At 34.4% G+C, this 57,405-nt stretch overlaps 1 protein-coding gene across 1 annotated transcript; it reads left to right on the plus strand.

The window, feature by feature from the left end:
- Nucleotides 1-4,341: 4,341 nt before the first annotated feature.
- LOC138697052 (trypsin-like) lies at nt 4,342-53,270 on the plus strand. The gene is made up of 6 exons (XM_069822647.1): nt 4,342-4,537; nt 38,102-38,205; nt 39,453-39,550; nt 43,582-43,753; nt 46,821-46,952; nt 52,878-53,270. The coding sequence occupies exons 1-6, from the start codon at nt 4,342-4,344 to the stop codon at nt 53,259-53,261; spliced, it is 1,086 nt and encodes a 361-aa protein (XP_069678748.1). The 3' UTR covers nt 53,262-53,270.
- The last annotated feature ends 4,135 nt before the right edge of the window (nt 53,271-57,405 follow it).

The raw sequence follows: 57,405 nt of genomic DNA on the forward strand, positions 1-57,405 counted from the left end.
TAAATAAATAAATAAATAAATAAATACCAAAAAAAAGTGAGAAAGAATATAAACACTGAAAGATAAGGGATGAAAGAAGAGAGAAGCTGAAGACAAAGACAAAATAGAGATGTAGGTGAAAATAGTAACTTTTTCGTGATGGTGATGATGCATAACGTAAGAAAATCGCGTCCAGGTGTGTTAGATATGGAATGCGGTTCTTTGTTAGTCCGTTGCCGTAAGACTGTGTACGTAATATCTATTTTTCTTTGTTTGCTATTCTCGCAGTTTGGTTATTTGAATATCGTGTGCGACAGACCCCGGACACAGTTTGGTGATGCTGGACAAGGTTAGGTTAGGTTAAGAGAGAGACAAAGAGAGAGAGCTTCGCTACCAATTATGTGACAAGACAACCAAGCACTCAGGTATTTCAGGTACAGCCCGGTGCACTCCACAATGCAGCTCAGAACGCATACAATAGGCTGCTATGCCTTCCGTATCGTTTTAAGACTGCAGAAACGCTCGAAATGGAAACCTAATCCTAGACATAGCTAAGAATGTTGCAAAAGCAAGATAATTTGGATATTACAAAGAAGAGTGCTAAAGTAAAAAAAAGAAGACTATTATATTTGTTCTTGAGTGTACTGTCGATTAGAGAAAACCATGGGATGTTGCCGTGGTAATAATTTTTATTTACTTTCTATCACTGAGACAGTTCATTCCAATATTGTTAACAGATTTTTAATGCTGTTCAGTTCCATTGTACATTCAAGCACATAGAATACTATATAGACATTATAATTCACGAAAATATTTATGAAACAGAAAATGAAATAAATTCACTACTGAAATTATATAACCAACCAACAACATGCATACACATACAAAGTCTACACAGTGATCTATTCAAGGGCAGATCTTTCACTGCAAACCCAGTAGGCCTATTCTCCAGTCTCTCCTATTTGCTGCCTTCCTTTTATCTCCGCATATGATCCATAAATCTTAATGTCGTCTATCATCTGATTTCTTCCGCCCCGAACTCTTTTCCAGTTCACCATTCCTTCCAGTGCATCCTTCAATAGGCAGTTTCTTCTGAGCGATAAATTTAAGATGGCGGATCTGTGAGTAGGTACGGTCCTGGAGCAGAGAATTGTGATCGGAAAATATACGTTTTGTGTGGTTAGCGAGTGAGGCTGTAGCAGTAGAGTGAGTAGTGGGTGTGGAAGTGTTGCTGGAAGTGTTAGTGGAGCTTATTCGACTCTAATAATTCGGAATTATCATAAATATAACTGCGACTTTGTCGAAACGCTGTCACTGCCTTCTCGATCGCCGCGGGTTTGTTCGGTAGGAAGACCGCTACAAGACCCAGTTGTATAACCGAAACACTCCTCCACCTATACAAAGCATTGGTTAGATCCCTATGCATACATCCCTCCATTTTCCTCGCACAAGCCCCTCCAACGACCCAATTGAAATTTGAAGCACGCGAAAGAAGAATTCTCCGCCAAATCTTCCACCTGCAGAGACGCAACAGAAATAACACAGTTTACACTACCACAAAAACAAATCCACTCTTCACACACCTAAACAACTTAAACAGGAAATACACACATTCGGCAGTAAATCGCGTATATACACAACACATCTTCGCAAATCCCCCGAACACAAACAACAGAACAACACTGAAGAAACACCTCTACAACTACCACCAGCCCCCACCACCAAACTAAAACACACAAACAAAACCGCAATCACTGTTGGAAATTTGAATACTGTCTGAGAGGACACACGACAGCAACAGAGAGGCAGATGAATAAAATAACACCACACCATGAAAGTCTCCATAACGATTCAGACGCTTCTGCCACCGGAAGGGGAAACTTAAAAAAAAAGAAATAAAATGTATGTATGTATGTATGTATGTATGTATGTATGCACAGTGTTCTGCCCAAGAGCAGGTCTTTAACTGCAAACCCAGCATTTCCCTTTCTTGCTTTCCTTTTAATCTCCCCATATAATACTTTAATGCTATCAACTGATATCTTTTACCCCGAACTCTTGTCCCGTTCACCATTCCTTAAGCATCCCAAATTAACAAATTAGGCCTACACCAAAATAATTAAAACAAAGAAAAAATAAAGTAAAAAATAAATTAAAATAAAATAAATAAAAAGCCAATCACCGCACTCACACACCTACTGGCACTTAAGCCAGAAATAGTGTATAAGTATGTAAATATATATTTATTGTTATTTATGTACAATGGCTGGAGAGGGCATCCTGCGCGTATAAGACCCTAAAACGGCCTCTGGCTCAAAGCCAGTAAAGTCAATAAACATCACATCTTCTGAGCTAGTGATCCAACCAATTCTTTTTTCTCTTCATCATTAGTTTCAGCATCATTCTTTCTTCAGCCACTTTTTCCAACACAGCTTCATTTCTTATTCTGTCTGTCTATTTCACACTCTTCATTCTTCGCCATATCCACATTTCAAATGCTTCTATTCGTTTCTATTCACTTCGACGTAATATCCAAGTTTCTGCCGCATATAAAAACACTCCACACAAAGCACTTTACTAGTCTCTTCCTTAGTTCTTTTCCCAGAGGTACACAGAAAATGTTTTTTTTTCTTTAAAAGCTTCCTTTATCATTACTATCCTTTGACTATCTGCCAGCAGCTCATGTTACTGCTTATAGTACACTCCAAATATTTGAAGCTGTCCACTTGCCCTACTGCTTCATATAGAATTCGCAAGTTTACCTTCTTTATTTTTCTTCCGACAACCATGGTCTTCATTCCATACTGCTCACAGTTGTCATTTAGCAAATCTTACGCACTTTATTCTTCTTCCTCCTACTATCACCCTTCCCATGTTCTGATATAGGTGATAAAGAGCATCCTTGTCGTACTTCTCTTCCTATTTCACTTCCTTCAGACATTTCTTCTCCTATCCTGACTTTGACTCATTGTTTCATATAAAGATTACTAAACAGCCTCCTCTCTTTCCAATCTACACCTATTTTCTTCAGGATACCTATCAGTTTCTTCCAATCCACTCTGCCAAACGCCTTTTCTAGTTTCAGAAATACTATAAAATACAATACTATAAATTATACACTTTTTTTATTTTTCTCGGGATATTGTGTATCCTAGTTGGCATAACTTGTAACAAGAGAACAGCAAATCATAACACACTACTGTCATCTCGAGGAATATTTGTAATACATTTCGAAGATAGTTTAGTATTTTAGTAAGTCAATAACTATTTTATTATATTATAGTACTTTATTTCTTCTAATCTTTATATACTTCCTCTAATTATGTAATAGCTAAAGATAGGAATTTACCCACAAGGACTAGGTTAGGTATTGCAAAGAGAGTTCGTTGTTGAAAGAGTGAGAGTAGCTAGCAATGCAGCTACATGTTAGGAAACTCCGCCGTTGTATAATCAGGGTGAGACTGTAGCTTTATGTGGTTAACCAATCAACGAATCGCAGTGGAACGTAAACAAACCAACTGCCGGAGCAAAACGCTGAACCCTACGCCCGGGAAATGCTTCCCCATTTAATTGCTGCGATACAAACCACATTTCAGTTGTAACCTGGCCATACCTCAGACTTCACGTCATTCATGACGTAACGATAGTCTAAGTACAACTAACCTAATATCTTCATGTTGTGGTATAAATTCCTACCTTCAGTAATAACCAATTAAATCACACTCGAATTTTGATTTTCTCTAGATAAACCAAAACCTCTAGTGAGATTACTGTAGATCAGTGGTCGTCAGCATGCCCTGAAATGGGTAAAGGGTAAGGAATGTCTCGGAATATGCACAGTCGTGCAGCAGGAAGAGGGAGAAAGCATCCGCCAGCAGCCACGGATGCACGTGGATAAGAGAGGGTGCACTGTGCTGATGACCGCTGCTGTAAATAATCACAGATTGCATTCACTACAACGTAAAACTTCGCACTTGCTATGGATATGGATGACTGACCGACTGTGAATTAGTTGCAAAAAATGAAGCGGTGTGTCCTTGATGCAACCAGGCTGGAGAATCACTAACCTCACACCATATTAATATTTTCCTCAGGAGACAATAACTAATTATTTTAAAGTTAGACACACATCAAATATTGTTGTGACAATTTAGATTAGATCAGTAAAGTTATCAGACAAATTATATTCGTCAACCTTTTATTTAATCAGTACTGTTAAGGCAAAACAAGCATAAAACTGACTTCGTACTGGATTCAGTATTGACGCATCCATGATTACACGATTTACTATTTCTTTTTGATACGCTGATCTAATGAGAAGAGTAAAGGTGCATTACATGTGAGCTCTTGAAGCTATTAGCAATGGAGCGAAGGAAGCAAGAATTTGCTCAGGTGGAATTTTTTCCATTGCGGAAAATGTTCGTTCTTACATCAAGTGTGTATCAGAGCAATATCTTTACGATGAGTGTACAGTTCAGCCTTGGTTTTTCTGAACCGACGAATGCGACGTGCGAGATGCGAGGCCCGCCTCGCACAAATCCGGACTACACGAGAGATAGTGAGTGGTTTCTATAACTGTGACGTAAGAGATCTGCGTATCTCGTAGTTACAGAAACCATTCACTATCTCTCATGTAGTCCGGATTGTGCGAGGCGGGCCTCGCAACTCGCATGCTTCGGTTCAGAAAAACCAAAGGTTTATCTTTCAGTAATGCGTAGAAGCAGGAGCAGAATATATCATATCTCTTTCCTTCATGTAAAATATTGGGCTTTTCGCTAATCTAGATCTAAAATATAATTTAGCCCAACTATTCAAAACTGTTCTCTGATCAATAATGCAAACTTGTACGAGTCCCCAAATGTTTACTTATCCTCTTCAGACCTGTTTATGCTATATATCATTTTCTCTTATTTTTTGCAGTAGTTCTTGGATACTTTTGCAATTTTTGAAAAATTCAATGTGATAGAAATGAAGAATATCGCTTTTACAACATTTCTATACCAGAATTATATATTAAAAATTTGGGCTCCCAAGAGTCAATTACATTTGTGTTCTGTGGTGAATTTTGAAGTGTAAAATTTTGCAATACCTCCTTTGATTAAATGTTTGACAAGAAATCTTGTGGCACAGTGTACAAACTTTGCAAAAACCAAGTTGGAGGCTCTGGGCCTACCACTCGTCGATTCCCTTACAATTATTGAAGACGTTCTAAAGTCTTTAGGATCTGCCTATGTGGATGTGGGTACATCAGCTAAAGATAAACTAGAGAAAGTCACTCATGGATAAAAATACTAATTTGTGGCGAAAATGTCTAAGGCACAGAATTTTTTCTCACTGTATCTCAAATTTCGTCACTTAAATTTACACCTGTCACTTATTGTAACGTAGGAAAGTAATCTTCTATGTACAACAAATAATTTTTACAGATAAATTTGACTACTGAAAATTTGGAAAGATTGTTAGCAGTACATTTTGCTATTTCGAAATAAAACTTTAGTTACAATTTATAGTGCATATTTTTAGTGTTTTTTCTTAATTTTGCATGTTTTAAAATATAATAGATGAAAATTCTGTCCCTAGTTTTAAGACATAAGTATGTCGGCAGGATTATTAACAGTTCACTGTCATTTCAATGGACATAAAAATTCCTAGGATCACGGAAGATTCTGTGTGTAGGACTATGTGTTGTGGCAAGAATGATGCAACTTCTTCATACATTCTCTTCCAATAATTAAAATGGGTGGAGCCAGGCGAAGGTATCTTGGAAACTTCTGAGGATTTGAAATGAATTAAACCAACCAAATTATGTAAATTCATACTTCATTGCTAGAGGCGTATATAATTCCTGCCAATGGAGCACAGAATACAGAATGTCCCAAATTGATGTATACACTCTTTGAAATACTATTTCACAGCAAATAAATGAGATAGAAATATAATTTTTGCGGTTTATGATTAAGAAGGCAGTGGAAAGCATGGAAACATGTTCATCTGTTTATAAACAAACATGGCGGTGCAATTATCGTTCGATGAACGTAAGTGGATACTGAAATGTTATTGGAAAGTGGAGAATGTTGATGTTCAATGACAATGGAGGATTGAATTTGGAACACAACCACCAACAAGGTTAACTATCACAAGGATCCAAGACAAGTTTGAAGTCGACGGAACGGAACGGTGCAAGATGTGTTGAATGGGCAGTGCGAAAGAAAGAGAAGTTCTACTGATAACGAGTGTGTTGATGCAGTCATGCAGGCTTTTGCAATGTTCTCGTGAGATTAGTATCAGGAAATCCAGTATTCATCGAATTTTGTGAGTTCAAAAATGGAAGCCTTACATTCCGAGACTTGTTCACGCACTAAATGGGGACGATCCAGAGATGGATAGGACGAAGAGGAAGTGCTGCGGAATTCCCGCCTCGATCTCCGGATTTAATCCCTCCAGATTTCTATCTATGGGGAAATCTAAAGGACACAGTGTACGCCACAAAACCACAAACACTGGAGGAACTGAGATTTCAGATTGAACATGCTTGTAAAGATATTCCATCAGCAACAATCCAGTTGATATGTCGCTCTGTTGTACGTCGTTGTTGGGAATGTACTGTGGCGGAAGGGAGTCATTTTCAACATGTACGGGCTTAAATAATACAAAACCACAAAAATCGTTTTTTTGTTTTATCTCGTTGCTAAGAAATAGTGTCTCGAAATGTGTATAGGTATATCAATTTGGGACACTTTGTATTAGTACGCAAAACAATTTTAAGAACATTCTAACGAATGGACAGAAAAATAAAAATTTAACCCACTAACACAGACTCTTGATGTATCCAAGCTCACTTGTCTTGAATTACAACTATGAATAAGTCATCGCATGACATTTCTCACTGCCAAAACTACTGTATGGCGCATTCAAATCATTCTGGTGCACGGACCTTATAAAAACAGGTAAATCTCTCCTCTATCTTGATATCGGCTGCTTAATCTCGGATCGAACCATCTCTTGTTCTCTCCAGATCGTGCAACAATCCATCATGGAGCTATCAAAATTTTAGAATGTGGTGTAAAGACATCCTGGCAGTAAGAATTCGGACGTCAGCCAACGCTGGGTCGCGTTCCTCATGCACAGATTCTTCCCAATTCATCAATTCACCTGTCGGATTCGACCCATTAAATCCTAAATCTGTCACGAACCGTGGGTTATTATTTACACAAAAAATTCACCACGCCCATCGCTAAGTATCACACGTGAAGCTCAAGTCGGAATTAAAAATCTTGGGACAGAACTGCACGTTTTGTGTTTCCTTTAGTTTGAATTGCAAATACAGCTATTAAATTAGATACCACAACTATATTTATTCTTTGATTCAAGTTTTTAAGCACCTTTCTATTTAAAAAACCGCCAGGATATGTGTGGTCTTTTACGGAAATGTTTTGGCCTATAATAATTAGCCTATCATTATAATTTCTACTATTATTTTGTTGTATTTATTTATTTGTTATGTGTATATTTATTTATTTATTTATTTATTTATTATTTTATTGTTTCTTTGTTTATTTATTTGTTAGTTAGTTTCTTTATTTATTATTTGTGTATTTTTCATTTATATACATATTTATTTTTTATTCATACCGAGATTTGAACATACGCAGGAATAACCTAATTACGATGTTCGCTTACACAACGATATTAATTATTCAATACAAAAATTTACAAATACATCATTACACATTTATATGTTATTAATGTTATTATATACTCATAAAATATAACAACAAATATTCAATTAATGTACATCGAATGAACAATAAGTGGAGAAAAAACTAATCTAGTGATAGAAATATAAAGTATAAAAATATAAAGAAACAGATGTTGAAACTTCAACTCCAAAATGTATTTGACATACATCTTAAAATCCAACGATTTAATCATCATCATCATCATCATCATCATCATCATCATCATCATCAACGATGTTAAATGAAAAGAAGTCCAAAGTATTGATATGTAAAAAGGGAAGTTTCTAGGCGTACCATGGAACGCGTCAAATTTGGCAGCGAGCTGGAGATTGGGATGGATAGTAGTCTAGGAATAATCCTAGAATTGAAAACAAAATATTTAGGTATCATTATACTAAGGGATAATACGTCGATCTTAAAAAGAATGTATTATATTTCTAGATAAAACTGATCTAAAATCGAACTGGTTAAAATAATTACAATCAGAAGTAAACAAATTAGGTTTAAATTGGTTATGGAAAGAAATAGGGACTCTAAATGTCAAGATTATTGGTAAAACTATAAAAGGTAGAGAATACGAAATCTGAAGACAGGAGGTTTTTTAGTAATATAACGAACTTGGATTCATTAAGGTATTATAGAGAAATGAAAACTTTCTGGGAACAGGAAGCGTACCTATGTAAGATTAAACACAAGAGAAGTGAGAGTAGGATTAGCCTGGTGGAGATTAGGCATTTGGAGACTCAAAAATAGAAGAGGTAATGTGGATAAGGATATTTGTCCTCTATGCGGGTGTTTGGAAGATGCAATATATAAACTATTAAAATGCACAGCGACCATTGACCTCAGAATTGGCGGAATAGATAATAAATTTTTTAAGATAAACGATAAAATAGCCTTCACAAAATTAAATGGGCCGTTAAACACTAACAAGCTTCATAACCAGACATCGGATTCTAGGGCAAATGCCTATTTTGTTTCTTTAGGAGAAAAGTAAAAATAATTATTAATATTTGTGTTTCATGGAAATTGAAAGGTATTCAAAGAGTTTTATAGTGCCCTAAAATGCCCTAAAACGGTTATTAGAGCCTAATTTGTTAATATTCGCCTAAAAATGCCTAACTCACTGTAAAGTTTCGCATTTTACTCTTACTTTTTATAATTTATACATGCATTCACTGCGAAATTTAAGGCATTTAAAAAGTGGAAAGTTTGCTTCACACCGGCCATGAAACCATTGATAAAGGAAACAAAATGTTTTGAATCTCACGACACTCGCAATAGATTTCACCGAATTTAACATGTTTGGAGGCATAAATGCCGACAAAGAACCAACCTTAGTTTTGAAGCAGGCAACAATCACAACATGTGCTGCTACCGATTCAGAGATATACTATACTATAAAAATGACTGTTTTCGGTCTGAAACCGATTAGCTGTACTGCCCTTCAGAGTGTCATAAAATCACAATTTTTGGAGAAAGAGTGTTTTTGAAATATTTATGAAAAGTCGTAAAACTTCGAATTAGTTGGGTAAACCGTTACAAAATATTTAAAAGAATGGCCCTCCTAGTGTTAACACTACCAGGAAATGCAACAATAAGTGGAACTTTGTATTTTTGTCCAATTGAATCTCAATAACAACGGTTCATTTGAATGCTCGTTAACAGTTGCTCTTTCCCTCACCTTATTTATGTTGAGAAGTTCTGAGCGGTAGGACGTTTTCCTGTGAAGTTTAACGCGATAATGCCGAAAAATATAAGTGCAAAATCTACATTGATCCGGCAATGGCTAACAGAATATTCAGAATTCACTTATGATGGAAAAATAATATTCTGCAAGATTTGTAGCAAACAGGTATGTAACAATAGTTGAAATATATAAATTCTATTAATTTTAATGAGTAGGCCTATAATATGTATACATTGACTGAGCTATCCTGAGGTATAATTCTTTTTAAGACCACTACACTTTAACCTTTTAAATTCCGATAGTTAAAGTATTTGCAGGTCATTAAAATTTTGATTGTTCGAACCCACTAACTTTGTGATAGAAATACGGCAATACAACAATTAGGATTTTATTTTAATTCAGTTTACTTTACATTTTAGATTTCGCAAGAAAAGAAGTGCCACCTAAAGCAGCATGTACATGCAGCGGCTCATAAGGCTAAAGCTCAGCAGAAAAATCAACTACAACAAACTTTACTAACACAGCCTACTTCATCCAATCTCAGCAGCAATTTCTATGCTGATTTAACCAGAGCGTTTGTTGCTGCTAACATTCCCTGGAATGCAATTGAAAATCCGGTTTTAAGACAGTTTTTACAAAAATACTGCAAACAAAATATCCCATCTGAGTCGACCCTAAGAAAAAATTACTTAGACAGAATATACAATGAAACTTTAGCTTCCATTCGGGAGGATATAGGTGATTCTTACATATGGGTCTCTGTGGATGAAACCTCAGATCCTATGAATAGGTATATAGCAAATCTAGTAGTAGGAAAACTTAGTCCTGATGGACCTTCGATTCCACACCTCGTATGTGTTAAGGAACTTTCGAAAGTGAATAGCCAAGCCATTGCTTATTTTGTAAATAAAGGCCTACAGTCTTTATACTCAGGTAATATAGACGATTCTAAAGTTCTGTTGTTTTGTACTGATGCTGTCTCATACATGGTTGCTGCAGCTCCACTTCTTAAAACATTTTATCCTAACCTCACGCATGTAATCTGTCTAGCACATGGCCTTCACAGGGTTTCTGAAACAATCCGGAATGAATTTCCTCTTGTCAATTCGTTTATTTCTAACACAAAAAAATGTTTTTGTAAAGCCCCATCCAGGATTTCAATATTCAGAGAGAACTTTATAGATATCCCACTCCCACCTCAGCCGGTTGTTACACGATGGGGAACCTGGATTCAGTCAGTGGTGTATTATTCTAAGTATTTTAAAGAAGTGGTCACAGTTATTGATAAATTACCTGAAACTGATAGTGCAGCGTGTGTGAAAGCAGTGAAAGATTGTCTGAATGACTCACGAGTGAAAAACGATATTGCCTACATAACATCAAACTTTTCTTTCATACCTGCAAGCATTGAACAATTAGAACGTGAAAAACAATCTCTTTGTAGCCAAATAGCAATAGCAAAGGAAGCTCAAGTGAACATACATTCTGCTTTGGACGAAACTGGGAAAAAAGTTAAAAATAAGTGGGACAACGTATTAAATAAGAATGTAGGATTTTCATTGTTGGAAAAAGTATCAAGAGTGATATCGGGGGAAAGTGTAAATGTTCCAGTAAGTATTGATGTTTCTATTGTACCTAATTTAAAATTTGCGCCTCTCACATCAGTTTCGGTTGAAAGAAGTTTTTCTGCTTTCAAGATGATTCTCAGTGACAAAAGGCAAAGGTTAACTGTGGAGAATTTAGAAAAAATTCTGGTGGTGTACTGTGCAGATAATTATAATGAAGTCTGAGCATGGAACTGAATTTCAATAACTTAAAATGAGTAATCTTGATATCAATAATCATTATTTCATTAGTTTCAATATATTAAATTTGTGCAGCTCTGTTTATAAATATAATATAGTATTCTTTTTTAATGTTTAAACATACTTTTTTGTGCGTATTTTAGTGTATAACTAAAAATTTCAGTGAAAGAAATAAGTATGATACCTTGATGTGCCTAAAATGCCTATTTTCATTAAAATAGAGCCTAATTTTACAAATTTTGAGCTTATTTTAGGCGCCTAAAACTGAAATTTTTAGTGCCTAAAAATCCGATGTCTATTCATAACTTAAGTAAATTTCGGTTCACAGTCAAAATTAAATAGGAAAAAAAGGTAAAAGAACTAGTCGAAGAGAGATTATGTGAGAGAATCCTTCACTCTACAAAAGCTATTAGTTAAGGAGTAATCAAATTAATTAATAACTTGTTAAACAGTTTAGTAAACAAGAGAAACGATGGAATTGAATAATAATAGTAAAACATTTAGGAATGGTAAATATGGCGAAGTGACTTATTATTATTATTATTATTATTATTATTATTATTATTATTATTACTTCATTCGTGTTGTGTTGTATAGTATAATATGGTAGATTTACTTACTTAGGGCTTTTAAAGAACTCAGAGGTTCATTGCCGCCTTTACATAAGCCCGCCAGTCCCTATCCTGTGCAAGATTAATCAAGTCTCTATCATCATATCCCACCTCCCTCAAATCCATTTTTATATTATCCTCTCATCTACGTCTCGGTCTCCCCAAAGGTCTTTTTCCCTCCGGCCTCCCAACTAACACTCTATATGCATTTCTGGATTCGCCTATACGTGCTACATGCCCTAAACGTCTGGATTTAATGTTCCTAATTATGTCAGGTGAAGAATACAATGCGTGCAGTTCTGCATTGTGTAACTTTCTCCATTCTCCTGTAATTTCATCTTTCTTAGCCCCAAATATTTTCCTAAGCACCTTATTCTCAAATACTCTTAATCTCTGTTCATCTCTCAAAATGAGAGTCCAAGTTTCACAACCATACAGAACAACCGGTAATATAACTGTTTTATAAATTCTAACTTTCAGATTTTTTGACAGCAGACTAGATGACGAAAGTTTCTCAACGGAATAATAACAGGCATTTCCCATACTATTTTATTCTGCGTTTAATTTTCTCCCGAGTGTCATTTATATTTGAAGAGTCCACTGTAAGAATGATGGATGTAATTTGGAATACATTTTGCAGGAGAAGTAATTGAAAGTTTGAAATGCCTAGCGCTCAAAGCTTAACTGTGATTTTCCGATCATTACTGGGCAATGACTATCAGTGTTAATGCCATATAACTTTGTATGTACATTCTAAATGTCTTAAGCTATACATTGACAGTCTTTGTTCATTTTCGACAAGAAAGTGACATCCATTATTCTTGCAGTGGACTCTTCATTTGTTACTGTTGCTCCAAGATATTTGAATTTTTCCAAGTCTTCGAAGGATAAATCTCAGTTTTTTTTTTTCCATTTCGTACAATATTCTGGTGACGAGGCATAGTATGGTAGATATGCAATATTAAATAGTACTATACTGTTATTAGCAGAGCTGGAAAATTAAGAAGTAGCCTAGTTCATGTGGAATATTTTCTATATTCCTTTAATACTGTTGATAATGTATTATATTTAATGATAATAACGCTCACCTCATTACAAACAAATCACATAACTGGTACAGTGGGGTCAGTATCGGTATTTGTTAACAAAAATACAGTTATAATTTAACGAAACGAAATAGGCATAACTACTACGCTGCTTTAGTAGAACCATTATAAAAACATATAATGAAAGGAGATGAACAATATTAGACTATATGAAAAATTATAATTTCCCTTACTTTAAACACTCAGTCTCTTTTGAGGAGCTTAAACGTAATCAGTCATTTTCACCGCAAATTCTGTACACTTTTTTTGAACATTGGAGATAAATTGGACTTTAGAATGGTAGCAAGAATATTTTTTCCTCTTTAATTTGGGGGGGGGGCACAACGCACATCATCATCTTCTTCTTCTTCTTCTTCTTCTTCTTCTTCTTCTTCTTCTTCTTCTTCTTCTCAAGAACTACTTCTTCAGCTGCATCCGTTGCCTCTCGTTCATCAGGAAGCCTGAAAATTGTCTTTATACAGGGATGCTACAAAAGAACTTTCCGGTTTCGAACACATGTAATTTACGTACTATGAATCTGAGGTGAATGAAAATAGTACTGGTGAAACTATATGTTATATTTACTTTGTATTTGATACGGGAATGACGGATTTGAATAGGAATGCATCAAATCCGCCATGTCCAGACAAGATTGATGGGAAATAAATAAATAAAGTCGAGAGACTTCATCATCGCCGTGCAAGTATTGGACCTTTCGGCCCGTTACGATCTCAAGCCATCTCCGTTTATGCCTTCCAGGAAATCGATGAAAATATTAATTTGGCAAGTCTAAAGCTGTTCATTCTCTTGTAGGCGTATGATATTTCCATCGAGTCCTGTAACTACGAATGTATTGAGAAATGCTTTCAACTTTCAACTCTTAGAGAATGTCTTCATTTATTCGATGGTCTAAAAGTCTATTTCCCGTTAGTCGTCCCATGAAACGCATTTCAGCAGATGTCAATCGTCCTTCATTTATTTTTCTAAGTGTCCATACTTCACTACCACAAACTAAGATTGAACAAGCTAAAAATTTGCAGATATTAAGCCTGATTTGTCGTTGAACTTATGATGGCTTGAATATTTGATTTATGACACCAGTCATCTTAATAAATTTTTAAATCTTTAGGTACATGTCTTTCTCGTCTAGATATGACACTGCAAACCACAATCTTTTCGAAGGCATGTAGCTTGTCTTTGTTTCGACAATGAAAATATATTTATTTTTATTTTGCCACTCAATATAAATAAATCACTGCTCAATCATATTGAGATTTTATAGCATTATATAAATTTTGTGGTAGTATGTTACAACTTTCTATTATTTCTATAACTTAGACCATTTATGCTGTAACAGACTATCATTTAATGTAAGAAAAGGAAGCATAAAAGTGAGTTATATTCTTGGTGGTTTTCTGTTTTTTTTTTAACAAAGATTATACAGTTTTGTAATATTAATACAGATGTAAAATCTCTGTTAAGATCATTTATTGCACGTTATTAATACAATTAAACCTATTAAACTTCAGTCAGATCTTTTCCACACGTGAGCTCAAACTCTGTAACTACAAGCGGTTGGTAGAATACACACAAATTCCACAATTTGGGACATCTGGCCGAAATCTACGGCTGACCACTAGGACCCAGAATACAAAACAGAGGTTAAATTAAAAATACAATATGATTGCGGAGAGAATACGAAACAATGATAAATTTAAAAATAAAGTACAATTTGATTTCGGAGAAACATGAGATGAAAATACATTGAAGAGTAATGAAATGAAGTAAAAAAATCGCCATAATGCTGAAAATCTATATTTCAAATTTATTTAATATACAGGGTTTACACTACATTAGTCATTGCAGCCCAAAAGAGCAGAAGCTCGTGCTCGGGCGCAGTTCAGTCTACTTATATAAAATTGAAGAGTGTTAATTCAGCACAATAATATTAATATATAGTAAAATACAGATCACGTAATAACATATACAAATATAGAGAATACAAAGTACACGAATATTAGATTAAAATTTTAAACTCATATAGCTTAAGGAAAGACAAAACAATTAAATAATTAATCTAATTTGTCTCTTAAATCTATGTGTGTTCAGTGTACTTAGTTCAGGGTAAGCTCTAACTAATGCATTATATATTCTGGGTCCAAAATGCCCGTTGTGTTTTAATCCAGCAGTTGTGTGGCATTTGGAGGTGTTTAGAAAGAAACTGTAGTTTTGCCTCGTATGGTATTCATGAGGATCAAATTTAAATTTATTGTGATTTTTATGGAAGTAAATCAGCAATGTTTGTTTATAAATTTATTCTAGATTTGATACACCAAATTCCTGAAAAATTAATTTTGTTGGGTAATCAAAAGGTTTATATAGATAAATTTTGATAATTCTTTTTTGGAGCAAATTTAAAGGATGGAGAGTAGATTTTGCCATTCCTCTCCAACCTAATATATCATACTGAATTATTGATTGAAACAGAGCTAAGTACACAGTACGCAGAACATAAATAGGTAAATAAGAACACAGAATGGAAGATTTGTGGATTGTTTTACGCAATCTGTTACATAGGAAGGAGATATGCTTGTCCCATTTTAAATGTTGGTCAATAATAATGCCTAAATATTTAACTTGTGAGGATATACTCAAAGTGTTACAAGTAGGTAGGTTACAATCATTTGTTGTTATATTTCTATTATTATTTATTTTTAGTTCTTCAAGAGTCAATTTTCTTACGATTTCTTAACATAGTTTTATTACATTATAGGCTAATGTATAATTTTATTATGCAATTGCCTAGGCACAAAATCGCTTTAGTATTAAAACTGACATAATGAAATCGCGTTTAAGTTAATTTCACGTGTGTTATTATTAAGGAGCGAATTTTTATGTACTAAAAAATTTAAATAGGCTATATTTATTTTTATGTGCTAAAAAGTACGAAAATATTTGCTAAAAATTAAAAAATATTTTGTTTTAAATATGACAAAAATACCTTACTTAGCTTGAAAAAAAAATGTTACTAGGTACTCACCAACCACACTTGAGTGCTAGTAATTGGCCGAGAATTGCAGTGAACAACAAAGGTCATCTCCAAATTCTCCATCACAAATGCATGCCGATTATCTCTGAACAACGACTTATACTGTGAAAACGATCTTTCCACATCACAGGACGTCAGATGTGCATATTTAAAGTGAGGAATGTCACAAACACAAACATCGTCAATTTCACCTACAGGCAAAATCTCCAATACTTGAGCAAATTTACACATTTTTTTATATCCACTGTTTTTCCCAAGCACATTCTGGAATTTGTCCCTTAGTACTTGTACTTCTGAACCTGGTAGCGAGTCTATAGTCGTGTCGCTGTTATTTCAGGTGTGACTCCACCCCTTTGCTTACGTCTTAGGAAGTGAAGGCTCTATAAAGTCTAGGTAGGTAGTATCGTTCGCCATTTTTGTTCTTTCATTGCCGAGCTACCAGATGAGGAATCTATTTGCTTCACCGTTAAATATTATCATGTCGTAGCTCCTATGGTAATAAATCAAACGCACTGTAATTGAGCAAATAATTGAGCGGCAAATAACGCCCTCGTGTGATTTCTGCGAACGCCAACGAAAGAACCAAAATGGCGGGAGATTATATATCGAGCCTTAGGAAATTCATTACATCGTCAATAGCGAATGACGAGACGCACACGTTTGAATGTAGCCGACCTGCAACGTGATTGGCTGCCGGAAATAAGAGCGACAGGACTATAGTTTAATTTCCACGGCACGCACCTCCCTGTTTCAGACAACAAGTTTTTGGATGTTTCTAGTTTTTTTATGGTGTCACACAAAACTTTAGATTTGCTAATAGGAAAGCCAAATCGTTTTTTAAACAACCATCTTTCAGTATATCTTGAAGGATATCGATTGACGAAGCCCGATAACAGGGAATCACAACAATATGTAGGCCTATTGCCTTACTTGATGGGCATGAGCGAGAGGAGAGAGATTTGTTTAAATTAAATAATGTTTATACCCGAGCTCTTATCTGTTGTGTTTCACAAACAAAGCGTGGAATGAAATCATCTTCAGTAACAATAAACATTCCTAATTATGTGTTGCAAGATCTCTACCAATAACACTGATATGCTGCCTAGCAGTTCTCAGAACTTGAGGCGATACTATTACGAAAATGGATACACCACACAGCGCTTAGAAACACGAAGCAACCAAGAATTCTTAAAAAAGATAACGTAGTTCGAGTGATATAATTGATTTAGTTTTAAAATATTTAAAAGTTCTTGTAAAAAATTATTTAAGTAAAAAATCTCCAAGATTTATGTATTTATAATACATTTCCTGAAAATATGTATTTACATAATTTTTTTGTGAAAATATGCGTTTTATGTGAAATAAAATTCGGGTTTTAAACTTGAAACTTCATGTTCGGAATGTTTAACTTTGTTAATTGTGTTTTACCACACGCAAAAAGAATATTTAATTACATAAGAATCCGCTCCTTAGTTATTATTACAAATGAATTATCAGACAGTCGTTTTATCTTACGTTAGCACTATCATTGTAGAATGCATGTTGCTGTTAACTTATGAAATCGCACTAACACTGAAGCTGACATAAGAAAATGGCTGTTACTTTATTTAAATGTGTATTACTAATTAGATGGATTAAACACAAAAGTTAACAGTGAAATGTTTAACATTTTTCTTGGTCATCACATTGCCAGCCCCAAAGCTGGGAGATGGTAACAACGTGTAAAAGTGGGTTTTTGTATATTTGTGGATAAGGTCTTTGATGAGGTAGTTGATATAAACCTCGAAAACGACTGACGATGAAACAAATCACGGGGGCAGGAGCGTTTGAACAGCACCTCAACATGGGGGACACCATGTCCTTTAATTAACTGTTACGCACGGGGTCTTATCTGGGACCCCAATCTCATTCCGAAGTTCCTCATGTTGAACAAGACAACTACAGTCACTAGTAAATAAAAAAAACAGGTTCTACCTACCCAAAACAGACTGTACTTTATCCATGTGACTCCCGAATGTTTTAAATCTCTTTCTTTCTTCTTTTTTGTGTACTTCTTTTGTTTTTTATTTTATGTCCATCCCGTACGCATCTGTGCCTTCAAATGTCACCACTGAGCCTCCAAACACAAGAAGAATGGATCGCGATGCTCACCCGGTCTCCCCTCCCCTCCTACTCTCTCTACCCCAGTCTCCCCCAATTTGCGATCCAGAGAAGTTGGGTTGACAGTTAACAGGGTGGGTTTGTTTTAACGTGTGGGCTCTGAACTCCGTCGATTGTATGCATTATCATGCAAAAGTGGTGTAAGTCCATTACTTCTTGAGTGGAGTAAAAGAGAAAAAAAAGTGTCTAATCAAGGTTAATTAAAATATTCCTCCATAAGGTTTGCACTGTGTATGTCTATGTATGATGATACAGTTTTACTTTTTAGTGGAAATACTGATGCTTATTATAATGCAATTATAGCTTAAAATTAATAAAAAAATGGTTCGATTTAAATTATCTTGTAATTAATGAAGATAAAACAATAGCTATCCCATTTTCTTTAAATAATAAAGTTAATAAACCGATTTCATCTATACTAATAATTAAAATGCATAATTTTGACTATTCTGATATAATTTGCAATCGTTCAGTTATTAATGAAGTTAATGAGGTTAAATATTTAGGTATAATAATTATTGATAATCATTTAAAATGGAAGAATCATATTCATTACATTTGTAATAAATTACGTAAAACATTATATTACTTTGTTGTTCTAAGAAATATTTGTCAATTAACTGTTTAGTACAATGTATTTAGCATTATTTCAACTTATATTTATGTATGGTTTATAAGTTGGGATGGAACTTATAAATCCAAACTTCATCCGTTAATTTTACTACAGAAAAAAGTATTAAAAATTTGTTTAAAGAAGCAGAAAGATTACTCAACTCAACTTTTCTTTAGACATTTCAAAGTTTTCAACATTAAGCAAATTTATTATTTTATTTTATTAAAATAGTTTCACAGAAATCTTAATAATTTGAAAGGTATATAGATAAATAAAAAACTAAAAATATGAATTCTCTGCGTTTATCTGAACCTAAATGAAAAACCAATGCAGCTTTTTATCATAGCATGAATCAAGGTCCTAGGACCTAGATTATTAAACAAATTTCATTCTAATATTATGTTAACCACTAATCCTCTCCAAATTAATAAAAAAAAATAAAAAATTATATTGGATTTATAGTTTGAGTTTAATGATATTTAACACTTTTAATCTGTAATTTATTCACTCTCAATTTTATTTTATTTTTTTTTTGTGTTGGAATCCCCTCCTGAGCACGAGTCTTACTCATTCAAGAGTGGGCTAGTTTATATTATATTATATTATATTATATTATATTATATTATATTATATTATATTATATTATATTATATTATATTATATTATATTATATTATATTATATTATATTATATTATATTAACTTGTATTCATTTGAAATTTACTAGCAATAAAATAAATTAATAAATAATTATAATTACACACGTAATAAAAGTATTACATTTATCTTTGCCAGTGAAATCATCATACTACTATTACTACTCATATTACAGTACTACAATACTACTACCGGCATTACTATTACTAATAATACTGTACAGTACAACAATATTACTGCTACTAGTTATAATGTGAATAATAACAATAATGATAATATGTATATCAATTAAAATTTGACATCGGCGAATTTAACATCGATTACATCAGGGGCCTGAAATATAATAAAATGTTAAGAAAACATATTAATATAATAATATATTATATAATATATATTATATAAACAATGGTTTTTACATTCATCTTGAATTTATTTTTATCTTTTTTTAATTTTATCTTATTCATATTTCTGTACAGAGTAAACACCTGGATGAGCAATGTACCGACTAGAGAACTGGCTGTTGAAATAAAAACAATCTACGTACAGGAATTAAATATGAAATTCTAATTGTGCTATAGACTGCAAGAATTATTTCGAAAATTTTCAAAGAACTCTGAAGAAGACAGGGCTTCTCTAAATAACTACACCCATGTACAAAAATATGAGTTAGGTATATCAACGTGTGTAATAGTATGTTGCATCCTGAGTGTAACTGAACAACAGAAAGGAAAAATAAAAATTAAAGTAGTATAGTCCATACTCCATCTAACGTAAAACCCGCTCTATGGATGAATATAATAGGACGCGAAAGATGACTTTTCCGTTTCAAATTCTAGAGGCGCTAATGTAGACATTTATTTTTCTGCTACCTGTTTTTGCCCGGGTAACTTGCCTAATTACCCCATGCATTTAGTGGAGGAAGGAGTAACTAATTACTTCACGCGGAAAGTACAGGGCCATCATTTTATTTTTACTTCAATTTTTATTGTACCTGAGTTTTTGAATGTATTTCACTTCCACCTCTTCTACTAATGAAGTTCAACCTCCACACAGAACCAAGACCGCATATACAGTCATAGTAGTCTTACGGTCACAGTAAACAGTACGTTCGAAAAATATGTTCGCGTTTTCCAGTGACGAAAGAGCTTTCAATATTGAATCATTTTCGCACAGGTACTGTCGTCCATTTGTCTACGTCGCATCCCGGTTTCCCCCACCCGCTTCTATTCACCTCTCTGTAAAGGCTAGTGGCTGGGCTGTCTTAACTCTTTTCTGAAAACATTAATTTCTGTTAGGAATTGGACGTCTACGTAATATTATACAACTGTTTAAAACAACTTAAATAAAAGGCCATCGTTAAGTAATTAACTGTCACGTGATTTCCCCCCTTTCTACGACCCTGCGACATAACCACTTGGACGGACAGTAGATAGCATGTCTGAGTAATTTTATCTTTTCGAATCGGGCAGAAGTGAAGATTGAATTTACAGTATGTAAGGTACTCTTTTATAGAGTAGGTACAGAATTATTTCAACATGAGTTACTGGTACGAAGGACGAAACTAGTAATTGGAATTAGGTACAATAGTGTATAGTGCGATAATATGCACAAAAGAACTGAAGTCTGTATCGAAATGAACGGCCACCATTTTCAAAAATGTGTTTAAATATCCATATTATGATTATTTTTCAATTTAACTTCATTCTCTATAGTGTACGCTAATGTGCAGTAGATAGTATAATAAACACTGTATAATGAATACGTCCGCATGGACAGCTCAGTTCATGAGTGAAAACACTCATTGTTAATACTGTACGGTATTTTGATTAAACAAAAACCTAATGAAAATTATAAAACTCAAAATCGCGATATTTCCTAGTTTACGTAAATGGATGAACTACTTTTCTTCCCTCCTATACCTAGTAAGGTGATTTGTTTGTATTTTACGCCAGTATCATCTAACTCCGGACGTGGAAGGGGGTAGCAAACGGTATTTCCGGTTCTCAACCGTTGATCCAAAGGTATAGCCAAGTTAATATTAGAAATGTTAGTAAAATAAAATGATGTACCTAATTCAAAATAAACGATTAAAATGTTTATTTCTGGCATCTTTCACAGAAAATTCATATTGAAGCCTATAGCAAATTAGACATTATTTTACACCATTAATTAATGGCATGCACACTATCATCATTTTATTTCACTAACCTGTAATAGAAACGTGTTGCTTGTGTGCTTCTTTTTAAATGCGTTGAAGTGTGTGTGCTGTGCATTAAATTAGTTGTTTAGATAACTGAAATGCCGGCTGAAAAGTTTACTCTACAGCAGCAAATATTTATCTACGAGACTTACGCCATAACAGATTCAAGCCGACAAGTGTGTAGGCAATTTGTAGAGAAATTTCCCGATATTATACCTCCAAATAGAGATACAATACGAAACTTGTCATTGATTAAGAGAAACGGGATCGATGAACTCAAAAATTCGTAGACGAAAACGAAGGGGTCTGTCTAGCAGAAGCAAAACTTGATATTTGTGCCTCACTTGAACATTCTCCTAATAAATGTTTACGTCTTGTTGCACAAGTAGTAGGCGTATCAAAAACTTCAGCCCATATGGCTACTAAACTTTTAAAACTGAAACCTTACAGAGTTATTATTAATAGGCCAAGAATTACGGCCGCATGGCAACGGAAGTCGACTGAATTTCTGTAATTAGGTTTTACAAAACATTGTTGATAGTATTGTTGATCCACACTTAATCATTTTCTCTGAAGAGACATGGTTTCATTTACATGGTTTATGTTCACAGAACAATAGACTCTGGTGCACAGAATATCCGCGATTAATTCGTGAAATTTCCCTGCATAATGAAAAGATTGGTGTGCCGTAACAGCAAATCCAGGAATAGGGCCGATATTTTTGAAGATACTGTAAATTCAGAGAGACATCATACGCAAATACTCGCAAAGTTTTTGTAACAATTATCTGATAATTAGACAACATGTATATTTTCAACAAGATTCAGTCATAGCCCATACTACAGGAGCTCCTTTGGAGCCTATAAGGGAAGTTTTTTGATGACAGAATTATTTTTACATGGTTATGATCCGCACGTTCCCCACATCTTACCGCGTGCGATTATTATTTGTGGGGGGCCCTAAAAAATAGAGAATATAGAAATAACCCACACATTATCAATGAACTGAAAGACAATATAAGAACAGAAATTATTTATTTATTTATTTATTTATTTATTTATTTATTTATTTATTTATTTATTTATTTATTTATTTAACCTGGTAGAGATAAGGCCATCAGGCTTTCTCTTCCCCTCTACCAGGGGATTACAACTACAATATTAAGAATAAAATTACAATTATAATTACAATTAATATTAAATTTACAAATACAATAAAAATCAAAGTACTAAAAGATTAACTGATTAATAAAAGCTAGACAGTTTATTGTGAAAGTTACGAAGCGAGAAACTTTTTTTTTGATTGTGTGAATGCCATTAATTAATGAAAGCTATATGAATGCAATACGCCGGAGATTACGGATCTAAAATGCCGCGTGTTACCTCGCACTCTACAGGCTTGCTTCCGCCCGCGTTCTTCGGATCAAGCGTAACGCGACCACACTGTATAAGTAAGTTTAAAACTTTACCATAAGTAACACTGAAAACTTTAACGTAAGTCTAAAAATGTTACCGTAAGTAAGATTAAAATCTTTGCGATAGATAAGACTAAAAACTTTACCGTAATAAAAAAAAAACAATAATAAAATTTCCCGTAAGTGAGATTAAAAATTTACTGTAAGTGAGTTAACATACTTTACTTTAAGTAAGATTGAAAAAGATTAAAAACTTTAACATAAATGAGATTAAAAACTTTACCGTATGTAAGCTTAAAAACTTCACTATAGTCAATAGGAAAAGTTAAAAACTTTACCATAAGTAAGATTAAAAACTTTACCATAAGTAAGATGAGAAATTTTGCCGCAAATCATAAGATTGTACCGTAAGTAATATTAAAAACTTTAACATAAGCAAGATTCAAATTTTTGCCTGCTGAGTGCCGTCCAATGAAGAGGGGTAGGGAGAGAGATTTAAATGATTTTTAGATAATTATGTAGAATTCTTATTGATTTTCTAATAATTAAAATTAGTAAATTACATGATGCTAAAGCTTGTACAATACAGTATTTAATTTAGCTTCTGTTACGTAGATATTTTTGTTAATTGATATTAAAGAAATAAATGATAAATTAATTTGTAGTGATGCTATATTCGTTTCTTTGAATTTCTATACAAATTTATGGATTCTGGTTTAATTTATTTCCGTATTTAAGCATTCCTCGGGTCAGGAAGCATTTACTGTTGAAATATCAACTTCACAAAACTTCTTTATTTAAAACGTAACTTGTAATACCATGAAACAACTAGTTTCGATCATGCATTATGTACACACTCCATTCAGTTCATTTCAACACTATTTCTTCATTTAATGTTGAAATACCAACTTCACAAAATTTCTATATTTAAAACGTAAGTTGTAATACTGTGAAACAGCTAGTTTCGATCATGTATTATGTATACACTTTTTCAGTTAATTTCAACAATGTAATTCTTCATTTACTGTTTAAATATCAACTTCACAAAATTTCTGTATTTAAAACGTAAGTTGTAATACTGTGAAACAGCTAGTTTCGATCATGTATTATGTATACACTTTTTCAGTTAATTTCAACAATGTAATTCTTCATTTACTGTTTAAATATCAACTTCACAAAATTTCTATATTTAAAACGTAAGTTGTAATGCTGTGAAACAGCTAGTTTCGATTATGTATTATGTAGACACATTTTCAGTTAATTTCAACAATGTAATTCTTCATTTACTGTTTAAATATCAACTTCACAAAATTTCTATATTTAAAACGTAAGTTGTAATGCTGTGAAACAGCTAGTTTCGATTATGTATTATGTAGACACATTTTCAGTTAATTTCAACAATGTAATTCTTCATTTACTGTTTAAATATCAACTTCACAAAATTTCTATATTTAAAACGTAAGTTGTAATGCTGTGAAACAGCTAGTTTCGATTATGTATTATGTAGACACATTTTCAATTAATTTCAACAATGTAATTCTTCATTTACTGTTTAAATATCAACTTCACAAAATTTCTATATTTAAAACGTAAGTTGTAATGCTGTGAAACAGCTAGTTTCGATTATGTATTATGTAGATACATTTTCAGTTAATTTCAACAATGTAATTCTTCATTTACTGTTTAAATATCAACTTCACAAAATTTCTATATTTAAAACGTAAGTTGTAATGCTGTGAAACAGCTAGTTTCGATTATGTATTATGTACACACATTTTCAGTTAATTTCAACAATGTAATTCTTCATTTACTGTTGAAATATCAACTTCACAAAATTTCTGTATTTAAAACGTAAGTTGTAATACTGTGAAACAGCTAGTTTCGATTATGTATTATGTATACACATTTTCAGTTAATTTCAACAATGTAATTCTTCATTTACTGTTTAAATATCAACTTCACAAAATTTCTATATTTAAAACGTAAGTTGTAATACTGTGAAACAGCTAGTTTCGATCATGTATTATGTATACACTTTATTCAGTTAATTTCAACAATATAATTCTTCATTTACTGTTTAAATATGAACTTCAAAAAGTTTCTATATATAAAACCTAAGTTGTAAAGCTGTGAAGCAACTAGTTTCCATCATGTATTATGTATACAATTTATTCAATTCCATTCAACAATGTATTCCTTTATTTACTATTGAAATATCACTTCAAAAAATGTCTACATTTAAAATGTAAGTTGTAATGCTGTGAAGTAACTAGTTTCGATAATGCATTATGCATACACATTATTCATTCATCAACAATGTATTTCTTCATTTACTATTGAAATATCACTTCACAAAATGTCTATATTTAAAACGTAAGTTGTATTGCTGAGGAACAACTAGTTTCGATCATGCATTATGTATACACTTTATTCAGTTCATTTCAACAATATATATCTTCATAAGTCTACTAGAACTTCAATCAAAATTCCAATTTACAGTGAGCTTGTTGAAATCTTATTTCGGAACTGTCAATTTTAGCTAGTATTTCAGATAAATCGGAACAGATGACACAGTTCGCAATAAACAATCGTTTTTCCTACGAAGAAGGATCAGAAGTACAAAATATGTTGAAGGAAAACATAAATAAAATACCTATTGTCCTCCACGAGGTACAAACCTCTGCATGCTCACTTGCATCGCGCTGCGAGTGTACCGACAGACAAAGCCTCGTTAGAGCTGCCACCCAAGGATACAGTCAGTCCCTCATCAATTATACTTCGTTTTTAAGTAATAGAAATTCATTAGCAGTTGAAGAGAGGAATCGATCAATCAATCGAGAGGAGGCCTGTCCATCAATTAGTGGTCTCCTAGATTACCACCTGTGATTTCCGACGGGAGTGGCCTTCATAATTGAGAACTGTACCTTCAGCAAATAGCCACCACATACCTGATGCCGGCGGCATTTTCACCACCGCAGACTTGTAAATGAAATCAAAAGCTTAAAATTATTTCATATTTAATTTATTTTATGCTCCTGTTAAATTTCCTAGTTTATGCACATTCCGCTGGATATCTAGTCGAGTTTAATTGAGGCGCTAAAAATAATAACGGCAGATCCCAACCGAAGTTCATTTGAGAAAAATGACATTTTATGTTTGTTTTTAAAGCTCTGCGAATTGTTAACATTATGACACTTTTTTTTTTAAGATTTGTTAAATATGGTGGTTAAAGTTTACCTGCAAATTCTTGAGCCTTTTGCCTTAGTAGTTTGTCTGCTTTTCTGCTGTTTAGTTAAACAGAGTATATGGACATTAAAGAAAAGGAATGAGTTTTCTTTATTTATATATCTGGTACGAATAATCTATATAAAAATATGGTTTATTTAACGACGCTCGCAACTGCAGAGGTTATATCAGCGTCGCCGGTGTCCCGGAATCTTTTGCCGTAGGAGTTCTTTTACATGCCAGTAAATCTACTGGCATGAGCCTGTCGCATTTAAACATACTTAAATGCCATCGACCAGGGACGGGATCGAGTTATCAATCTAGAATTCGATTAATTTCCCATTCTAGCCAAACATGATGGTGGACTCTCGTCCGATATCTTCGGAAATATAAAAAGAAAACATCTTCATATATTGACATTGAAATCAAGGGAACATTATTCTTTTAACAGGAGTGGAAAAGAAAACACTTGAATTAAAAATCTTTTCTTGGCTGCAAATAATAGTTTGCCCGTCAGAAAAGAGAGGAGCTGTTATATATAACATTATTAGAATTATATTCCCATACGAGCTTCAAAATCGTGTTTCCTACAACTTCTCTGTTGCAGTCTCGGTTGCATGCATCACCCACATATCACTATGTTTCCTGAATCCCAGTATAACTCTTAATGCCATTTTGCATGGATATACTTTTGTTAGAGTACATTTTCTGCTCTGGCCTTCTTGAAAAATAGATAGAGGTAAATCTAATTTTGAGATTGATTTTATTCACAAGCGTTCTGTGCATAAATCTTGGCCGAGTTTATGCTAGGTTTCCAACAAGGTAAGCAAAAACAGATATAGATTGGATCAGTTTTTTTACTTATGCACATTTTTACTGCGATGATGTAAGCAATAGGTCTTCACTTAGTCAATTAAGGCACTTTTGATAGTAAAAACTCATTTTGAGCTTTCTTGTGTGGACTTTTATACCTGGATCCAAAATCAGACCAAGCTGTTATCAGAAATGCATGCTTCTGACAAGTACAAAATGCAAAATGTACATTGAAGTAGTATTATGATATGATTAATTCAGTGGTCGTCAGCACTCGCTGAAATAGGTAGAGTGCATGGAGGGTAAGGAAATATGCCCCGTCGTGCACAAGGCTTAGAGAGACAGCATACCCGCCAGCAGTCACGAATGCACGCTAGGGCAGTGTCTTGTCCGCGGGTAAGGGACGCTAGCCCGAGAGTGCAGTGTTCTGATGACAGCTGATGTAAATAATAACAATAAAATATTCTCATAGTTTGTCATTTGGAGTTCTTATCTTAACAACTGCTAATATTTTACCCTTTTCCATTATCGTGAGCTCCGAATAAAATAAAATAAAAATAAGTAAAACAAAATAAAATAAAATAAGATAAAATAAAATAAGGTAACATAACATAAAATAAAGTAAAATGAAATGAAATAAAGTAAAATAATAAAATATCCTAATAATAAAATGAAATAAAGTAATAGAATAAAATAAAGTAAAATAATGAAATACAATAAAATACAATGAAATGAAATAAAATAAAAATATGTTTGTACGGCTAATCTCTTTGGAATTTAGTACCTATCTCATAGCGGCATCATAAAAGTTACCCGAGACGTAAAGCATCCCTTAAACACTTCAGTCCATACCTGTGGAATAACAGTTAGCGCGTCTGACCGCGAAACCAGGTGGCCCGGGTTCGATTTCAGGTCGGGGCAAGTTACCTGGTTAAGGCTTTTTCCGGGGATTTCCCTCAACCAAATATGAGCAAATGCTGGGTAACTTTCGGTGCTGTACCCCGGACTCATTTCACTGGTATTATCACCTTCATCTCATTCAGACGCTAAATAACTTAAGATGTTGATAAAGCGTCGTAAAATAACCTACTAAAAATAAACACTTCATCGAAATGAGTTGCGTAGGCCTACAGATTGCGCTTACTGACTAAGCCGGTCCCACTATCTGCCACACTACGCATTCCTCTCCAGCCATCAAATCCATATATCATACTTCTGATGGTGGTCTACCGTACCTCATAGGCTGAGTCATCATATTCCTGTCGAGAGGAGATCGGAACCTATCGAGTGTTCCGGTGCATCTTTTGTAGATCTATAAATCGCCTAGAATTCACCATACCCTCCATCGGGAGTACCTATTTCCGATATCGGAACGACAACTTTAAATACATACTTAGGTTACAAACCAATTGGGCCAAGATTTGAACTGCTTGTTTTAAATAATTATGTTCAAGCTTCTACGTTCATTACACACAATTCCCTACATTCCTTAATGTTTCCCTTGTTACAGGTGCGTGAGTATACTACTTTCTTGTATTTCATTACTACTTAGAATTAGTTTATTTCTAACCTGTGAAGCAGACCTCTGGAAGCTAATGCCGATTATTAAAACACGACGATACAATCATTACATACCTTTAAGTTCACTTCAAACTCATCAACTGTTGTTCGCATACCTAAATACAAGTACCCCCTGGTAAGAGAACACCCGGTGGGTAGCGGTGTTTGGCTGTGATGAGAAAATATCCTCAACCCTTTACCCTTTCCTCCCATCCCACATGGTAAATAATTCTGAGAACGAAATCATTCCTGCCACAGTATTAACATGTGCCCTTGCTGATGTCAATTTCATTCAAAGACTTTTCTCAACAACATTTCTTCCCAGATTATTTACTCTGTTACATGATCCTTATTCCTTTAAATATTTCGTTTAGTTTTAATTAAAATTTCAGAAATACTTATCTTCATCTTTCTCTGAGATATTTTTATATCGTCGCTCGGCCTCCGAAATCCGCTATGTGTTTTTAAAAAGACTTTGGAGGATAAAGAAAAAAGCATTGCCATTCTTAATTCACTTGACTTCCAAAGCTACTATCGGTATAATTTCAATCTTTACAAGAAAAATGATGAAATTATACCGAAAGTAGGGTAACAAAACGTCTTCTTTTGTCCGGACATGTTTTCCTCTTTAGGCCTTTGTCCGGGGTCCAGATAGATTAAAAAAAAATCAATAAATGGCCTCCTTTTCATAACTTGTATCCCTGATATTTTGAAACACGGTCGACTTGATGCTCGCTTCCCTTCTCCTTTACCAGAGTTGACAATTCATCTTGATCCCTGTGTTAAAGCTCTAATCGAGAATATATTGTTTATTGTTAATAAAATAACATTGACAGAAATACAATCTTAGTTCTTCCCTGAAGGAGTAAAAAACTCGTGCTCAGGGAGATATCTAAACACAAAGATAATTTTTTGACACAAACTGGGTCAAGAAAAAAAAATATAGGAATAAATTATATTTAAAAATACAATTTCAATTTTAACAATTTAAGTCATACAAATACACATACATATTAAATCAATATATATTCTTTAAAAATTAAATTCCTAACGCTATTTTTTAAATTCCTGATACTAAAATTTTCCAAATTTTGGTATTTATCAATTATTTTATTGTATAACCTTGGACCAAAGTAGGTACCATGACTCAGAGCTGTGCTTGTGAAACACTTTGGTTCCTCTAGTCGTATAAAATCGGATCTTTTAGTTCCATATTTATGATAATACAATTTGAATTTATTACGGCTTTTATGTATGAAGATTAATAAGGCAGTATAATAAATCTGTTTAATTTTCAAAACATTAAAATCAGTAAACAAAAGCTCAGATGAGTAATCAATTGGTTTATTAAGGCATATTTTAATGATTCTTTTCTGAATAAGTATTAGTGGAGTGAGATTAGAATTACAAGCATTTCCCCACCCTAAAATTCCATACTGGAGAATGGATTGAAATAAAGCTAAATAAATGAGACGTAAAATATTAATTGGTAAATATGACCGAAGTATAACAAAGATATAAATTGTTTTACGTAATCTAGAGCATAAATATGTAATATATTTGTTCCATCGTAAGTTTTGGTCGATCGTAATGCCTAAATACTTAACTTCTGAGGATTCGGTTAATATGGGACATTCACAATTTTGAGAAGAACAACCTGAATGATGAATTTTGAGCCTAAAGGAAGATTGAATCTGCAATATCAAGTGGAATGTACCAGTGCAATGGGTGAAATTATAAAACTTAGTACAAGTTATAGTAAATAATTACCCAAGTGATTACATTGAAACATCGCAGTTTAGCCTAGGGGTGCTACTCAGCGAATGAACTACAAAATTACGCCAATGTCATGATGTTACTTAAGCTGAACAGGTTACTATGTGTTATCTTCCCTGCTTTTAAACTCACGATTATACCATAACTAACAGAATTAAACATAATAAGACTTATTTTCTTATTTATTATTTATAAGTGTTATTATTATTCTTTAATCATTTATTTTAATTCATATTGAGTATTCCTTCTGTGGACACCAATCCTTGGCAGACAGTGCCTCGTGGTGTAATTGAATTTCAGAATAAGATTACTATTGTCAAGGCCGTATACAGACAAGCGAAGGGAGCATCAAGTCGGCCGTGTTTGAAATTATCTGCTTTGACGCCTTTTCAAGTAATTTGTCTGTAGGTGGCAGCAGCATCGACGGAATATACTCTTTGCCAACGATCATAACTCCCTTTGCTCCTCCTTTTTAGGCCCGTTACACACTTGAAGAGATTTCGCTAGCGAGAAATGTGTTGCGAGAAAATTCAAAGATTGATAACATGGATTCAAATGGATGTCCACACACTGGAAGAGATTTTCGTTCGAGGAGAAAACCTCGAGCTAGTTTCTCGCTGAAATCGGTAGCTCAGCGAATTTCCTTGACACATTTATCAATGATGTTTGACATTTTTATACTCTTTATGAGGATTGAATGTAAAAAAAAGATATCTCAGATGGCAATGAATTGTATTGTTTTTATTGAAAATGAGGAAAGATGGCTAATATTTGCAGCCATAATCTTATCGAACTTGTACGATGTCACCCGTAGGCCTATTTATATGATACACCGGAAGAAAACTATAAAAACACGAAACTTAAAGAAGAAATATGGAGGCAAATATCAGATGATCTGAAAATAAATAGGGCTATATTTTTTTGATGAGATTTAATAGTATTCATTTGAAATAATGTTATCTATATGTCTTAACGGTTTACATAATTTTAATCAGAACACAGCAAAGAATCCTCTATCATATCATGAATGACAAAAAATTGAGGTCTATTCAACCTGAAATAACGCCTAAACGTATCATCCAAATCGAAATTAGTGACGGAAACTCGCCGTGAGATACAATGTGATTTTCAGATATTTCTGGCTTTATTTTAGGCCTACTTTTTCTTTTCATTAACAAAATATGCTCTTATAACTCCATTTCCTCATCATCTAAAGATTCAGATTCAACATAGTAGCGTTCGTACATAATTTGTAAAGTACGACAATATACTTATAGGTTATACATTTAAGTACGACAATGTACGTAAATACATAACCTGTAATATTTCCCCCAATGAATGATTACTACAATCGGAAAAATTCTCTCTCCATGAAGATTAACATAGCGAGGTGTGATCTGTGATAGCGAGAACTCGCTAATTGTGTGGAGGAAGGCTCTTCGTCTCTTCCTCGCAACACATTTCTCTCTAGCGGGATCTCTTCAAGTGTGTAACGGGCCTTATGGCCGTTGCTCAGAGGGAGCTAGTAAATCGAGATGCGAATGTAAATCTGAATAAATATTTTCTGTTCTCATTTATGGTTTTATTATAGTTCCCATGACTTTCACATGTAGCTAACTATAGGCTAAGATCATTATTATTATTTTTTTCGATGCTGGGTAGCTTTCGGTGTTGGACCCCGGACTCATTTCACCGGCATTATCACCTTCATCTCATTCAGACGCTAAATAACCTAAGCTGTTAATAAAGCGTCGTAAAATAACCTACTAAAAAAGTTTTTTTCATAATTATTTTATAATAAAATAGATATTAACATACTTTTAATATGATATAAGCCTAAATCTGTACTGTAAATATTTTATAAGAAAATAGATACTGACGTAATTTATAGTATAATATAGGCCTAAACCTAAATCTAAGTACATATTTTCTGTCCTCTTTTTTTCGAAAAATGTCCTCGTTTTTAAGCTTTGTGTCCTATGAATCTGGTCACCATAACCGAAAGTAGTTTTAAAAAAAAGAGCATTAAGAGCAGCAATGCTTTCTTCTTGTCTTGCAAAATCTTTTTTAAAACACATAGCGGATTTTGGAGGCGCAGCGACGATACTATTTTCTGTGTGTACAGGATGAATTGTAAGTAGTGTCATTAATTTCAAAGGATTATTCTTTGAGATATTTCAAACAAAAAAGTTTAAAATGTATAATAAATTCACTGAACATAAAAAAGCGCAATCTGCAATCCTTGTACTTGTTATACTATTCTCAGAAACTGCTGAAAATTAAGCAGTCAAAATGGTCCCATAATTTATTCTGTATCACTTGTGTTATGCAGAAAAGAGAAAATGGATATATTAAATTAAAGAAATATGAATTAATTAGTTGCTATTTTGTTTTCACGAAGTGAGTACTCCAGAATTTAATCATGACTTTTAAATCCTCGGAATATTGTAACTCAACATCTTCCGTTACACCTTGTATCTTCCAATGATGTCTCCTTTAATAACTTATTTTGAAATATTACGTCTTGAAAGAGAGATTTTCAAGGAGGATTCTAAAGCCCTTACATATAAATGAAATTACTTTCCCACAATTTAAGTTTCCTCATGCCTTGTTTTCCGAATTAATTAAAATCTAAAGCAAGGTAGCATCATGGAAATCTCAAATAAATAATGCTAAAACAAGACATGATTTCACATTTCAAGTCCAGATCTTAAGAGTCGGTATTATTTGGTATGAATTACATAGAGCATCTTCTTTCTAAATGTAAAATATATCTAGGAGAATTGCTTATCTTAACAGTATAATCTGGATCAGCTTACTGTACTTAATACCGTAAGGGTGAAACCTAACCATTTTCCCCCATTACTACATAAGCTAGTGGATTATGGTGATTTTCTAGTTCGCAGGTTGAATTTTCTTTTGCCAATTTCGTTTAGAATTTCGGTTCTGAGAAATACTACAGCTGGTAGTTATTTTATAACTGTTATGTTGACAGCAGTGACACAAGCTGTCGGTAGTTTAAATTCTGAAAATTCAAATTGTTCTAAATTTCTCAGTCGATTACTGGAAGCTAATGAAATTTGAACATACTAATAATTAATTAATATCAGTATTAATATTAATACATAATAGTTATTGTATGTGTTGCTTTGTGTTGTGGTTACAATTTCAAGATTAAACTCAGGTAGGTTAGGTGTAAATAAATATAACATAGTTCGTGTTATACATACCCTTGGGTAATCGATAGAAATACCATTTCACATTTTAATTGATTTATTACAATAATGGAATAAATATTCTTAAGCATACATTCGTATTAATCATTTCACGTGATCAAACAAAATGCATTTTTAGGTTAGGGCTCGTGAATAGTAAACTGTTTAATCAAAGCAATGAATTTCATGTTGTCAGACAAAATACATTTCAATATTAGATCATACACTAATCTACTAACTAGTAACATAATGTGCGAGAGGTCCAGAAGAAAAATATATTGTTTCACAAATTACTTAACATTTTAGAAAACACTTCCCCAACATAAAGATGAGATGTGGTAAATAAGCCAGACATCGCTATTGTTAATATTATTATTATTATTATTATTATTATTATTATTATTATTATTATTATTATTATTATTATTATTATAGTACATGACATTGAGATTTTACGCTCTTTTAGTGATATCTACTATTAGTTGGTAACACTGAAGAGACGGTCAAATTAGCCTTTTAGGAACAAATCTTACGTGATCCTCACTATAGATGTTGAAAATTACTTCCCTCTTCCTCTACAGACATCCACACACGTCGCTCCATGTTTCTCGGAGTTCGCAGCAATATTTCCTCGTTAATTCCGTTGAATTCTGTGATTATATTGCTCTTCAAATCGTCAATTACTTGTGGTTAATTCTCATAATCTCTGTTTCTAATATAACCCCACAATAAATAATCCGATGAAGTCAAGTTAGATGATCAGAGTGGCCACACATTTTTAGAAATTTCTCTATCTCAGAGTAACTTGCTACCAGGTTGAGAGCAAACATCTGACGTGTCTCATGTCGCTACCGTCTTTTGCTTCACTTATTGTTGTCCATTTTTTGTTTGCCTCAACGTATGTTTCTAATATCTTCCACCAAGTTTTCCAGACGAGATGTGCGATGCATGGCAGTCTCGTTCTTGTAGTTTCCAATTTTCTGATTATGGTCAGTATTGTGTTTCCCTTCCAAGGAATGCCCCTTTCGTATTCTCTCTGAAATGCCCTTTGTGTGGCAACGATGAAGTTTGATCGTCAGTATTTTTTCACTAGAAGCACACGCTGAGGCAATTGATCATAAACAACAAATGAACAACAACATTAAGTTAAACAAGATTGTAGCGATGTCACACAAAAAATACGCGGGAGGTTACGAATCGCTAATGATGCAGTCTACGCCGACCATACAAGCATGTCCGATTCACGCGTTCTCAGCTGCGAGTCAAGCCGAACGCTTCGTACACACAGAGACTCTATTCTGTGTCGTCGATGCAAGTTCTAGCGGTTCAATGTGCATATCGTTCGAATTTCCACTCTTGTAAGATTACGTACGCAGCGGTAAAAAAAGTTCGGAATGAGGCCTAATGCACTTTTGCACTGACGATGGATTTGAAGAATTAATTTCACTTTGAAATATTCAATCACTGCTGACCTCTTGCGTCAACTCTAATAAATACCTGTATACACAAAAGAGAATCGGTCTCATCAATTGGAAACTGTTTAGTTGGGATGCAGCATTCTTTCATGACAGACGGGGGGAGGGGGGGTTGGGTGTGATGTGAGACTATAAATGCTAGTTAGTATGTACTATTCACGATGCATATTGAAAGACGAAAGAAGAAACAGAATTTGTATTAAAAGTTTTAATCGATATGAGATGTGTATTTACAAACTTCATAATTAAAATTGTGTATCAAAACCTGGAAGTGTACTCGGATGGAACTTGAAATTTAGAAACTTTACTAAACGTATTTTATAGGATAAAAGCTTGATGAAATTAATTTGAAACTAGCACTTTAATGTGCAAACTATGTAAAAGTTATTTGAAAATAGTACTTTAGATAACAAAATTATGTACAAATTATTTTAAAACAGCAATTTGATATCAAAATTCTGTACAAATCATTTCATGGATAGCACTTTGATATCAATATTTTGTACAAATTATTTGAGCATAATACTTTAATGTCAGTATTCTGTACAAATTATTTGAACACAGTACATTGGTGTAATAATAATGTACAAATTACTTTAAAACTGTATAACGATGTTTTAGATAAAGACCTCATTGAAATTTACTTGGAAACGATTTTAAATCTCAAAATATCACTAAAATATATTATAAGGCACCGTTTTAGAAGTCAGATTCTTGCTAAATTTATCGCCTTAAAATATAAAAGTAGTTTAAATTAAGTCAGATGATGATAAGGTGAAAATAAAAATCACTGAATTACTTAATAGCATCGCCTGCTTGAACGCATATGATGGCTGCTTACACTACCTTCACATAAGACCATTTTAACAATGCTTTCGCTGAAATGATAGGTGGCAGCACCAAATATACTATGTTCATCCGTATGTCTTCTCCAAACTATGGGGGAAAAACCCGCTGTTTCATCTATTTTGTGCCAGTGTAACATATTGAATTGTATTAAGAATAATAGGGTCTAACCATCAAAAACTTGTGTCAGAAAATCTTGTGGATAAATTCGTGAAACCTCTACTTAGTAATGTAAGGAAGTTTCATACAGAAAAAGTTTTCCGGTTTTCTTGTTCTTTCAAAAGTAAATAATGTAATGTAATGAAGAGGAACAAGAAGAAGAAGAAGACAGAGTCGAGAAACAAAATAATATTTTAATCAATACTACAAAAATAAAGCATAGGACCTACATCCACAAGCAACTTCACTGCCCGGTAGGAGTTGACATCTAGCGACAATTTTTTCCTATTCATGTTAAATGTTTGACCATTGACTTAGCAGGCAGTATAAGAACCATCAGCTGCATGGATGCGTTCGAGCAGGCTGTGCTTCATAGATACAAGTTTTAGTACGTTTGAAGTATTCCAACACAAGTTAATAAAATTAATCTTTCACAATGAAAAATTACCACATATCTGAAGAATTCAGAAGGCCGTGAAAGCTAATTGTTGCAATTAATATTACTCCATGTCTGTATTATATAGTTATGGGATTTACACTCTTATGTGGATTAAATGTTAATATGTTTTAATTAAATTTTGCAAAACATGTTTAATATTTTCGTCATCTGTGCTTTCATTTTGACCTGTAAGTGCTTTGGAGATGTGTCAATAAAATGTGTTTCTTAAGCTATACGTATTATTAATATGGTAGGTTATAAACCAGTTTCTTATTTCTTATAATTAAACTATTGGTTAAATTTTATCAATGTCTTAAAGTATATAAGTTATAAGTCCTTATTATATTAATAGTTCAGAAATTGTTGGCATTTCGAAACCCATCTAAATACTGGATATTTATCTAATGTCACAGGTAATAATATTAAATTTTTTTCGATAAATAGGATAGAAGCGCGAAGTGAAAACGTCGCTTCACGTTAAATTTAGTAAGATTATTTTGAGAGTAGTTGTTGTTTGGTCAACTGTCCGAAGACAGGTCTGAACCTCACAAGTGATACCAAGAAAGCAACACTTATGAGGCAACTAGGCCAGGAGATAATGGGATAGGGTGACTAGGTTTGCATGTAAAGATTACTGTTCTCAGTGCAACTGCACATTGCACTGCAGCATATGTTCAAGTGTGTTCCATTTCTTGAAGACAGCACCTCACGCGATTCTGACAATCCCGTCACTCTTGCTTGTAAAATGTGGATAACATTGAATAATTTCAAGGGAAAAATTGTTCAACCAGAAGTCCCGGGATCGATACCCGGCCCCGGAACAATTTTTCCCTTGAAATTATTCAAATCTGCTTTACAGGAAGCTTTACCTGAAATACTAGATTTGAATAACATTGTTTCATCTAAAGATGCAGGCTTTTCCTGGAAAACACACTGTTTCACATATCGACAGAAAAATCTAAATGTGTGAGTTCTGGTGACCGTGGAGGCCATGACTGATATCGACCTTGTTCAATCCATTGCAAACTGAACATGTAATTTAATTTCTCACGAAATGTCATAGCATAACTTGTTGTGGTCTTATCTAGCCGAAAGCACATTCTCAACCGTTTATTCAAGTGGAAAATTATGTAAGAAGTCAATTATAATGCTGTCCAACCATTCGCCAAACGTGTAGGGCCTAATGGTTAATATTTCCATAACAAAAATATATGGTCCCCCAATCACATCGAATCTATAGATAAATTGAAACAAAGGATCAGTCATGTTATCCAACATATTCCACAAGCAATACTTGACAGAGGAATGTCGGGATTGAGTGAAGCATTGTCTTCAAATAAAACGAGCAAACTTTGGATATTTGCGGTATTGCACTGTGCAGTTGCAATGAGAACAGTAATATTTACTTTCAAATTTAGTCGTATTTACCTAAGGATAATGCAATGTAATAAGATATTTATTGCAAAGAAAGTAGCTAATGTGTTATGCCAGCATTTGCCAATTTAATTTTTTTCCTGACTTGACAAGTGACCTTTGTATCCCACGGTATTACTAAAATACATGAATTAATTTTAATTACTCACTTATTTTAGGTTGTGATGCTTATGCAGACGAAAACAAAAGTACAACCGAAGCTGATACAGATCAAAAGATCGTGGGTGGGACCCCCATCGAGATAACCAAGTTCCCGTACATGGTATGTGACAGCCATAATACAAAACTTGTCTCCTATGGCAGTGACAGGTCTATGCTTGCGTCGTTTCTTGGACTAGAAAGTCCATGCTCTTGCATAAATATTATTACATTATTATTATTATTATTATTATTATTATTATTATTATTATTATTATTATTATTATCATTGATACACTGAATGCCGCAACTTATTTTCTTGCACTGGGTATGATGTTAATTAAACATTCAAGTTCTTTGTTTTATGATGGTGTAAAGATGGTTCTCATCAAGCTGTGACCTACGATTATTTAGAATAATATAACCACAAACCATTTAACCAAACGTTTCACGCGGTTATAGAGATTCTGATTCTACGAATCGTTTGCCATTCTTTTTTAGTTTCAATTTTTAAGAAGCCAATCTTAAAATGATATATATTAGAATATTATATTTATCAAAATATGGTGAAGTAACTTAAAAGTACAAATATATGCAGAGTACAATTCATTATAAGAGAATAGAAAATATATATTATTTTAATGTACCGAAGTACATGTGATATTTCCATGCAGATATTCTGCGTCATCATACGATGAAAGAGTAATGGAACGGAGAAAAATCCTCTCCGGCGCTGGGATTTGAACCCGGGTTTTCAGCTCTACGTGCTGATGCTTTATCCACTAAGCCACACCGGATACCCACCCCGGCGTCGGACAGAATCGTCTCAGTTTAAGTTCCAACTCTTGGGTTCCCTCTAGTGGCCGCCCTCTGCACTACGTCATAGATGTCTATGAACGTAGGACTGAAGTCCACACATGAAAGGAGTTGGACCGGCACCGTGGATCGTGTCCCGGCATAGCTCAATTGGAAAGAGCCCTCAGCGCGCAGAGCTGAAAGGTCCCGGGTTCGATTCTCGGTGCCGGAACGAATTTTTCTCGATTTAATGGTGATAAATAAATAAATAAATAAATAAATAAATAAATAAATAAATAAATAAGTAAATAAATAAATATTTCCGAGGTTTTCCCCAACCGTAAGGTGAATGCTAGGTAATCTATGGCGAATCCTCGGCCTCAACTCGCCAAATACCATGTCGCTATCACCAATCTCATCGACGCTAAATAACTTAGTAGTTGATATAGCGTCGTTAAATAACCATATAAAATAAATGAATAAATAAATAAATTATTAACGCCATTTTAGTTGTATTTTAATACAGTGCATGATAAAGTGTAATATAAAGTTATCTTATACCGTATTTTCTTCTAGGTTGCATTGCAAACTCGAAAGAGACAATTGAGGTGTGGTGGAACGCTAATACGTCCTGCCTGGATCCTCACTGCGGCACACTGTCTAGTAAATGTCAGGTGTGTATGCTCTACAGGATAAAATTTCCATATTCAAAACGTGAGATAATCACAAAATTATACTAAAATTTTAATGAAAAAAATAATAATGTCAAGTGCAAAAATAGATCATAAGATTAGTCCAGTTCTGGGCGTAAGAGAGGAAGTGAAAAGGGCGGAGAAACCTCCGTCCATGTCCTTTTCGCTTACACCACCTTATGAACGAACACACAATAAGGCTCTGTGCATTAGTGGTGGATTTAGACAACCAGCGAGAGTTGAAAGTTCGTAAAAGCAATTATGCCCGCTTGACACAATCCATCGCTGTCGGCTCGTACCGCACCAACATTAGACTACTGTCTCAGCCGGGGAAGATGGAATGTGGAGTTAAGGAGTAATTTGAACTGACTCAATCGAGTTATCAGCTCCCAGGCCTGGATTAGATATTAATCCAAATTTTTGTGCGTCCATATGTCTCCTACTGTCTGTGTTTGTCTCCATGTCTCTGCTTCTGTCTCTGTTTTATTATCTGTCTGTAGTTTTCTCTGTGTGATTCTCTCTTAACTGTGTCATCTCTGCGTCTGTCGCTTACTCTCTCTACTTGCTTGTGTATCTTTTGAGTGAAAATCTTACGATTATAAAAATTTATCTATTAAGTAAATGAATATAAGTATAACATAACAAAATTGGGATGGAGCAAGAGATAAAACTTTGGAAATTTTATTGAATAACTGCGAGATACTTCCCCAAGAGTTACGTAGGCCTAGCTTTGCTATTGTGATGTTCAGGTTGATTATTCTTTGGCAAGCCATCTAAACAGGATAGGAAATTTCCTTTAAATCCGCCTGTGTATTGTGTGATTGAAACGAAGAGATGAACATGGAACAAATCAAGTTGCGCAGCATTGCTACAATAAGATGACATCGTACAAAAGTACTGAATGCAAGACGGCGATTGACTTCACTTCACTATCAAGTGCCTAGGCATTGGATCAACAAGAACAACGTAACACATAATAAACATAGGTTTACTTTAGGAACTAGTATAAAAAAGTTCTGGCCTTTAAAATTAAATAAATAAGCATAAGAATTGGATGAAATATAAGTGTCCCAGCTACCGAAAGGAAAGAAATGGAAAAACATTCATGAATTTTTGGAAGCTAAAGAGACATTATTATGACTTGATGCGAGAAAACGGCGGGCTACTGGCATGGCGGCCCGCTCCTTGCGCGGTCTGCGATGCGCGGGCTGTTACAGGTGCGGCGAAGTAGATCGTCAGTCGCCATATGGCATTCCCTGTAGTCACAAGTCGTGTTGCAGAAGTCTTGATTCAACAAGTGTACAAAGTTAGTGTAGTATAAAGTTTAATGATTATTGTGTATTTAGGCAGGGTTTAAGCTAGAAAATAAATGTTGTTGTTGTTTTCTAATGCCAGGCGTTTGACAATAAAGTCATTTGACCTCTTGCACTCCAATATTTTTCAAAGATATTATCAGCTAGAAAATAAACAATTTTTGCAAAAATGCACAAGTGAAAAATTACATTTGTGAAAATTGCGAAATGCTTTTGCAGAAAGATAAAATTAATAAAGTATCCAGACACAAAAAGTTATGTAATTTGTTTCTTGGAGTTTTATTACTTTCAATCCATGTTATCACATTCTACATATACTTATGTAAGTAAATCATTACAGTAGACGTAGGTATGTTTAGAATCAATTACTGCTGAATTTACATCACATTAAGATACGTTATTTTATGGACACTCTAAACATTGAAATTCTTTACTATTAGGCCCATCACAAATTTATTGTTAGCAGATTGCTAACTCTTTTTACAAAAAGGCGGTTTCTAATTCCAGTTTTTGCAAGATTCATGCAACTAAATCCTCGCTCACAATTTACAGTATGCGATGGAATTATATAAATCAATTAGGAGAAATTGTTCACTTAACTTACATGAATTGCACCAGCTCTTTGAAATCAATTTCTGAACATCTATTGGTCAATACCTTTTTGAACGTGCCCATGCCATTAGTATTTCATTTAAATTCAGATTAGTTCAAACACATCTGTAATTTCATTTTCTCCATTACCACCTTCGTTTCTGAAGTCCAATGTGGTTGACACATTTTGCACATTTACATCCAAAGTTTGTTGCATGCTTAGAAGTCGAGTAAAAAATGCGACAAATGCTAATGTGGCTTAAACCCTGGTAGTGGCACGAACGTTTTGAGCGAAAACAACACATACCGGCTTGTTAACATTTATACTTCTCTGTTTGCTGACCAAAATCATCTTTCGTTTTTGTTCCATGTGATTACTTTTGATGAAAAAGGGTGCCTTTATATCAACACTAAGGGCAGAAAGGAATGACTGGGCTCTAACAAAAAAGCAACTTCTCGGAAAAACCTGGTGCTCAACCACGTAAGCAAATGCTGTGCATCTGCTGGAACAAAAGAAGATCATCTGCTATCAATTGCTTCTGAGGAATTAATCATTACTGCTGAGATCTATTGTCAACCTCTCAGACGTCTTGAGGCCGCAATTCAATATAAATAACCGGGAAGTCTGCATCAAGTGATTTTGCAGCATGATAATGTAAACTGCATACTGTACTGCAAATTTTATAAAAGTGATTATCCAAAAGCTCGGTTGAGAAGTTATTCTACATCCACCCTATTGTTCTGATTTTGCTCCATCAGATTTTCATCTTTTCTGTCCTCTGTCCAATGATCTCAGAGGAATCTTCTCTAATAACGAAGCTTCTTCGCAAAACCGGCTTGACAATCAACTTCACCTAATTTCTTCAGGAGTGGACTAGAGAAACAGTAAAAAATTTGGAAGTCAGTCATAAATAACGGAGGAAAATACAGAGTATCCCATTTATCTTGTGCACCTATTAAAACTTTTTCGTTTGGACAGGTATTGGAATTTTTGTTTTTGAGAGTTATGTTAAAACGAGGGGCTAACATGAGTGTAGAGATTTGGTGCATTTAACTACATTATGGTACAAGATACACGTGACGTCATCAATTTCTCAAATAGCATTACATGTTACATTGATTACACACATTAAGAAGAGTTCAAAAATGTATCACAATGTCAGCTTCCCAATCAATAACAACAACAAAATACAAAATGAATGCCATCAGAATGTGCCGTTTGTTGTATGCCCCATTGATCTTGTGCATTAACTTACACAAAACTAAAAACGACTGACGTCGTGTGTTGTGTGTCTGCTGTCTTAACATGTAAAGAAACCACAACTGTCGACGCCACAATCCACGTACAGTGGCCTGCACGTTCTCCGGACCTGTCGCTACTTGACTTCTTCCTGTGGAGAACTATAAAGAACAATGTGTACCAGAACATTCTAACAACACCAGACGACATGCAGCAACGCATTCGACAGGCTTGTGTGTCCATTCAGCCAGCAACATGCCGAACAGTCTTACGGTCTTTCGGGGAACGCCTTCGAATGTGTGTTAATGTGAATGGTCACCATTTGGAACATCTTCTGTGACTTTCAAAGCATAACATTATCACATTGGAAGTACGTTTTTGTTTCGTTTTGTTGTTATTGATTAGGAAGGTGACATTGTGATACATTTTTGAACTTGTCTTAATTTGTGTAATCAATGTAACATGATTTAAGTATATAGTGCTATTTGAAAAATTGATGACGTCACGAGTATCTTGTACCATAATGTAGTTACATGCACCAAATCCCCACACTCATGTTAGCCTCTTGTTCTAACATACCTCTCAAAAACAAAAATTCCAACACCTATCCAAACAAGAAAGTTATAATAGGTGCACAAGATGAATGGGACAGCCTGTATATTATTCGTTAGTTTTTGTGTTTTGTTTAAGTGTAATAATATTTTTATTTCATAACGGACCCTAAGAATTGAAGTGTCAATCTAATGACGAAAGTAGTTCTAGGGTTCGATATAAAGAAGTGATAGCTGTGTGCTACTGAATTTGCATTGTATCTTAAATAATGAAGAATTGAATTTCATATTTACTAACGAATATTCTTATCCACACAGGAACTTAGCGTTGCCAGTATTGCCCGTCAAGAATTTCATAGTGTTGATGGGGTCGCAAAGTGTTCTGCCGGGGGAAGAAGATAAAGGCGTGCAGTTCCGAAAACCAGTCTTATTTCTCGCCCATGAACAGTTCAATCACATCTACATGATATACGACGTGGGATTGATTAAGGTAAATGAGAAACAGCTCTGTAAGAGTGCTTTTATATTACCGACATAGTCAGAGCAAGTGATATATTGAAATATCAATACCAGAATAATATAAAAATGACAAAAAAACCGTTATCGTAGAATAGAAATTATCTCTGGGGCGCTTTTTAAGTAATTTCACAGATTACACTAGAGTCGCAATATAAAGTTTTATGTTTTTTAGATTTATATGTGAATAATTTTCTTTTACTTTTCCTTTGGCAATAATTTGATTTACTTCTTGTTTAGCGGAGACTAATCGTACTCCTTTTAAATTTGCTGACGATCAATCTGAGTTGGCTTCGGGATTTAAAGTTGAACATAAAAGATGTGGTTTTGCTCAGGTTATTGAGGAATCTCAATATATAGAGAAACTGTAAAAGTACAGCGTGCAATTAAACATAATATTCAGTACATACCAGAAAATTCCGCATGTGAACAAAATCACATGTCTGAAGCTCTTACTATTGGCTGCAGGACAAAGAACACTTTTATAACGCGACAGTAAATATTAATTCCCTGTCTAGAAGCACATCTGTTATATAATTTCAACATTTTAACGGTAAACATGCTGTTTTTCTATACACGAGTAGGAAATAGGAGATTTGAAGCAGTTGGAAAATTAATTAAGGCTGTCACGAAAGCATGTGACTTGTAGGCGTGGTCGATAGTGGACCGTTGTAATGAGACGTGATAACGTAACAAGGAGACTGCGTATTGGTGCGTCACCACTCAACACACTAACCCAAACAAAGAGATGGGAACGGTGGTCGGTCAATCAGTTCCTGTTAGAGTTTGCTACTTATGATGTATTACAATACTGTGTCGGTGATGTCATGGATGAATATAATAGGAGGCGAAACTGCAGTCAACACCATCTATCTTCGCCCGGCCGATGTAATAAGGCCAGCGTCCGGGGTCGTAGGTGGTGAACTTTTAGAACTACGTGATGAGTAGATCCTCCAGAGTTCTCCACTTATACGTTAGTTCTAAACAGTTAGACGAGAAGACAAGATGGAAGGCAGAAACTTGCAAACAAATTGAAGAAAATGTTCTGCACCTGGATTTAGCCTAAGTGGTATGTGTGTATAGGCCTATGCAGTGTATGTTAAACAGGGACGTTTATGGACCTTGTTTAAATGGTGTTGTTGAATATATTGTAAAGTAGTACATAGTAATGTAATGATTTAAATTACTGTCTAACTAGTTTTTGCAGATTTTTCCAATGCACTGTACACTAAATACGCATCGAATACAACATGGATTGAATACAATTTCAATTATCTAACCTTTTGTTTTTTCTGTCCCTTTTCGGTTGTATTTTAATAAGTTGTATTAGAAGGTGGTGTAAAATAGTGTGTCTCATCTTGCTGTTGGCTTCAATATGAACAATATGAATTTACAGTGGAATATTAGACAAATAAAAATTTTAATCGCTTATTTTAAATTTGGTTGTTTCAGAAGGGGGAGACGCTTCGTAATGTGTAGCGCATAATGGGCAAAGCATGCCCGGGTCCAGTACTCACAAAGCCATCCATCGAAGGCCAATCAGACAACTGCTGGCCTTACGTCCACATGCCCCATCAGAGGTGAACAGAACGGGAATAACGTGTGCTCAGCGTTATAGCTTATATTTGAAACCGGATTTCCTTGTCTATCATAGCTCCCAAAATTCATCACGATGTTGGATGGACTCATACACTGGCCGAAATTTCATGAGAACATTCCTTCCCCTATCTATGAGGAATCGAACCAGCACTCATTCCGTAACGGGAGTCCAAGCATGATGTCTTAGGACAGGACACTATGGCTCTGGACTCTGTTATGTTTATACCAAAACTTAAAAACTGTCGTTGTTTTGTATGTAATATAAAAGTAACACGTCAAAACAAAGTACAATGCTCCGTCGATATAGGAAAAAATCAATGTTCACCTACTTAAATATAACACGAGGAGCAAATCCCATGCAATAGCATCATGTTTAGGTACAGTCAAGAACAGACTATACATAGATATATAAAATACAATAAATAAATAATGAATGAATAAATGAATGAATGAATGAATGAATGAATGAATGAATGAATGAATGAATGAATGAATGAATAAGTAAATAAGTCAAACAAGCTAAACAAATAAATAAATAAGTCAATACATACCTAAACAAGTAAGTACATAAATAAATAAATTAATTAATTAATATTACTTTACTGATTCTTGCAATAAACTTAATATTTGCACCGTTTTCAAGGCGTTTAACAATATTTACCTTGTCAAAAATACTGAGACGTGAACGTTTTCTGACATGATGCCTTACCGGTATGAGAGAGCTTGAATTCTCGTCACACAAACAGACTACGTTGTACTTTTTTTTGCTTTCTTCAGGCTCAAACGCATTCTACTAAATCTGCGGAGCAGTGTAGCAGATAACTCGGGACTCACTTGAGAGAGACGAGTGGGTCTTGGACTGACAGCATCAGCATAAACATCAATGTCAACAGAAAACAAACATAACTCCATTCTCCCGTTTCCCCATATTTGGCATCCACATCATTCCGTCATCATTCCGTAGCATTCCCTGAAAGCCGGCTGAAAGCACGGAGGGGGCTGGCCTAGGGACGAGTGGGTTTGCCTCCTAGAAACACAGCATACCTTAGTATAGTCAGCAGGTGTGGGTTTGGGAATGTGCCTAGCTTGAGAGTTAGCGCAATAAATGTTGAAAGGTCGCTGTACTAGTACCCCCATCCCGAAATTTCATTTCAACCCAACATTTCTTACAAGTTCTTTAGGGGTCAGATCTCCCTCGCGGAAATCGAGCCCGGCAACGTTGTAGGCCGACCTTGCTGTGTGATTCGTTACAGCTAATGCCGCAAGCCCATTAATCTTTATTAACCATTTCGCGCCTTGTAGGAATAGTAGGACAGTAGTAAAAACATTATTGAAGATGAATGCCAAATTTTGTTTCAGGTCCACAGGTCAATTCCGCGTCGTGTAGTAATAATAAGAATAGTAAAAACATTATTGAAGATGAATGCCAAATTTTGTTTCAGGTTCACAAAAACTTTAACTTGCAAGAATCTGTCGCCATTGCAACTCTGCCACAGAAAGTTGAAAATCTGATGCACTCTACAATGTGCTCCACAGCAGGATGGGGATATCTCAAAGATCCGGGAATATTATTGGTAAGTATGGAAAACTGTCGATCGAGCTAGCTGAGTGGTCACACTTTCAGTTTGTCACACAAGCGGTCCTGGTTCGAGTCCCGGTCAGGACTGGGATTTTTGATTATAAAATCTATAGTCACACATGAGGCTAACAAGGTCGCATTTGGGATTTTTCTCGGGGTTCTCCCGTTTCCCCATATTAGACATCTACATCATTCCGTTCAACATTTCTCCATTTCGTCGTCATTCCACAGCATTCATCGAACGCCGGCTGGCGAAGCACGGAGGGGATGGCCTAGAGACGAGTGGGGTTGTCTGCTGGGAACTTGGGTACGCAGTTAATTTTGGTGTTGGTTGGAAATGCGCGTAGCTTCAGAGCTATTGCAGTAGACTTTGAAAAGTTGCAGTGCTGGGTCACATTGCCCCCCCTCTCGAAAATTCTATTCCATTCCATGAACCATAATAATGATTATTGATGTCGAGGGTCATGATTGGTTTATGTCCAACACTCTGTTGCATGTGATTCGTATGTATCAAATAGCTAACTTTTAATTGGAATAGTCAATGTGACATTATAGTATATGATAATTATGAGATATGATATATGATAATTATAAGATATGATATATGGTAATTTATGAGATATGATATATGATAATTTATGAGATATGATAGGCTATATGAGATATGATAGGCTATATGAGATATGATATATCATGATATATGAAATAACGTATATAAGGAATAACGCATTGCTTATTGTTTTCCATTTTCTTTAATATCTTTTTGAAGCTTTTAAGCCATCAACATCAGTTTCTTCACCTATATTTGTTGAATGTCAATTACGTGGAAAAACTTTTACTACTAGAGGCATTAATATTCACTTGGCCCGCAGTCACGATTCTATGCAAGAATCGCTAAATAATATTAATGAAGACATATTATACGATCTGGATCAGAAGAGCGAAGACCCAGCGACTTCACAGATTAATTATAGCTCCAATATAGAAAAAATTAATCACCTTATTGGCGATACTGATAATAATGAATCCTCAACACCCAATATAATTCAATACCATATGGAGATGAATGATATTTACTCTTCCTCTACCACTTCAACTCCTTGCCTGCTTTCAACAGCTCTGTGTAAGGCATGTGGCAAATCTTTTTCTCAACGGAGTATCAATCTTCACATTACCCGATGTCATGAATCTTTGAAACATAATCCAACAGTATCGTCTGACATTTCTGTCAATAATTCTCATGTTTTGATCGATTCAAGTCTTTCTCCCAATAATACTTCGGAAGGATTCTTTTCATGCCCTACTTGTCCTTCTACAGATTCCAAGATTTTCAAATCTGCTAGAGGATTGAAGATTCATTGTTCTCGAGTTCATTCTCAATCTTTTATTCCAGATTCTTCTACATATAATTCTATAGATGATTTTTACTCTAAACTAAGTACCCACAAGAAAAATGTTAATGTATTACGCCGAAAACCTAAAGGCGCTAGATCTTCAGCTGCCAGTCGCTTAAGTCAACAAATTCATTTTTGTTTATCGCACAGTACTAGGCTACTAACTCCTGGCATTATTTATTTCTATTCGCATATTTAGCTGTTCGAGTTCCTGATCGTTCTGGTAATAAATCTCTAATATCTAAAAATTAAAGACAATGTGACTAACTTCCCATCCAATCTTCATGTCAGAAATCGTTCATATAAAGGTGATTCTCCTTCTAATCAAATCCGCCTGATATATGATATGTGAGATATGATATATGATACGATATGTGATATATGATACAATATGTGATATATGTATTTGTCTTTAAGCAATATAACTTTCATTGAGGCGGAACTTCACATTATTAGCATACAGTGCCGACTCACCGTTTTACACGTCTCTCGTATAAGTCGTTTAGGACATTACTTATTTTTAATTCATTATTGCAATTCTTAGACTAGTCCTTTCATGTCTGTCATCAATTCTGCAGTGCTCGGGAAAAGTGACACAAGTCAGTTTCCACAAACCTTTTTTGATAATTTATTGACAACTTACGGAACATCTGCTCGCTTGGAAAAAAAAATACAGGAGTATTTCTCCCATTAAAATAATTCATACAGAAAAAAATCAAATCGACATAAACCAGTGTAACTTGTCAATAAATTATCAAAAAAGGTTTGTGGAAACTGACTTATGTCACTTTTCCCAAGCACTGCAGAATTCTCCCACAAGTTTACTCCTAACCCATTATTATACCAAAAATACTATAACCCCCCTTCTGTATGACACATTTCCCTCACTCTACATCTATAATTATTTGCACTTTGCACTGCTCACTTTTCCACATTGCTACTTTTCAGGTCTTAGTTTCCTTTTCTCACGATTTATGTCCCCTCCACACCATTTCCTTAAGTCATACTGTTTTTTTTTCCTTGTTTTCCCCCCTTCCTTAGTCACTGCTCCCTGAACTATCTCCTACTTACGTTACTGTACTTCTCGTCAGCCTCGATGTAGATCTTAGTTCCTTCACCACTTCGGAATTGCTCCCATCTGATGTCCACTATTTCCATTAGCTTGCATCGAGGCCTTCTTCTGCTGAGCTTGCTGAATACTAGTTCGCGTCACTCCTGTTTCTTCTTCAGTTGACGTCACTGCCTGCTTTCCAGAAATTTTCGCTGACTTTGACACGTTTGCATTTGTCTCGCGTACACCCACCTTTATATACGATATTCTTGATGTTTTCTTTCACAATTTTTCTGTTCCTTTCCTTTTCTTCTGAGCCTACAATCGGTTCCTTCAATGTCACTAAGTACTCCTCTACACTAAAAACCAAATTGTTTATCTTAATTTTGTTCTTGATAAGTTTCGCGAATTGTCCATTTCTTCGTGCTGCTTTAAGAAAAGGGATTAAAACTCTTCTTCTACTTCTCACTTCGTAGCTCCAGTCGTTATCTATTCTGATCGTTGTGTTCCCTAGCATTCTTATATTCTTCATAATACTCTCCTTCGTAACCAAACTCTTAAATTTTACTAATATTGGCCTAACTTGTTCTGAATTTTGTATTTGCTTCCTTCCTACTCTAAATGCTTCCTGTACTTGTCCATCGCTCACGTCCATACCAAAACATTCCCAACACACTCCTAATATCTTCTCATATGTATCGATACTCTGTTCTCTATATTTTTCTTTTATCCCGAAAAATAACAAGTTTTTCTCCTCTTTTCCTCCTCAAATTGATCCCATTTGCTTTTCAGAATTTCGTTTTCCAGGTGAATTGCTTCCATCTTCTTTCTTAGCTCTGCCATGCTCTCCTTTATTTCCATTAGGTCTTGTTTCACTGTACTGTTCTCCATTTCACTATTACGCACATTTATTCACCGGTTTAACACAGGTCAACGCCTCTACTACACGTTACTATCCCCTGACTTGCACAAAGCGAACCGACTTCCTCTGCAACTTGCTTAAGACTGAATATGTGATATAATATGATACGATATGTGATATATGAACGATACGATGCGATGCGACACGATACGATACGACACGACACAACACGACACGACACGATACGATACGATAGAGCCTGCCCATTCTTGTTCTCCCTACTGTGTGATGTCGGACAGTAAAATCTTATAATTAACTCGCAAAGAAAAATGGAAAGAGCTTTGTATAGGTCTATAACATTTCAATATGTTACTTGCTATGCCTCAGAAATAGAAGATAATATGGAGAGAGATGAGCACTGGAGTAAAGAGAAAGCCTTTACATGAAAATCTAATACACCCTCAGGGAACAGTAATGTGTACCCATTACGTCAAGTCTACTGCAGTATATTTCATATACAATTATTTTATGTTGTTGTTGTTGTTTTCTAATGTCAGGCGTTTGACAATAAAGTCATTTGACCTCTTGCACTCCAATATTTTTCAAAGATATTATCATGGTCAGCCACTGAAGCACAGATTTCGAGGTGTTCCGAATCCATTTCTAGTTGATTCTGTACCATTAAAGTAGTCCGCGCCTGGAGATCCGATTGGAGAACTATTTTACCTCCGGATAATTTTACCTTAATGGTACTCATTTCATATTGGAGTAAAAATGGCAAGTTGTAGCCGATTTAAGTGAACACCATATTTTAACGTTTTTGTGGCTACTTCACACACAACCCCCTGAATGTCTGGAGGACCACACCTGCTATTGGTCGGCGGGTCCATTTGACCTAGCTGGGAGATCACAATTCTTTTATTAACAATTCTTTTATCAATAATACTCAATAAAAGAATTGTATTCCAATGGATACCATCCCATTGTGGAATACTGGGAACAGAATGCGGATGCTTTAGCAAAGAAGGGCAGCACTGCTGTTATTAAATCTACATATACTCTGTGAAAAGATTTATTAAATCTACGTACTTAGACTTCAACAAACAAAATTTGATAACACAATCTCTAGGGAAAAAATGGAACTCTCTGCATTATACTCCACAGTTGATTCCCGATTTACCATGAAAATCGTCTGTAGCTGCATTTAGATTGGCAACAGACAATGACTGTTTGGCCAAGCACCTACATAGAATTGGAATATATCAATCCCCTAACTGCCCATTGTGCAACTCAAATCAAGAAATTGATTCGGAACACCTCAAAATCTGTGCTTCAGTGGCTGACCATGGCAATATGTTTGAAAAATACTGGAGTGTAAGAAGAGGTCAAATGACTTTATTGTCAAACGCCTGGCATTAGAAAACAACAACATATTTCATTTATAATAAAATCGTATGTAACAAAAATTCGTTTGCGCCTATTTTAAGTAAATCGCCATTTTCCTGTTTTCGAATGGAAATCTATTAATTATTATTTTAGTAACAAATTATATTTTATCATTTCGAGATCAATTAGTTACCATGTAAGCCTAATGAATATAAGCAAAATCTATTCATCGTTTAGAAGAAGTCGGAAGAAAATATGACGGATGGTATGCTGAGAACTATTTCTTGAATAAGTGATATTGGAAACGTGTATTCTGTGAACATCCCTAAACCATTGGTTTTTATAGTATATTTTCTACTAAAATCCTTTCATTTTATACAGAGCTTTTTTCAATAGGATATCCCACTTCTAAATAGGTGTAAATCTGCATCCATACTAGACTTTTAAATTGTAAGTATACTGAAATGATGCACGAAATCAGAAGTTTCAGTGGATACTGTCAGATGGCAGATTGCCTTCAATACATTGTTATAATGCTCATTGTTGTCACATAACCATTCATCTCTCAATTCTCAAAATGCAAGGATATGTGCGTCAGAAAATCCTCATGTGTACCATGAGACAGCACTTCATCCAGAAAGAAAATGAGTGTGGTGTGCAATATCCGCTCACAGGATCATTCGACCAATTTTCTTTGAAGAAACTGTAAATACTGATGTGTATAAGAACATTTTTTCTGGCTTCGAGGAGCAACTAGACAACATCGAATTCACGCCGAGATATTTTCAACAGGATGACGCGCCATGCCACACTTCTAATGAATCCATGCCACACATCAGTAGCTTCTTCGAGGATCGTGTTACATCAAAAGGTTTGTCGCCTACGAGATCGCCAAACTTGATGTGAGCGGATTATTTTCTGCGGGGTTAACTCAAGGAAGGATACTACAACATGGTGAAACGGGTAAGAATGTCTCCAGGAGGAAAGGGGACACTTCCAGCACTTCTTGTAGCTGTAAATTATTTTCCCAGAGATAACCTCTCATTTACACTTGGTTACGTTAATGTTTTGTTATTTTGTCACACAGTAAGCATATTTATGAAGCAGGATATCCAACTGAAACTCTTTGTACTCTGTATAATTCCAAAACAAAAACTACAGATAGACAGGCAGGTATGTGGACACATCAGTCACTTATGTAGATCTATTTGTTCTTTGACTCTTCAGCTTCCTTCTAAAATTTCTGACACCCTGATGATGGTACACGTGCCCATCATCGACATCGCCACATGCCAGTTCTACTATTCATCGGATGCTGTACATGAGACAATGAATCTGTGTGCCGGGTACAAAGAGGGAAGAAAAGACGCCTGCAATGGTGATTCCGGAGGCCCACTGGTCTGCAACGGAACTCAGGTCGGCATCGTCTCATGGGGCTACGGCTGCGCGCTGGCCGAGAGGCCTGGAGTTTACACCCGAGTGGATTATTATCTGGACTGGATAAACACTTCTCTCATGAAATATAAATATGGTACAGGCAGTGCAAGAAAGAAGTTATCATGGCCAATTTTCCATGTTCTGTTTGTGGTCATTGTAAATTTCAACGTGTAATTTGACTGATTTAACAAAGAGATATGTTTAAAATATATTTTACAATTTTATAAGCTTTTTATCATATTAATTAAAGTATTTCGCCTTGCTTAATGAGATACAGAAGTTACGTTGTGACAATGAAGCTAGCTAGTGAGTACAAATTACATTTATAAAGCAAAAAATGTTTCTAGCCACTACCGTAAGAGCCAGGCTCGTGTACGGTCTGATCTTAGTCAATAATATAACATAAAATTTACAAAGACAGTTTACTAAATACAGTAAGTAACTTAATTCAAGCCAATAAATACAACACAAGAGCAAGAATAAGGAAGAAAGAGAAAAAGAGAGAAAAATACACATTTAATATAAATTGACAATCCGACAGAAGCTATGATACTTAATAAAAACATGAATATAGTCTACAGAAATAAAAGGTAAAAAATGCATATGTTAATATTATATATCACGGATAATTTTACAAATTTCTTTTTTAAAACCTTCAATTTCAAAATATTTCAAATTTGGAAAATGGTTTGTAATTTTATTATAAAGTCTTGGGCCGAAACTAGCACCATGTTTAAGAGCTGCACCTGTATGACATTTAGGCTCAATTAATGGGAAAGCAGACTTTTGTCTTCGAGTACGATATTCATGTCGATTAGATTTATGTTTTATTTGATTTCTGTGGTAGTAAGTTAGTAAACTATATTTATAAATTTCTTCAATAGACAATACATTAAAATCTGTATAAATTAAATTTGTTGGGTAATCCATATTTTTGGTCAGACAAATTTTTATTAATCTTCGGTGTATTAAAATTAATGTATTAAGTACAGATGATGCAACTCCACCCCAATTTATTATATCATATTGTATTAATGATTGTACTAAAGCTAAAGATATTATTCTCATTGCCTCCTTATTGATAAAATTTCGAAGTATTATGAATTTGGAAATTGTCTTTCTTATACTTGTACACATGAAATCAATTTTTTTATAAAAGCAAATAACTATAAACATGGAAATAGGTCTATACTAAAATTATTACGCCTATCGCTTTACGAATACTTATCTTTTTATTGAATTGTATCGTTTCACACGAGAACTATAACACTGCAGACGGTCGGAACTAGGAACTAGCTCCTGATTGGCCCGCATCGGGAGACCCTACTGACCGCTTATATATCGGTTAGACGTGGTCCAACGGCACTTCAATCTCTGAAGAAAATGGCAGAGTTAGTCATCGAAAGCTTGGGAGCAACAAGAAACAGGACATCAACAAAATAATAAGTAAACCAATAATTTGTGTAATATGAAAATGAATACCGATTGGTCATTGCTGACCATGTTGTCACTCATTTTAGTATACTAATCAACTTACAATTTAGCGTGATGTACTTTTAATTACGATGTCCCGAAGTATATATATTATTTTCATGCATTCATATGATAACGCAGAATTTCTGCATGAAATATTATATGTACTTCGGTACATTGTAATAATATGATATACGAAAATAATCACTTAGTGATTTAAGACGGCGCTCATTTCGTCGGATCCCAGCCACTTAGTCACTCGTAATGAGTGCACCTCTGCACATTAATGTGTTGGACATTGTGCCACGGTCACATATCTGCGATGCAGTGCATGAGGGTTGGCCACTAGAGGGAACCTAAAGAGGTGGAACTTAAACTGAGAGGATTCAATCCGGCATCGGAATGGGAACCCGGTGTGGCTTAGTGGATAGAGCGTCAGTACGTAGAGCTGAAAACCCGGGTTCAAATCCCGATGCCGGAGAGAATTTTTCTCCGTTCCACCCATCCTTCATCATGTGATTTACTTTTGCTTTGAATGCATCTTCAAATTATTAAATTCAGTTGTTTGAAGTAGCCAGAGATAACAAGTCCAACAGAGCAGGCGACTCCTTTGGTCGCGATTTTGAATTGTCTAATAAGGAAAAGAGCTATGGCATTTACACCGACAACATGGAGACTTCAACACCGCAGACAAACAACTACAGAGAATAAGGTTCCCTGATTCGACGTAAAGTCCATGACTTTGATTCAGTATTACAATATTTGAAAGTAACATAGCAAAATATAAAATATATCGCTCAGCTCTCCATTTTTATCCAGTGAGAGTCGGTTTTCTAGGTATGTATTGTTTTTTTTTATTAGTGGCGGGTACTTGACTTTTCTTCATTCACCCGTATGAAGCCAGTTGTGTAGAACAATTTACCGACAGAGTCGTTGTCCAGGTTACGCCATAAGAGGCTGAGGTATGTATTTATATTTGACATTATTATGTTTTGCGTACTTTATATTTAGTTTGATATAGACATTTCAGTTAAGATTTTCAAAGATACAATTATCACAACCCTGATCTCCGTTACCACATCTTATTCGTCTCCTCCAGAGGAAAAACCAAATGATTTAACTTACATACTTAAAGCCAAAACTGAACCCAGGAAAAAGTGGCAAAATACTCCAGATCCATAAGCAAAAAGGGTTTACTACCGTTATCAAAGAGTCATATGACGGAAACACAAACTAAAAAAAAAAAAAAAAAAAAAAAAAACACTTTTTCAGATAAAGTTGAAGCACTTCAACCAAGTGAAAAAGAATTCTGGAAAATCACAAATCATTTACTAGGCAAATCCACACAAGTTAAAAATTTATTTTGGCCTCATCATTGTTGTGAATATTTATAAATTAGTCCAAATACTTAAAATCGATTAAATTACTAGTCTAAATTGGAATAATGTCAGTGATTAAAACTTTTCAACTTCTTTACTGTGTTAATTTTTTTAGGAAATCACCTGGCTGACTAGTTTCGAAGTGTTGTTCTTCATTGTCTAAAGCCTAGTGAAGATCCCGCGCTATCTTCTGGTTTCCTGTTATGGTATGGTGTGTTCATGATTGTCTCGAATAAGGTCTGAATTTTGAAACTGAGTTGAGTATTCAGGGCTCTGTTTCATTAAACTGACAAGTCCTACAATCATGACAATTCTACAAATATGTAAGAATATTGTAGCACTTGTTTTCTAGCAAAGCTTACCTGCTTTGGCAAATACAATTTGTGAATTATCAACAGCGTTTCATAAACATGACAATGACAGATAAAGTATGTGTAAACATGTAAGATCGATAGCAAATCATTTTTTCTTATTCATTTCATATTTTTATAAAAGTATGAGACAAGATTATTGGATGATCTATAATTCACGCTACTATTGAATTTGTAAAAATTAGTAACCTTCGAAAATAAATTATGAACAGTGAGAAAATTGCAATAATTGTAAATTTGACTAAGAAAGCAACGACATTTCTATCAGCAAATGTAGGCTCATTTTCAAAAGAAACATCCCAATGATGATTCCATCACGTCTTCGCAAATTGGCTGCTCTCATGAAGAACTGTGGAATGATTTCAATAAGCAATATTCATTCATTCATTCATTCATTCATTTATTCACTTATTCACTTATTTATTTACTTACTTATTTGTTTACTTATTTACTTATTTACTTACTTATTTACTTATTTATTTACTTATTTACTTACTTATTTACTTATTAACTTATTTACTTAGTTATTTATTTACTTATTTACTTACTTATTTACTTACTTACTTATTTACTTATTTACTTACTTACTCACTTATTTACTTGCTTACTTAGTTACTTACTTACTTATTTACTTAGTTATTTACTGACTTAGTTACTTACTTATTTACTTACTTACTTAGTTACTTACTTACTGACTTACTTATTTACTTACTTATTTACTTACTTATTTACTTACTTATTTACTCACTCACTCATTTATTTATTTATTTATTTATTTATTTATTTATTTATTTATTTATTTATTTATTTATTTATTTATTCATGTGCAGCAATTCTCCTACTTTGCTCATTATATTTTCAGCTGACGTTTTGCTAATACGAAATTTATCCATGAATACAAATTCACTGAACATTTAAAATTTAGATTTATCCTTTCTTTAAAAGGCTTTGTCCTGCGTGGTTCTTCCTATAATCATTATGTACTTTCTCTACTGCTGCTAGTATTGAACATGACTTACTTAAAATAAAGTATTTTCCCTAAAATTCACACCAACATTCAACAGCCTCAATACAATATAGCCCAACTAATGCAAC

This window comes from Periplaneta americana, chromosome 3 (assembly GCF_040183065.1).
Source record: "Periplaneta americana isolate PAMFEO1 chromosome 3, P.americana_PAMFEO1_priV1, whole genome shotgun sequence".
In the NCBI taxonomy this organism is placed as follows: domain Eukaryota; kingdom Metazoa; phylum Arthropoda; class Insecta; order Blattodea; family Blattidae; genus Periplaneta; species Periplaneta americana.

Bases quoted from the DNA above. Each gene is read 5' to 3' on its own strand.
- LOC138697052 (XM_069822647.1), top strand. From the start codon at position 4,342: ATGGAGCGAAGGAAGCAAGAATTTGCTCAGGTGGAATTTTTTCCATTG. The intron at 4,538-38,101 runs GTGAGTGGTTTC...CACTTATTTTAG, and splicing joins TCCGGACTACACGAGAGATA to GTTGTGATGCTTATGCAGAC. The intron at 46,953-52,877 runs GTAAGTATGGAA...TTGACTCTTCAG, and splicing joins AAGATCCGGGAATATTATTG to CTTCCTTCTAAAATTTCTGA.